We start from the raw sequence: 51,185 nt of genomic DNA, 5'->3' as shown, positions 1-51,185 counted from the left end.
TTGGGAGAATCTAGGGGAAAAGGAGAAAAAGGGGTGAAGAAAAGTCAGCTGTTCTTTTGCATCTGTGTGAAGACAGAAACCCTGCCCTTCCCGTCTGGCTGGCCTCGGTTAGAGGCAGGATGGGAAAGACCTTCTTCTGGAAAATGCACCATACTGCGAGACACCAACTCAGAAGCCATGAATTTTTCTAGGATAAAATCAAGTCTTTGTAATGTTTAATTTGAAAATATATAACTGCCACAGCCTACCCTGTAGTGGCGTAGTGAATGAAGAGTAGACCTGGAATGCGGAAGTCGCTAGTTTGAGACCCCAGCCTTGCCTGGTCAAGGCCCATACAGGAAGCAACTATTACAAGTTGATGCTTCCTGCTCCTCATCCCCTTTCTCTCTCTAAAAATCAATAAATAGAATCTTTAAAAAATAAAAATAGAAATAAGCAACAAAAGTCCTGAAAATGCAGATATTTTTCTCTGAACTGGCATACTGAAAATAGGTGAATTATAGTTTTATAATTAAAATTAAAAAGAGCACAGCTCTGGCACAGAACACATGGCACTGTTTGTGGGTCTTTGCAAGGGTCTGGGGCACACATTTGACTGCAGCATGCGTGATAGTGATAATAATAATAGTAGGAGTAATAATAATAATAGTAATAATAATAATAATAATAATAAGGCTCTGGCTGATTTGCTCAATGGTAGAGAGTCAGCCTGGCATGTGGAAGTCCCAGGTTCAATTCCTGGTCAAGGAACACAGGAGAAGCATCCATCTGCTTCTCCACCTCTCCCCTTCTCGTTTCTCTCTCTCTCTCTCTCTTCCCCTCCTGCAGCCATGGCTTGGTTGGAGCAAGTTGGCCCCAGATGTTGAGGATGACTCCATGGCCTCCACCTCAGGCACTAAGAAGAGCTTGGTTGCTGAGCAACATAGTAATGTCCCAGATGGGCAAAGCATCACCCCCTAGCAGGCTTTCTGTGTGGATCCCAGTCCTGGTGCATAAGGGAGTCTGCCTCTGCCTCCCCTACTCTCACTGAATAAAATAATAATAATAATAATAATAATAACAATAAAAGGACAGCTCTGGAGCCAGATTGCCAGGTCCTACCACTTAGAGCTGTGTGACCATGAGCTGCAGGCCTCAGTTTACTCATCTGTCAAATGAGGTCCTATGAGTATCTAACCTCATGGAATTGTTGCCAGGACAAAATAAGATAATGCCCTTAGGGTAGTGCAGTGTGCAGTAAACACTCAATGAACATGGATGCTGCTACTGCTCTCATATATCGGGCTGTCTAGATGTCAGAATTTGGGCATTCCCATAAGCTTATTTGGCCCAGACAGTGATGTTCTAGGGTTCAACGATGAAAATTATGGATTCTCTTTGTCCTGGGCTTGACTCAGTGACAAGATTCATTGCATTAAACAGGGTCTGATGATGAACAAGTAATGACAAATTATGTCCCAGTTCTCAGAAACTTCAAGACCTCTTCTGGGACTCAGCCACTGCTCAGTGACACCAAGTTTCTGTGTCCCTCATGAGGCCCCGGCATCATGCAGTTCATTCATTCAACAAACATCCACTGAGCACCTACCACCAGCCAGGCCCTGTTCTGGTACTGAGAATACACTATGAACAAGAGCAGAATGCCCTCCCGAAGAGGCTTCCATGTCAGGAGACCCTGACTTCTGCTTGCTGTCCTTCCCAGGACTCAGGAATCCCCTGCACTCATCTGCCTTTTCCTCTGCCCCTGCTGTCTCTCTCTCTAGAAACCAGAGGCTCTGTGACTACTCACATTGGACATCCAACTCAGCTTCCTGGCCAGTTTTTCCACGACCAAGACTGTTTTCTGCCGAGCAGGAATAATTCCCAGCATGCCTGAGGAGGACTTTGGAGATCTGGAAGGTCTTGCTTGTCTCTCTTGGCACTTCAATCCTATTGTGATACCAGGTATAATTTGTTGGAGGAGGATTGGCTTGTGATATGCAAGTCAGCTCTACTGTACTTTCCTCCTTAGCTGATGAGGAGGAGATCTGAACCCTGGGAGGTTCTGGAGCATCTGGAAAAAGGGGCAGAGGCAAGTGGGGGAGGTGAGCAGAGGCCTCAGCTGCTGACCTCTCAAGGGTCTTGGTTCTACCCCGCTAACTCCCTGCCTGCCCTTCCCCGGCTCCCAGGAGTCTCACAGTGTACTTGGAGGGCCACTTCTAACACTCTTGAGCCTATTCGATTTTGGGCCTCACAGTGGTACTTTCCGCTCATCTGCTTGGTGACCGAGGACAGAGTTAATGTGAGGGTCTGCTCCCTCTTCAGGGTCTTCTCAATCAGGTAGTCTCCATCCTTGACCCAGACTATATGGTGGAACTCGGGGTTGCTGCTGATGATCTGGCACATCATGGTCACAGAATCCTCCTTCTTTACAATGGCTTCTCCAAGACTTGTCGTGGTCAAAGAATCCCCCTCTATTATAATGGTTTCTCCAGAGCTGACTTTGATCTTCAAGAGTGGGGAGTCTGGAGGAGCAAAGGGACAGTGTGGGAGGGGGGGACAGGAAATTCTCAGAGAGTATAAAGGATGAGGAGTTGCCAGGCTTTTCTTCTGAAAAAGCAGTGGCCTGCGTATAGCGTGTGGGGTGTGTAGCCACTCACTGCTGCCCTTGTCTGCAAGCATGGCTGGCAGCTGTCATACCTCTTAACTCCTCTCTCTGTCCACCCCCACCCCCCACCATCTCCAGGCCCCAAAGGTCAGTCTCCATCAGCAGCCAGCAGAATCCCTAATACTGTCAGTCAGACCTTGTTACTCCCTTGCTTGAAGCCATTTAGTGGAGTTCACGTTTAAAATACAGAATGCTGACTGTTGCCCACAAACTCAAGTGCTGTGGTCCCTTTCGACCTTCTTTTTCTATACTGGGCTTTTCAGACATGGTGCATGGACTCTGGGGCCCCTTGTTTGTCACAGACACACAAAGTTCCTACCTCAAGACTTTGTCTTCATGCTTCCTCTCCCTTGAATCTTCTCACAAATACCTGCCGGCCTCCATCCTTCCCTTTACTCAAGCCTCAGCTCAAGTTCACCGGCCTGACTGAAGTCTCCATCTCTCTCTCTGTCTCAGCCTTGCTTTTTGTCTTAATACACTTAGCACTACCTACTTTTATGTTCTCTATTTGTTCATCTTTTTATTGTATGTTTTTTCCACTGCCATGCTAGTTCTACATGGGCAAGAATTTTGCTCACCACTGTCTCCCCAGCATTCAAAATAAGGCCTGACACCTGGTAGGTTTGCAACAAATATCTATTGAATGAATGAATGAATGAGGCACAAATAATAATGTGAAAAAATTCCTCACCCCCCTCAAGAAAAACAGTGAAGCTAACCAGATGATTCCAAAATCATGTCATAATTTGAGGATAGATTAAAATATTTTAGTGCTGGCCCTGGCCTGTTTGCTCAGCGGTAGAGCATCAGCCTGATGTTTGAAAGTCCCTGGTTCGATTCCTTGCCAGAGCACACAGGAGAAGCGCCCATCTGCTTCTCTACCCTTCCCCCTCTCCTTTCTCTCTATCTCTCTCTTCCCCTCCCACAGCCAAGGCTCCATTGGAGCAAAGTTGGCCCGGGCACTGAGGATGGCTCTGTGGCCTCTGCCTCAGGCGCTAGAATGGCTCTGGCCGCAATGGAGCAACGCCCCAGATGGGCAGAGCACTGCCCCCTGGTGGGCATGCGAGGTGGATCCCGGTCAGGTGCATGTGGGAGTCTGTTTGACTGCCTCCCCACTTCTAACTTTGAGGAAAAAATATATATATTTTAGTATTGACTGGTTGGCTCAGAGCATCAACCCAGCATGTGGATGTCATGGCTTCAATTCTCAGTCAGGGCACACAGGAGAAGCAATCGTCTGCTTTTTCTCCCCTCCTCTTCCCCTTTTTCTTTCTCTTTCTCTCTCCTCCCCTCCCACAGCCATGGCCTGATTGATTTGAGCACAATGGCCCCAGACACTAAGGATGGCTCCCTTGAGCCTCTGTCTCAGGCACTGAAAATAGCTTTGTTGTGAGCATGGGCCCCAGATGGGCAGAGCATTGGCTTCAGATGGAGGTTGCCAGGTGGATTGCAGTCAGGGTGCAAGTAGGAGTTTGTCTCTCTATCTCCCTCCTCTCATTTGAAAAAAAAATATATTTTTTTATTCTATTAGACCAAAGTATTAATAGATGCTAAAATGAATCAGTTTCCTGACCTATCAAGGCTGACAACAGGGATAGTGGAGAAGGGAAGTCAGCCCAGTCTGGACCATTCCCAGATATGGGGACCCACAGACTGATTATGCTTCCTTCTGTGAAGGCCCCTGCCACCCTGGGTGCTCACTGTGGTGTTAGGAGAAAAGAACAAGTCCCTCATCCTTCTCACTGCAACACTGGAAAGACTCACACTTCACGTCTAGTTGCACCATTTGCTGAGAAAGTAGCATATTTGATGTGTCATCCCAGAGCTGGCAGGTCAGATTCTTGCCGTGGTGAGTCCACTGTGGCCGGAATGTGAGCTGGTTCTGGGTGGAGACAGCCGTGGTGGTCAGGGAAGTTGAGGAGACAGAGCGAAGTTCATGTGGCTGTGACTCCTCCAGGGACCACTGCCATTTCATCCGGTACGCAGAGCAGGAAATATTCAGCCAGCAGGTCAGAGTGACTTCCTGGAGCTCCTGGATATCTGGAGGGAGCTGAATGCGAGGTGGAGGAGGCGTCTCTGTAAAAGGGGGAGTGACCGTGCTGGTGGCCTGGGAGACTAAGCACCACTCTATACCAGCTTCTTACCCCTGGATGAGATGCCTGCTCCAAATACCCCCTCAGGAACCCCCTCCAGCCCCTCCTCATCTCTCCAGCCCTGCCTCCTTCTCCTTTGACTCCCTTTTGCTCAGCTGAGGCACCCCCTGAATGGTCTTGTGAGGGCTGACCCTCCTGAGGAGGTACATTTCATATATTGTACTTATTTTATTCTCACCCCCAAATGTTTGCTTTCTAAATATTTTCAAGGTCCTTCTCCCCACCACCCCCAAGCTAATTTCACCGGTTTAGTTGAACATGAGTTTCTTATCTTTGATGACTAGCTTGCGTTGTTTAGTGGCCTCACTGCTGGAGGCGCCCACACAGCATGCCTGTAGGGGGATCCTCTAGCAGCACAGGACTGTGGGCAGCCACTCCCGCCTCTCCTGGAGCCTGGCCACTCTCAGACTGCCAAACCACATCTCTCACCACAAACGTAAGGCTGCCTAGATCCACCCATGGAAGAGAGGCTATGAACCGGGCTGAGCACATGCCCTGGGGTGGAGGCCCACACCTCCGTTTGATCCACATGTGTCATTTAACCACAAAGGGCCAATTAGAATTAACCACCAACATTGACACATTGGCAAGATTTTACTCTAAAATCTAGTCTTTTATCCTCTCTTGAAAAAATCAGGTCACCTAGAACCCAGATTCCAGGTGGACAGCAGCTGAGTGGCAGGCGGGATGCTTGAGGAGGAACAAGTGCTGGTGCTCTAACTTGGCACAGCTCCACTGTCTTGTGCTGCCCCGAGTCACTCGCTCAGTGCCCCCCACCTGGCCCTGCAGGCAACCTGGTTAGTGGCCTTGGTCCTAGGAGTGTTTCCCACTGCCCTCCATACCCAAGCCCAAGGCAGAGGACTCCATTCCCCAGGGCCTTACTAGAGACGTTGAAGTCTATCTTCTCCATCCATTTCTTAGTCTTCGATGTCATCCTCAGCCCCAACTGACCACTGTCTTCAGCTTCAACTGGGTGGATGCGTAGGGTGCAGTTGAATTTGTTATCTCCCAGGAATTGTACCCTGGTCTGATAGTCAGGTGTCCTTGACCTTTTCATCTCATAAAGGGTTGGCCCAGTGAAGTCCTTGGTATTGCTGTCAAATTTGAAATCTTTGTAGTACACAACCAGGTTTTCCAGGACCTCTCCATATGCTGGGATTGAGTAGCGGCAGGGAATCCAGGCGCAGCTTCCCTCCCAGGCGTAGAGGGTGGTCGGGCGCTCAATCTTCCAATGTTGTGAGTCAGAGAGAGCCAAGTATCCTGGAACTCACCACAGTGATCAGAAAGCATTATTGAGGGGCATGGAGAACTTTCAAAGGAGTAAAGAATCCCCTCTGAAGAGAGAAGGGGAGATAGGAAGAGACCCAAAGACAGCAAAACACAAAGAGAGAGGCCACAGTCCTTACCAAGGAGCAGGAGCAAGGGGCCCAGGAGATGCATGGTGTTGTGTCTAAGCAGGAGGAGCCTGGGGTAAAAAGAATGTGTCTTTAAGCCATCTGGTCACTTACTTCTTCCAAATGGCTTTTCTCTTTTTCTTTTTTTTTTTTTTTGTACTTTTCTGAAGCTGGAAATGGGGAAGCAGTCAGACAGACTCCCGCATGCGCCCGACTGGGATCCACCCAGCATGCCCACCAGGGGGCGATGCTCTGCCCATCTTGGGGCCTCGCTCTGCCGCAATCAGAGCCATTCTAGCGCCTGAGGCAGAGGCCACAGAGCCATCTTCAACGCCCGGGCAAACTTTGCTCCAATGGAACCTTGGCTGTGGAAGGGGAAGAGAGAGACAGAGAGGAAGGACAGGGGGAGGGGTGGAGAAGCAGATGGGTACCTCTCCTGTGTGCCCTGGCCAGGAATCGAACCCGGGACTCCCGCCCGCCAGGCCGACGCTCTACCACTGAGCCAACTGGCCAGGGTCAAATGGCTTTTCTTGCTCATCCACTGAGCTCAGATCCCTTGTCCCTGATCCCGAGAAGCCCATGTCTGGTTGCACGAGGCCTCCTCTGGGCATGCCGTGCCTCTACCATCAGCTCAAGAACCCTGTTAGGCTAGACTCTCTTTCTTCTTAGCACTCCTTTCTTTCTTCCATCCATCCACCCATCTATCCACCCATCTATCCTTCCATGATTGTAGAAGCGTGCTGCCCAGTTCTCAGGCTTTTAGCAGCACCAGAGGACTGAGCGCTGCAAGCGCCAAGCCTGGGAAACTTGGAGCTCACCCTGGGGCAACTAATGAAGAGTTGTACATAGGGAGAGACAAGGACAAAACCTGATTTTAAAAACCAAGCAAAAAATAACTTTAAAACCAATAATTAGGTATATCAGGAGAACATTTAAAGGGGTCTGAAAGGATTCAGGAGAATGTGGTCCAAGGGTACATCTCAGATAGTCCCAGGGGCTGGGTAGGAAACATAACCAGGTGGGGACCAAGGTCATGGGTCATGCCTTTGTAAAGAGGATGATCATCTCAGTTCTAGCCAACTGCTACCAAGTGGGAATGTGGACTCAGCACTGCCTGATCTCCCACTGTTTTAAGAGAGGTAAGAAGCCAGATTGTCATGTGAAATGTTCTGCTTTAAAAAAAAAACCACAACTGTCGTGTTGGTCAAACAAAACCTGTCTGTGGACTAGAAGCAGTCCAGGGTGCTTCTGCCAGTGTGCAACTGCCTCTCTCTCTCCGCAGTGAGCTGGCCCGCTACCTTACTATACTTTTACAAAGTTACATTTGCATAGAGTTAAATTTAAGTCCCAATTTGCATGGCAGTGTCCTCAGTGCTGGTCTCCGGGGAGCCAGGCAGGATGTGTCCCACAGAGTGTGTCTCCGTTCTCAGCACAGATCTGTGCCCCTCCTACCCACCCAGCCAACATTTCCCACACATCAGTGTCCCCCACCCACCCAGCCACCCACTGGTTGTGTGGTTTCTGCAAAGGCTACTGCATATCTGGTACCTGGTGTGAGGAAAGCTAAGCTCCTTGCTGAAATCAGGAAGGGGCTTGTCTCCAGGCTTGGTGGCTTTGCTGGCCTGACCCAGGCAGGGAGTAGGGTCAGGGGTCTGAACTGGGGCAGACTCTCCAGGCAGAGCTGATAGCAGCTCTGCAGGTGCTAATAGTGTTACACACAAAAAAAGTCTTCAAGGTCAGATCCATTTGAGAGAAACTGGGTTTTAAAAAGTTAAATGACCCTTTACTGCAGGTCTTTTCAAATCCTTTAAGCAACAGTGTGTGTGTCATATATCTCCCATCATGAGGGTTAGAGTATACTTCTTTAGCCATGGGAACTATTTTAAGTTTTCCATGAAAAACAGGGATAGTATTTCAGGAGATGGGCTTTATATCCCCTTTAAGTGTCCACAGGGGCTGTGACCAGGGCCAGATTCCATGCCTCGCAGCAAAGACTAGCCTCCAGTAACTGGACAATTGTGCTCCATCTGCCAGCAGCCAACAGCCACACCTTTACTGGGAACTGGCTTAAGAATCTCGGATGACCTGACCAGGTGGTGGCGCAGTGGATAGAGCATCAGACCGAGACATAGAGGACCCAGGTTCGAGACCCCGAGGTCGCCAGCTTGAGCGTGGGCTCATCTGGTTTGAACAAGGCTCACCAGTTTGAGCCCAAGGTTGCTGGCTGGAACAAAGGGTCACTCGGACTGCTGTAGCCCCTCCCCCTCCTGATCAAGGCACATATGAGAAAGCAATCAATGAGAAACTAAGGTGCCACAACGAAGAATTTATTCTTCCCATCTCTCTCCCTTTGGTCTGTCTGTCCCTATCTGTCCTCTCTCCGTCTCTGTCACACACACACACACACACAAAGGAATCTCAGGATGAGCGGGAGAAAGGCTGTGTGCTTACCCAAAGGAGCACAGGGCATGGCTCTGGGCCCAGAATTGAAAGGCTGTTGAGGCATGGTAGAACATGGATGCTAGGGACAGTAGGCATAGGCACAAAGACTCAGAAGAAGGCCACACCGTTCAGGCTTGTTTTGGGCCTACACAGCCTCTGAACAAGCCTCCCTCAGTTCATTCTTCCCTCTTGGGCAGCCACTGACCCATCCTATTCTCAGAAGACTCACCAAGCCCAGCAGAGGACATACTCAAAGACAGGGCTCTACAACCTGCTATAACACAGCAAGAGAGAGGGAGGAAGTCTCCACTGTATTCCAGCCCCAAGAATTGTGCCTGGAACACAGTAGCAGTTTTATTCTTGCTTGTTGAATGCAAAAGAAAACAAAAAAATAGTTTTTACCTTTTTCCCAGTGTCTTCCTTCTTCAGAGATGCTGGCAGCATTTGAGAGTGAAAGGGGAAGCACAGTGAAGTCTCCAGTAACTACTTTTCACCCTCTTTGGCCACACCTCCTGACTCTCTGTGACCGAGGGCCACTAAGAGGTATGATGAGCTGGGGAGTGGGGAAAAGAGGTAATGAGACGGATGGGCTTGGAGTCAATCAGAAGGAACGCTTGACTATCTATAATCAGTTTTTTGTTTCAGTGAATGGAATTTCAACATCAGATGAGCTTCAGAGTGGGCTCTATCACAAGTTACCCTTTATCCAGCTCTTTGGAAATGCTAATGACTCAACCCAAGCAGATTATAGCCGCCATCCTGCTGAAAAAAGCACAGCTCGACTTGCAAGTATTTGTGGTTTAGTTTCACCATCCAATTACTTTCATTCCTGCTACTTTCCTCCATAGGGTTGAAAGGTAGGGAATCTGACCACTGACATTGATGTTTCAGCAACCCCCAGGGGTTGAGAAGGACCACACAGACATTATATAACTTATGTGAGGAGAAAGATAACTTATGTGAAGTGTTATTGAGCGGGAAAGTCTTGAACTAAAACCTCACCACTTTTCTCAGGCGTCTAGTCTGTGAGTGTTTGAGACCAGAACTAGACAACTGGCAAAACCATGCAAGTCCTAACAGATGATGAGGGGAGCTTCTGAGAAGTCTCTGGCATCACTACACTCTACCGACTGCTTGGCATTGAGAAGGAACTAGAAAGAGTGAAGAACAAGTTCTTTAAAAAGCAGTGATGTTCTTGGAAGTTCTAAGTACTTTTACTGTAGCATCCTTGCCACAAGAATTTTTGCCACAAATGTTTTAGCCACATAATTGATTGGCCATAAGGCAATTTGGCCATCGAAAAGATAAAATCACAAAAAATAAAAGAGGAAGATTAAAAATAAAATCAAACATAACAAAATTAAAAAGACATTATTGAGAAATACAATCTATTTGAATACATTTACACTGTGTGTAGATCCTTAGCAATACTGTGTAAATAACTGGCTTTATTTTGTACCTAAGCACTTGACTTTGTTTCATGGAAAATATGGATTCAACTCTGTACCTTCAAGGAGGGTTCTTGACCTTTATTTTTCCTCTTAATATAGTGTGTTTCAAAAAAGGAAACCAACTCTTAGGGCAAATCATCACTTGGAAGAAATGTTAACTATTTTAAGACCAGCACTGTGTCTACTCATCACTACATAGACCAATGCAAAGGCTGCCTAAGATTTATTTATAATACAAAAATGTGAGTAACTGAAAAAACTTTGTCAATAGAGAAATGAAACCAAACAAACAAATACACCAAACTGTTAACCAGTTATTTTCTTTTTTTAGTCAATGAAGAAATGAAACCAAACACAAATAATAATAATAAAAAAACTGTCAACAAGTTATTTCATCTTTTTATGACAAAATTGCCTTATGGCCAATTATTTATGTGGCAATAATGTTTGCAACAAAAATTATACTGGCAAAGACTACCAGACACAGCCTGACCTGTGGTGCCGCAGTGGATGAAGCGTCAACCTGGAATGCTGGGATTGCCGGTTCGAACCCTTGCCCGATCAAGGCACATATGGGAAGCAACTACTATGAGTTGATGCTTCCTGCTCTTCCCTACCCCCTTTCTCTCTCTCTCTCTCTCTCTCTCCTCTCTCTAAAAAAATAAATAAATAAAATCTAAAACCAAAAATACCAGACACAGTTCTGGAAAGATAGAGATGTACTTTCCTCTATTTCTTCTTCTAAGTATAACTAAAAACCCTAGACATTATAAAACAAACATAAGAAGACTCTGAAAAGTGGAAAGAAGACACACTGGTTAGGGACCTCAGGACCTGATGATATGACAGTGAATTCCACAGGTTTTCTCTTTGTTTCCATATATTCCAGACTACATTCTGGAGAAACCAGCAACTGGGAATACCAATGGGCATATACAAAAAAAATGTTCCAGCAAATTCCCCTTTTACTAGTCAAAGAACCAGGAAAAGGGAGTCTAAATAGACAAAAATCTTTCAGGCAATACTGCTCTGCTCCGGAAGAACCTGAAGCTTCATTCGTACCCCTGACAGAAGAGGCTGAGTGGGGAGCCTAGACTTCTGGAACAAAGATCGTCAGGCCACTCCCTTACACCTCATCTAAGTGGTGCCAGAGGAGGCTGAGTGTAGAGCTGGACCCTCCATCCTCACTGGGCTCATTCTCCCCACAGTGGAGACCACATGGAGAGCACAAACATTCACCCCACCTCATTGTGATGAAACATTCCTCCCTTCCTCACTGGGGTTGTGTAAGAGGAGATCTAGTGGACAGTCAGAACTTCCACCATCATTCAATGGTAACAAGCCTACCTCCTGCAGTGGAATCTGTGTGGAGGCCACGTGGACAGACATAACAAAGTATCCCTCCCCCTTCCCAACTAGGGTAGAAATGGTGGGTGCCTAATGGGGAACCTGAACTCCCACTCCTTCCCAACAATAGCAAGGAACTTTTACCCCCAGGTGTCAAGGGAGGCTGAATGGAGAATATGGACATCTATCCCCACTTAGCAGTAGTGGGGCAGTGTTCTTCATTTCATTTGAGCAGTGTTGGGTAGGCCTGCTATAACACAGATAAAAATAAGATCCAGTCCTATAGCATAATAACCCAAATTCCAGGTTTCAATTGAAAAATCACTCATCAAACTAAAAACCAGGAAACTTCTCAATGAATAAAAAAATAATCAACACAGACAAATGCTAAAATGACACAGATGTTAAAATTATCTGACAAAGAGTTTGAAGCAGCCATCATAAACATGCTTTAGTGAGCAATTACAAACACGCTTGAAACAAATGAAAAAATAGAAAGTCTCAGCAAAGAAATAGAAAACATAAAAAGAATCAAAAAGAAATTTTAGAACTAAAAAATACATTAACGGACATAAAAGCCTTAATGAATCGGCTCAACAGCAGAAAAAAGAGTTCGGAAGAAAGCATCAGTGAAATTGAACAGAACAATAAAAATAACCCAATTTAAACAGCAGAGAAATATAGACTGAAAAAATGAACAGAGCCTCAGGGACATGTGTGACCTAAGATCTAATATTAATGCCACTGGAGGCTTATAAGGAGAAGAGAAAGAGAGTGGGGCTGAGAAAGTATTCAAATAAATAAAGGCTAAAAATGTCTAATTTAACAAAAAAATAAATAAACAAAAAACATATATCTGCAAAATTTAAGAAGCTGAATGAATCCCATAAAGGAAAAACCCAAAGAATTCCATGTCAAGACACATAATAGACAAAGGATATAGAAAGCAACCACAAAAAAAAATGACACATCACCTATAGAGAGAACACCCATTCGAATGACAGTAGTTTTCACATCAAAAACCGTAGAGGCCACAAAGAAGTGATACAACATATTTTTGGATACAGAAAGAAATGAATTATCAACCCAGAAACCTATATATAATTAAAATATTCTTCAAGGAGAAAGGGAAATCAAGACATTCTCAGATCAAAGAAAACTAACAGAATTGTTAACCAACAGAGACTTATCCTAAAAAAATATGGCTAAAAGAAATTCTGTCAACAGAAAGAAAATAATATTTTTAAAAATCTAGGAACATCAAGAAAGAAGCAAAACATGGAAAGAACAAATCTACAGGGAAATACAATAGACTTTTCTTCTTGAGTTTTCTAAGACTGAATAAAAAACATGACCCAACTATGTGTTGTTTATTAGACTTTTCTTCTTGAGTTTTCTAAGACTGAATAAAAAACATGACCCAACTATGTGTTGTTTATAAGAAAATAAGTATAAATATAATTATATAGGTAAGATGAAAATAAAATAATGTAAGAGGATATACTATGCAAACATTAGTCAAAAGAAAGTAGGAGTAGCCATATTAATAACAGATAAAGTAGACTGTGGAACAAGAAAAATTACCAAAGCCAGAGGAAGGTATTATATAAGGAGTCAGTCTACCAAGGAGACATAGCAATCCTAAACGTGTACACACCAAACAACAAAACTGCAAAATATGTGAATTAAAACCAAGAGAAATGAGTGGAGAAATAGACAAATTCATAATTAGAGTTGGAAATTTTTTATTTAAAAAATTTTTTTTTTCTTTTCTTAGTTGAGATGTGGAGAGATAGAGAGACAGACTCCTGCATGTGCCCCAACCAGGATCCACCCAGCAATCCCCATCTAGGGCCAATGTTCTGCCCATTTGAGGTCATGCTCACAACAAAGCTATTTTTAGCATCTGAGGTATAGGCTCCATGGAGCCATCCTCAGCACTCAGGGCTGATGCGCTCAAATCAATGGAGCCATGGTTGCAGGAGAGGGAGAGAGAGAGACAAAGAAAAGGGGGAGGGGGAGGGGTGGAGAAGCAGAGGGTCACTTCTCCTGCGTGCCCTGACTGGGAATTGAACCCAGGACATCCACACGCAGGGCCAAAGCTCTACCACTGAGCCAACAGGCCAGGGCCTATAGTTGGAAATTTTAATGTTCCTCCCTCAACAATTGATAGACCAACTAGATAGAAAATCAGCAAGAATAAAAACTCCACAACACCATCAACCAACAGGATCTAGTTGACACTTATAGAACCCTCCACCCAACAACAGGTTAATGCATATTCCTTCCAAGCACCCATGGAACATATACCAGATAAAACAAATTTAGGCCATAAAACAAGTCTAAAAATTTTTGAAATAATTTAAATTATACTGAATATATTTTCTGACCACAATGATATTAAACTAGAAATTAATAGCAGAAAAATAACAGGAAAATTCCCAACCTGAAAACACTTGGAAACTAAACAACAGACTTCTTAATAATCTATGGATCAAAGAGAAAATCTCAAGGGAAATAAAAATACATCGAGCTAAAAGAAACTGAAACTAGAACTTATCATATTTTGTGGGACAGGCCAAAAGAAAGAACACTATTAAGAATGAAACAGGCCTTGGCTGGATAGCTCAGTTGGTTAGAGCATTGTCCCAAAGGGCAGAGGTTGCAGGTTTGATTCCAGTCAGGGCACATAAAACAACCAATCAGTGATGACATAAGTGGAACAACAAATCTATGTTTCTCTCTCTGTGTGTGTCTTTCTCCCTTCCTCTCTCTCTAAAAATCAATAATAATAATAATAATAATAATAATAAAGAATGGAACAGGGCATATCACTACAGACCCTGTAAACACAGTTTTTTTGCTCACAGTAAAAAAAGAAAAAGTCTGGAATTAATAATATAAAATTTTACCTCCAGAAACTAGAAAAATAAGAGGAAAAAAAAACAAAGCAATGCATAAGAAAGAAAATCATAAATATAAAAGCAGAAATAAATGAAACTGAAAACAAAAATAATAGAGAAACCATGGTCGATTGGCTCAGTAGTAGAGCATCGACCTGGCATATGGAAGTCTTGGGTTCGATTCCCAGCCAGAGCACACAGGAGAAGTGCCCATCTGCTTCTCCACCCTTACCCCTATCCTTTCCCTCTATCTCTCTCTTTCCACCCCACAGACAAGGCTCCATTGGAGCAAAGTTTGCCCAGGCGCTGAGGACAGCTCCATAGCCTCTGCCTCAGGTGCTAGAATGTCTCCGGTGGCAACAGAGCAATGCCCTGATGGGCAGAGCATCGCCCCCTAGTGGGCATGCCGGGTGGATCCCAGTTGGGCTCATGTGGGAGTCTGTCTCTCTGCCTCCCCACTTCTCACTTCAGAAAAATATCAAAATAATAATAATAATAATAATAATAGAGAAAATAAAATATCTGGTTCACTGAAAAGATCAACAGAATTGACAAACCTCTAATGAGACTGACAAAAAAGAAAGAATACTATTAAGAATGAAACAGGCCTTGGCTGGATAGCTCAGTTGGTTAGAGCATTGTCCCAACATGCTGAGGTTGCAGGTTTGATTCCAGTCAGGGCACATAAAACAACCAGTCAGTGATGACATAAGTGGAACAACAAATCTATGTTTCTCTCTCTGTGTGTGTCTTTCTCCCTTCCTCTCTCTCTAAAAATCAATAATAATAATAATAATAATAATAATAAAGAATGGAACAGGGCATATCACTACAGACCCTGTAAACACCAAAAAAGGTAAAAAGGGAATACTACTAAGAACTTTACCCACATAAATTTGACAATTTAAATTACATGATCCAATTTCTCAAAAAGCACAATTCACCTACCACAATTCACTTAATATGAATTAGATAACCTGAGTAGCCCTGTAACTATTAAGGCGTTTTAAAACCTAAAAAAAGAAACCTCCAGGCCCATATTATTTTACTGAAGAATTCTACTCAACAGTTAAAAAAAATTAACACCAATTCTATATAATCTCTTCCAGAAAGTAGTAGAGGGAATACTTCCCAGCTCATTCTATGAAGTTAGTATTACCATGAAACCAAATAAAAAAGACCAACAAAACAAAACAAAATAGTACAAAAGAGAAAATGAGAGACAAATTTTCCTCATAAATATAGATGCAAAAATCCTTAACAAATATTAGCAGATATAATACAGCAATATATAAAAAGAATTATACAGGGCTGGTTCAATATTTGAAAATCAACTAATCTAATCTCATATTAATAAGGTAAAGAAGAAAAATCACATGATTATATAAATTGTTGCAGAAAATAAATTTGATAATACTCCACACAGTTTTGTGGTAAAAACTTTCTGAAAACTAGAAATAGAAAAGAAATTCCTCAACTTAATAGCCTATAACTAACCGACAAAGACTGCAGTACTTAAAGATGAGTACTTTCTCCCCTAAAATTAAGAACATAGACAAAAGTGAAGAAGTTACCAGAGGGAGGAGGATGGGATGGAGGGGAGTGAAGAGGGACAAATATATGGTGATAGAAAATGAAAATTATTTGATTTTTGCGTGATGGGCACACAAAGCTATCGACAGTTCAAATGCTATAGAGATATTTACCTGAAATCTATTTATTCTTATTGACAAATGTCACCCCATTAAATTTAATTTCAAAAGAATAATTTTTTTGAAAGAACAGGCAAGGATGTTCACTCTCACCACTCTTATGCAAGATAGTACTGAAAGTTCTAGACAGCACCATTAGCTAAAGAAAGGCAATTACAAATATTGATCGACTTACGACCTGTGCAACTTAGGACCATTCGACTTTACAACCACAATTGCTTAGCCACGACTGCTCTGTGTCTGGCAGCGCAAGCATTGCCCAGCTGGGTGTACAACAGTGCGGACCAGCTTCCAGCAGCACTACCATCTCCGCGTGCACCATTTCAACTGTTATCCCAGACTCGGTACATCAATTTGTGTTTTATGTCTTCGATGTTTTTCATCAAACCCTTCCCAAGATGTCTACCAAGAGGAAATTGTCTTTGCAAATATTAAACCAGTTGTACTGGTAATGCAGTGTTTTACTTAAACCTGACGAATGTAAAAATAAGAAACAAAATGGTGTAGAGATGATACAAATGGCATAAAATGAACAAAGAAAATTATGATATATAACAATAATGAAATAAATTTATGATAAATTATGACTTAAAGATTTTTATAACATCATTTCACAGTACTGTACATATAGCCTACTCAACTTACGACCAAATTGTGTTACGACCAGTCTGCCGTAACCAATCGTGGTCGTAAGTTGAGCACTAGCTGTAAAAGCATATGCCATCACTATCTGCAGATAGCACAATGGTCTATCTAGAAAATCCCAAGGAACCTACAAAGAAATTTTCAAACTAGTAAGTGAGTTTAGTAAGGTCACAGAATGCAAGATCAACACAAAAATTAGTCACACATTTTTTTTGTTTGTTTGTTTGTTTTTTTACAGAGGCAGAGATAGACAGGGACAGACAGACAGGAACAGAGAGAGATGAGAAGCATCAATCATCAGTTTCTCGTTGCGCATTGCGACTTCTTAGTTGCTTTCTCACATGTGCCTTGACCGTGGGCCTTCAGCAGACCGAGTAACCCCTTGCTGGAGCCAGCGACCTTGGGTCCAAGCTGGCGAGCTCTTTGCTCAAGCCAGATGAGCCCGCGCGCGACCTCGGAGACTCGAACCTGGGTACTTCCGCATCCCAGTCCGACGCTCTATCCACTGCGCCACCGCCTGGTCAGGCTAAATCTTTTTTTTTTTTAATTTTTTAATTTTAGAGAGGAGAGAGAGAGACAGAGAGAGACAGAGAGAGGAGAGGGAGGAGAGAGAGACAGGGAGGAGGAGCTGGAAGCATCAACTCCCATATGTGCCTTGACCAGGCAAGCCCAGGGTTTTGAACCAGCGACCTCAGCATTTCCAGGTCGACGCTTTATCCACTGCGCCACAGTCACACGTTTTTGTACTAACAACATATGGAAACAAATTTAAAATACAATTTCATTTATAATGGCTTAAAAAAAGAATACTTAGGTGTAGTAAATCTATCAAAACATATACAAGATTTGAATACTGAAAACCAGAAAACACTGCTGAAAACAAACAAAGAAACCTAAATAAATACCATGCTAATCAGTTGGAAGACTAAACATAGTAAAGATGTCATTTCCTCCAAAATATGTATACATATTTAGTCCAATTATTATCAGAATCCCAGCAAGAATTTTTGTAGTTATAGACAAGATTATGCTAAATTTATATGAAAGACAAAAGAACTAGACTAGAAAATATTTCTGGAAAAGAAGAATAAAGGCAGAGAAATCATTCTACCTGATTTCTAGGCTTATTATGAAGTTAATATACAGTAATCAGAACTGTGTGGTATAGGTGGGGGTATAAATAGTATATAGATCAATTGAATAAACTAAAGAACCCCAAAATAACTCCACAGAAGTATGGCAACTGATTTTTGATAACGGATCAAAAGCAATTCAATGGATGAAAGATAGCTTTTTCTATAAAATTATCTGATGGCAGAGAAATTAGACATCCACAGGCAAAATGTGAACCTCAACCTAAACCTCACACTTCATACAAAAATTATCTCAACATAGACCACAGATTTACATGTGAAATATTAAATTATAAACTTTAGAGGATAACATGGGAGAAAATTTGGGGAACATAGGGCCTGATGAAGACATAAGGCCAGCTTGACCAGGTGGTAGCACAGTGAATAGAGTGTTGGACTGAGACACGGAGGACTCAGGTTCAAAACCCCGAGGTTGCTGACTTGATGGTGGGCTCACCACCTTGGGCGCAGGGTCGCTGACTTGAGTATGGAATCATAGACATGACCCCATGTTTGCTGGCTTGAGCCCAAAGGTTGCTGGTTTGAAGCCCAAGGTTGCTGGCTTGAGCTCAAGGTCACTGGTTTGAGCAAGGGATAACTAGCTCTGTTGGAGCCGCCCAGTCAAGGCACATATGAGTCAATGAACAACTAAGGAGCCACAACAAAGAATTGATGCTTCTCATCTCTCTCCGTTACTGTCTGTCTGTCCCTATCTGTACCGCTCTCTGACTCTCTCTGAAACTGTCAAAAAAAGAAATGCCAATCTCCAAAGGTCACATACCAAACGATTCCCTTTATGTAATACATATTCTTGAAATGACAAAATGATAGAGATGGAAAACAGATTGCTGGTTGCCAGGGTTTAGGAATGGTGAGGGAAAGGGAAGTGGATGTGATGATGGGGAGATCTTTGTGGTAACAAAATGGTTCTGCGTCCTGATTGCAGTACTGGTTACATACATTTAGATATGTAATGAAAGGACTTAGTACTGTACACACGTGTTGGACCAATGCCAAGTTTCTGGTTTTGATTTTTAATTATACTTAAGTAAGATTAAGTAAGAAGAAGTATATCGGCAGAAACTGAGTGAAGGGCACATCATATCTGTTTTCTCTGATGGATCCACTTCCTATGGATCCACAATTATTTCAAAATTAGAAGTTAAAAAAATAAAACAACTATCTCAATAGAGGCTTCAGGCTAGGGGACAAGGTCCCAAAGGTGTTCAGCAGAGGACCCACTGGGGACTTAATCCTTATTCATTACCTAGAGCAGCTGTTCTCAACCTGTGGGTCACGACCCCAGCGGGGGTCGAACGACCAAAACACAGGGGTCGCCTAAAGCCATCGGAAAATACATATTCCCGATGGCTTTAGCCACTGAGAAGCCGCGCTACCACCTGCAGCAGCGCTATTCAGTTTGAACGCACGCCAGTATGGACGTGCGTTCCAAATTGAATGCCTGCGGTCATGCGCAGACGTGATTGTATCATCCGTCAGGGCCTAAGGGGCGGGAGAAGGGGGGGGGGGGGAGGGACGCTCCACAGTCCATAGCAGCATGTGCTGTCCATAGCAGTGCATTACGTGTGTCCGGAGCTTGCTGATGTCCTCAGTGGGCGGGTGCAGCAAGCACCGAAGGACAGAAGCCTAGGAGGCAGAGAGGCAAGAGGCGGAGAGCCAAGAGAGCCTGCGAGACAGCCTGCTGGTGTAAAAAAGGTTAATAATGTAAAAACAGTACACACACCATACACACAATACTGTGTAAGTGTAAGGTGCTTTGTGTGTAATCATTACACAGTACACAAAGTAGCTTACACTTACACAAAGCACCATACATTTACACAGTGTGAACTACATCAGTCTTATACTATAAGAGACCACTATAAGATGTAGTTCACACTATTCCCCAATGTATAATTATCTCCCATACCTCCCACTATCTTCCCATATTCTGAATGAGGAAACTGCTGAAATCAGCGGTTTCCGGCATTGAATCCGCCTCCTATTGATTTCATTGGGAGTGCGGCGGATTTTGTGGAAGAGAGCTCCCGAGAATCTCGGGTTACCACACAATCCGCTGCAGCCTCCTTTTGATTTCAATAAGAGGCAGAGAAATGACAGTTTCCAACACATTTCTTCCTCTCCTATTCAAGTCAATGGGAGGCCGCAGCAGATTCCGCTCAAATATAGAGCATGTTGCTTAATTTTTTCCACGCTAGAACTTTTCCTAGAGCAGAAAAATTCCAAAGGTGGAATCCACCCCCCCCAATAGACTGAAAGAGACCTTACACTGAGGAATCTGCTATGCGGATTCTGCAGTGTAAAAGATCTGCCTCCTATAGAAGTCTGGCTCAATGTCATGTTCCTCAAAGAAGGCAGATAATGTAGGAAACATGTAAATTTTATTTTTATCCAATTTATTTTTCCAAAACTGAAGTTTCATTTGGAATGATTTAATTTTTTCGGACAAATCGAGGCACGTTGCATTTGGTCCTTGCAGTGATAAATTTAAGTCATTCAAGATGACAAAGATGTCCACCAAGTAAACTATTTTCTGCAGCTCAGTTTTATCGCTAAAAAGTGCTTCGAATTGCGGTCTTGCTTTCTGATTAAAAAATGTTTTCAGTTCATCACGAAGCTCAAAGACACGTTTTAAAACTTTTCCTCTTGACAACCATCTGACTTCAGTGTGAAATAACAGAGCATTGTTTGGCGCATCTAGCTCATTGCACAGTTGCCAAAACAGCTGGCTGTTTAAGGCGCTCGACTTCTGTGAAAGAACATTTGCACATGCTTGCAGACGAAATTTCATCATATTTTCCTAATCTACCTGACACCCCATTTGCACTTGCCAGAAGTCCATTCACAGTGAAAGTTGAAGATGTTCTGGAGACAGCGCAAGAAGAGTTCATTGACCTAATTAACAATGATGCAGCGAGAACAGATTTCTCTACGATGCTACTGACAAAATTCTGGATTAAGTGTTTACAGTTATATCCTATTCTGTCTGAGACTGTGCTGCGCCTTCTTCTTCCTTTTCCAACAACATATCTTTGCGAAACAGTGTTTTCCAGCTTGCTGGTAATCAAGTCTAAATACCGAAGTAGACTTGTGGAAAATGATCTTCGCTGTGCCCTTGCAAAGACTGCCCCAAGAATTTCTGAATTGGTAAGCAAGAAGCAACCACAACCATCTCACTGAATTTGGCAGCATACTGTTGCAAAATATTGCACTGTTGTTTACTGTTATATTACTGTTGTTATATTTAAACCCATGCTATGCCATAGTGAAATGTTATTTATTGGAATTAGTAATAAATATTTCTCAATATATAATTAAATATTGTTTTTGTGATAAATCACTATGTTAAAATTGTTTGATTTGTAGCAATGAGAATACATAATGCATATCAGGTATTTACATTCCGAATCATAACTGTAGCAAAATTACAGTTATGAAGTAGCCACCAAAATTATTTTTTGGTTTGGGGTCACCACAACATGAGGAACTGTATTGCGGGGTCACGGCATTAGAAAGGCTGAGAACCACTGACCTAGAAGGAGCGTCTGAGGCCTCTGCCGGCACTGCTCCAGGCACTGCTCCAGGCACTGTAACAGGACATTGGGCAGTAGGCTCATGGATGTGTGTGATTTCTGGAGGCCAAGGGTTGCATGAAGAAGGCAGAACCGCAGCCCTTGGGGAGCAGAACTCTGAGAACAGTAACTTTGATGCCTTCACGCTTCCTTCCAAAGCGGTAGATGGTCTCCATTTTGGGTGACTTGACTGTACCCACTCTACCCCTACCAGGGAAGCAATGGAGCCAGGCCAGTAGGCCTCACTGAGAGCCCTGGGCTGTCACGCCTCACCTCCTGCCCAAGACTGTAAGACAGAGGTAATGAGAGTGCCTACCGCACAGGGTTAGTGAGCTCACACATGTGATGCACTCAGCTACACGCACAGCATGTGACAAGCATGTGGTAAACAGTCCAGGGCTCAAGTTCCAGTTCTGCCACTTGTCAGCTGTGATCTCCCTCAGTTTCCTTTCTAAGAGGGATGCTGATATTGGCAGTACTGACTTGGTGGGTGTGCTGTGAGGAGTCGTGTGCCTAAAGCACCCTCACGGTGGCTGTCTTGGCATGCGTGTTCTGTGACAGTGAGCTGTCACTGACTGTGACTTATGCACATTGTCACTTTCTATGCTTAACCAGCACTCTCTGGTAACCTTGAATCACACACCTGTGGCCATTCACCTGAGCTTGACCAAGTGTCCCTTTGAGACTAAAACTGTGGTTCCCCTCCCCTCCCCAGGGAAGTTAGGGTTTCAGGCAGACTAAGCTCTGGGGATGAGAAGGGCTCTTCTGCTTAGCTGCGGCCCAGTCTGTGAACTCAGGTTGTCACCTCCTTTTCAGGGAGCAGGCTGGAGTTGAGAGTGAGGTGAGTATGGAAGAAGGAGGCTTGGACCTTTGCTACAGCAGTGCTCTGAGAATCCGACCCCAATCCAGGGGAGGAGATCAGAGCTGCCAGCACCAACCTGGAACCCTTTCATCACCGAGAATGAATGACGGTGCTGCTTCTCCAGGCATGGTCCTCCAGCCAGGAGCATCTCAGCTAGAAGCGGCCTGGGAGATGGGTGGGAAGGAAGGGACAAGGAGGGACCAAGAGGACTGCGTGGTCCTGACCCTGGTGTGGTGCCTGAATGTCCTCCCTCTTGCACCAAGTGGCTTACAAGACATGAGTCCTTTCACCTCTATTCTAGCCCAGCTAGACCTCATTCTGTGCATCTGTCCTTGCCACTCTGAGTCACTGTGTCATCAGTTTTGACTGTCCTTCAGCCTAGCTGTTCCCAAGGAAAGGGTTTCACCAGCTTTTCCTGACCTTGGACATGGCCAAAGTAGAGCACGCTTATGATTACTGAACATGTGCTTTTTGCTTTTTTTGGCACTGAGGAAGTGGCCAGTCATCTCAGACTTCTTTCTTCCCTTCCCCCTAGCATTAGCAAGCCTTATCAGCTCCTCCTCCAAAATAGGACCTGATCCCATTTCTTGTCACCATCTTCACTTTCTCTCTCGTGGACAACTGTCTGCTGATCAGCTGTTCCCAATCTTTACACAGCTGCCAGCAGGGTCTTTGAAATTTCAAGACCCTCTGTAACATTCCTCTTTGTATAATTCCCACAGCTCCCCAATTCTCACTGAGTAAAAGGCCTCGGTCCCGACAGTGGCCTACAAGGCCCTCTGATATCAGGTTCCTGCGGGCTCCATCACTGTGTTTCCGGCATGCTGCTTTTCTTCTTGATCCATGAACATAACACATACGGGCCCTCCTGTGATGACACAATTCCCTCCTTCACTTCTTTCTCATCTCTGCTCAAATTACCTCTTTCTAAAATGGCAGCCGTGCACAGAATACTCCATCCTGTCTGTCCTATCTGACTTGTTTATCTGATCTCTTCCACCGAATATCAGCTCCCTGAGGTCAGTGTTTCTTCTGGGTCACTGTGGTGTCCCTAGAGACTAGCCTAGCACACAGTAGGTGCTCAGTAAATATACTGATGGAGCAGAAGAATTCTTGGGAAGGAGGGTCCAGGAGCTGGGTGCTGTGTGACACCTTAATTCCGGTCCTAGTGTGTGGCATCACTATTAGTCTTTGTGTCAAAACACTACATTATTTTTCAAGGTTTAGAGGTTTGCCTAGGACCTCCAAGTCTTTTTCTGGTCTATGACCCACCTGGATTATTATTTTTGTAAAATACACTTTTTTTTTTAAATTTTTTTTTATAGGGACAGAGAGAGAGTCAGATAGAGGGATAGTCAGGGACAGACAGACAGGAATGGAGAGAGATGAGAAGCATCAATCATCAGTTTTTCGTTGCTACACCATAGTTATTCATTGATTGCTTTCTCATATGTACCATGACCGTGGGCCTTCAGCAGACTGAGTAACCCCCCGCTCGAGCCAGTGACCTTGGGTCCAAGCTGGTGAGCTTTTTTTTTGCTCAAACCAGATGAGCCCACGCTCAAGCTGGCAACGGTGGGGTCTCGAACCTGGGTCCTTTCGCATCCCAGTCTGACGCTCTATCCATTGCGCCACCGCCTGGTCAGGCGAAAAATACACTATTTTTTTAAAATGTTTACTTTATTGATTTTAGAGAGAGGAAGGGAGAGAGTGAGAAAGAAACAGGAACATCAGTCAGTTCCTGTATGTTCCCTGACTGGGGATCAAACTAGCAACTTCTGTGCTTCAGATAATGCTTTAATCACCAATCAAGCTATCCAGCCAGGGCACACCTAGGTTATTTTTATTTTATACATTTCTTTAAATCAATTCACATGATTGCCTGACTGGTGGTGGCACAGTGGATAGAGCATCAACCTGGAATGCTGAGGGTGCCAGTTCAGAACCCTGAGGTCACTGACTTGAGCATGGGCTCATCAGCTTGAGCGCAGCATCTCTGGCTTGATCACGGATCCTTGACAAGATCTCAAGTGGCCGGCTTAAGTCCAAGGCCTGAGTAAGGGGTCCCTGGCTCGGCTTGAGCTCCCCAGTCAAGGCACGTATGAGAACTAATCAAAGCACAACTAAAGAGAAGCAATTACAAATTGATGCTTCTCCCTCTCTCTCTCTCCCTTCCTCTTTCTCTCTCTCTCTCTCTCTCTCTCCCTTCTTCTCTATACAATTAAAAAATAAATAATTTCCAATTCATTTGATTAATTTTCTTTTTAAAAATTAACCTCTTCCTTTTATAGAAAAAAAATCACCAGTTTGATATGCTAGTTTCTTTTTGTTCTGATACATACTAAATAAAACCTAAATATTAACTGAAAAGTCATTACCACTCCCTCCTCGGATCATCTGGCTGTCTGGCACTGTGCTGGGTGGGACTTTGGGCAGCACAGGTTACTCAGAGTCCCTCGTTGTTGACATTGCTCTGCTCCTCAGGGCAAAGTCCTTGGGGACATTCCTACCAGGCCAGACCTGCTGGAGCCAGGGTCTGTTGTCAGAGGACAGGTGTGCCAGGGCGGGGCCCCTGCATGTGCAAGAGATCTGATCGAAATTTCCACTGCGGCTGCTGTGAAGCCCCTGCTGTTCTCTGCCTCATCTCAAACCACCTGGCCTCAGTTCAGCTCCTGGAACCTTTCCAAACACATTCCCACTTGGGGCCCTTATGCAGGCTGTTCCCACATGACTTTCTTTCCACAGGACCCCTGGCCCCTGAAGCCCTAAGACACACTTACATTCTATGCTCTAAAAGTCTATTTTCCACTTCCCTTGGGAGCAGGTGTCACAAGTTAGGCACTACATGCGAGGTAACCTGTCTAATGTCCTCCCTGCGAGACTGCCAGGACTGTGAGGAGAGGGCTTGGGTGCGCCGCGGGGCAGGGCCCATCCGCACTACGCACAGCAGTCACCACCCCATCTCTTCCTTTCTCCTGCACGGGGACCAAGCAGCCTCTGTCTGTCATCTTCCTTCCCGAATTGGTTGTGTATTCCTGCCTCTAGACCTCGACTTGGGCCCCTGTTGAATCCTCTGCCTTCTTGGGAACCCAGGGGAGAGCTGCCTTCTGCAGGAACCACCTGAACTGCCCACAGTACTGCGGTTCTCTTTGTACTGCTCCCTCGGCACCTTTGGGCCCTGAGCCCCGGGGCATCTCACCAGAATGGCAGTGGAGCACAGCGGTAAAGGCATGGACTGAGAACCAGGGCTAGGGGTTCAAACCAGAGCTGCATGGTTACCAGCTTGGGGACCCCAAAAAAGTGATTTAACTTCTTTGTGCCGCGGCTCCTGCAGGTTCTCAAACATCAGTGCACTGGAAGCAGCTGGAGGCCTCAGCAAAGCGCAGATTGGTGGGCCCCACCCCAGAGTTTTTCATTCCTGTAGTCCAGGGGTCTCAAACTCAACTCAGCATGTGGGCCGCAGAGCAAGATCACAGCCGTTCGGCGGGCCGCACTAGGTCTACAAAAGGCAACTGTTATGCAACACTTTTCTCACTGCAGTTGAAAACAAAAAAAAATCAGTACAACAAGCACAATCGTACAGTTTACTCAGTGTCACAAAATGACCAGAAACTGTAGTTCGTATCACAACTGCTGTTAACTAAGCTAATATCTAGCTAGGATGCTAGAGAAATGAAAAATACAAGTAGGCCCCTAGGCTTACTTAATTTTATCCAAAATATTTTGAACTTCGTGGATTAGTCTGCGGGCCGCACAAAATTGTTCGGCGGGCCGCGAGTTTGAGACCCCTGATATAGTCTGAACAGGGCCTGCAAATCTGCCTTCCTAACAAGTGCCCCTGGGATGCTGCTGCAGCTGGTGCAGGGACCCCACCCTGAGAACCATTGCCATCGTGTCAGGGAAGGGAAATGGAAATGAATTAATGTAAATCAGGTAGAATAATGAGGCACAAAGCAAGTTCTCAACAACTGCTAGTTAATACCACTTTCACCAGATGGTCTGGCCCTCTTTATTTTTTATTTTATTTTATTTTATTATTTTATTATTTTATGGCAGAGACAGTGAGAGTCAGAGAGAGGGACCGATAGGGACAGACAGACAGGAAGGGAGAGAGATGAGAAACATTAATTCTTCGTTGTAGCTCCTTAGTTGTTCATTGATTGATTTCTCATATATGCCCTGACCTTCAGCAAACCGAGTGACCCCTTGCTCTAGCCAGCGACCTTGGGCTCAAGCTGGTGAGCTTTTGCTCAAACCAGATGAGCCCGCGCTCAAGCTGGTGACCTCAGGGTCTCAAACCTGGGTCCTCCACATTCCAGTTCAACGCTATATACACTGCGCCACTGCCTGGTCAGGCTTATTTAATTTGTTTTTAAAAGAACTTTGTATTTTTTAATTACAGTTACCTTCAGAGGAGGATTTAACAGTGAGCTTACCAGATGCGTGCCCTGGGCCCCATCTTCTGAAGGGCCCCACAAAACCCCAACTTTATACTTTTTTCTAATGACACTAAATTTGGTTTCATATGTGCAATTTTAACATTAATAGTACATAATATTTATTATTTATTTAAAAATATGGTTAACGTGTATTTTTATTTTCCCTCTCTCTCTCTTTTTTTTTAAGGGGCCCAATATTTTCTTCTGTGCCGGGGGCCTCAACTGACCTTAATCCACCTCTGGTTACATTTCATGTTATTTTGTATTAGTTTCAAGTGTACAGCATAGTGGTTAGACAATCGTATATGTTACAAAGTGTTCACACGATATTTCCAATGCCCACCTGGCACTGTACATAGTTATTATAATATTATTGACTATATTCCCTGTGCTGTACTTTATTTTTGTAACTACCAGTTTATATTTCTTAATCCCTTCACCTTTTTTACCCAGTCTCTTAACCTCCTTCTGACAACCAACAGTCTGTTCTCTATCTATGAATCTATTTCTGTCTTGTTTGCTCATTTATATTACTCTTTAGAAACCATATGGTACTTGTCTTTCTCTGACTGACTTATTTCACTTAGCATAATACCCTCTGTGTCCGTACATGCTATTGCAAATGATAAGACTTTATTCTTTTTATGGCCAAGTAATATTTCATTGTATATATGTACCACAACCTTTTTATTCATTCCTCTATTGATAGGCATTTGCTTCCATTACTTAGCTATTGTAAAAAATGCTGCCATAGCTTAGCTATTGTAAAAAAAAAAATGCTGTAATGAACATAGGGATGCATATATTCTTTTGAATCAGTATTTTGTGTTTCTTTGGCTATATACCCAGAAATGGTATTTCTGGGTCATAAGGCAGTTCCACTTTTAGTTTTTTAAGGATCTTCCATACTGTTTTCCACAGTGGTTGCACCAGTCAGCATTCCCAGCAAGTACACGAAAGTTTCCTTTTCTCCACATCTGTGTCAGCACTTGTTGTTTGTGGATTTATTGATTATAACCATTCTGACAGGTGTAAGGTAATAGTTTGTTGTGGTTTTAATTTGCATTTCTCTAACAATTTGTCATGTTGAGCATCTTTTCATATGTCTACTAGCATCTATATATCTTCTTTGGAGAAATGCCTTTTTTTTTTTTTTTTTTTTTGTATTTTTCTGAAGCTGGAAACAGGGAGAGACAGTCAGACAGACTCCCGCATGCGCCTGACCAGGATCCACCCAGCATGCCCACCAGGGGCGACGCTCTGCCCACCAGGGGGCGATGCTCTGCCCCTCTGGGGCATCACTCTGCCGCGACCAGAGCCACTCCAGCGCCTGGGGCAGAGGCCAAGGAGCCATCCCCAGCGCCCGGGCCATCTTTGCTCCAATGGAGCCTTGGCTGCAGGAGGGGAAGAGAGAGACAGAGAGGAAGGAAGGAGGGGGGGGGGTGGAGAAGCAAATGGGCGCTTCTCCTATGTGCCCTGGCCGGGAATCGAACCCGGGTCCCCCACACGCCAGGCCGACACTCTGCCGCTGAGCCAACCGGCCAGGGCCTCTTTGCCTATTTTTTAATTGGATTGTTTGGGGGGTTTTGGTGTTGAGTTGTATAAGTTTTTATAAATTTTGGATAATAGCCCTGACCAGTTGGCTTAGCAGTAGAGCGTTGGCCTGGTGTGTGGAAGTTCCAGGTTTGATTCCTGGTCAGGGCACACAGGAGCAGAGGCAGATAAAGGTTGATTGAGGCCCCAGGTGCAGAAGAAAATAATGAGCCCCTTAAAATAAAGAGACAGACAGGAAAAATAAAAATACATGTTAACCATATTTTTAAATAAATAAAAAATATTATGTACTATTAATGTAAAAATTGCACATATGAAAAAAAAATTGCACATATGAAACCAAACTTGGTGTTATTAGAAAAAAGTGTAAAGTTGAGTTTTTGCGGGGCCCTTCAGAAGTCAGGGCCTAAGGCACACGTCTGGTGTGCCTGCCTTTAAATCCACCTTGCACAGGAGAAGCAACCATCTGCTTCCCCACCCCCACTTCTCTTCCCGCAGCCATGGCTCAAATGGTTTGAGCAAGTTGGCCCCTGGCTCTGAGGATGGCTCTATGGCCTCACCTCAGGTGCTGAACTATCACTGTTCAGAGCCCTGGTCGGCAAACTGTGGCTCTTTGGCCCCTTGAGTGTGGCCCTTCCACAAAATACCACGTGCGGGCGCTACCTCGATAAGGAATGTACCTACCTACGTAGTTTAAGTTTAAAAAATGTGGCTCTCAAAAGAAATTTTAATTGTTGTACTGTTGATATTTGGCTCTGTTGACTAATGAGTTTGCTGACCACTGGTCAGAGCAGCAGAGCAGCAGAGCAGCAGCCCCAGATGGGCAGAGCATTGCCCCTAGTAGGCTTGTCAGGTGGATCCTGGTCAGGGCACATGCAGGAGTCTGTCTCTCTGCCTCCCTGCCTCCTTGCCTCTTACTTAATAAAAGTAAAAAAAAATTTTTTTGGAATAAATAATCCCTTAATGTATCATTGACACATAATGTTCTTACATTCAGTAGGTTGTCTTTTTTGTCAATGGTTTGCCTTACTGTGCAAAACATTTTTAGTTTCATTCAGTCTCATTTGTTTATTTTTTCTTTTGTTTCCCTTGAGCAAGGAAATGTATCCAAAATATATAAATATTACCAAGAGCAATGTTAAAGAGTTTGCTACTTATGTTTTCTTTTAGGAGTTTTATGGTTTTAAGTCTTACATTTAAGTCTTTAATCCATTTTGAGTTTATTCTTGCATATGGTATAAGAAAGTGGCTTGTTTTCTTTTCCTTTTTTTTTTTTTTGCATTTATCTGTTCAATTTTCCCAACACCATTTATTGAATAGATTTTCTCTTTTTTTATTGATTTTAATTTATTGTGTTTATTGAATAGATTATCTTTACTCCATTGTATATTCTTGCCTCTTTTGTCAAATATGATGTGACCATATAAATATGAGTTTATTTCTGGGCTCTTTATTTTGTTTTCTTGATCTATATGTCTGTTTTTAAGCCAGTATAAGGCTGTTTTGATTACTATAGCCTTGTTATATAGTTTAATATCAGGTAGTGTGATACCTATAACTTTGTTCTTCTGTCTCAAGATTGCTGTGACTATTTGGGGCTTTTTGTAGTTCCATATAAATTTTTTAAATATTTATTCTAGTTCTGTGAAATACACCATTGGTATTTTGACAGGAATTGAATCTATAGATTGTTTTGGGTAGTATGGACATTTAATGATGTTAATTCTTTCTAACCATGAACATGGTATATGTTTCCATTTATTTGTTTCTTTTTTAATTTCTTTCTTCAGTGTCCTACAATTTTCTGAGTATAGGTCTTTTACCTTCTTGGTTAAATTTACTCTTAAGTATTTTCTTGATGCAATTGTAAATGAGGTTATTTTCTTAGTTTTCCTTTCTGATAGTTCATTATTGGTGTATAAAAATGCAACCAATTTCTGGATATTTATTTTGAATCCTGCTGTTTTACCAAATTATTAGTTCTAGTAGTTTTTTGGTGGAATCTTAGGGTTGTTTATATACAGTATCATGTCATCTATAAATAATGACAGTTTTACTTCTTCTTTTCCAATTTGAAGGCTTTTAATTTCTTCTTCTTCTCAAATTGCTATGTCTAGAACTTTCGGTACTATGTTGAATAAGAGTGGTGAAAGTGGACACCCCTGTCTTGCTGCTGATCTTCAGGGAGAAGCTTTTAGTTTTTCCCTGTTGAATATGATGTTGGCTGTGGGTTTGTCAAACATGGCCTTTATTATGTTGAGGTATGTTCCTTTTATTCTCATAAATGGGTGCTAGATTTTTGTCAAATGCTTTTCCTAAATCTTTTGATATTATCGTATGATTTTTATTCTTCATTTTGTTTATGCAGTAAAATTCACATGTGAAGCCATCCAGTCCAGGACTTTAGTTTGTTGGGAGGTTTTGATTACTGCTTTTATTTCATTAATTGTAATCACTTTGTTTAGATTTTCTGTTTCTTCTTGATTCAGTTTTGGAAGATTGTGCGTTTCTAGGAATTTATTTATTTCTTCCAGATTATCCAATTTGTTTTCATATAGTTGTCCACATTTTCTTATAATACTTTGTCTTTCTATAATATCAGTTGTTACTTTTTTTCTGATTTTATTTGGGTCCTCTTTTTGTTGGTGAGTCTGGCTAAAGGTTTATCAATCTTGTTTATCTTTTCAAAGGACTAGTTCTTTTGTATTTTTAATTGTTTTGTATTGTTATATATTTTATTTTTATTTAATTCCACTCTAATATTTTTCATTTCCTTCCTTCTACTCACATTGGACTTTGTCCGTTGTTTTTTTCCAGTTCCTTTATGTGTAAATGTTATTGTTTATATGAGGTTTTCTTGCTTCTTGATGCAGGCTTGTAAGGCTATAAATTTACTTCTCAAAACTGCTTTTGCTGTGTCTCATTGATTTTGAGTTGTGTTTTCATTTTCATTTGTCTCAAAATATCTTATGATTTCTTCTTCTGATCTCATTGTTAGTCCATTCATTTTTTTAGTAACATGTTATTTAGCCTCCACGTGTTTTGTGGGGTTTTTTTTTCTTGTAATTAATTTCTAGTTTCATGCCATTGTGGCTAGAGAAGATGCTTGTTATTGAGACTTGTTTTGTGTCCTAACATGTGGTCTATTCTAGAAAATGTTTCACATGCACTTGAAAAGAATGTATATTCTGATGTTTTGGGAAGAAATGCTCTGAAAATATCAATTAAATCCATCTAGTCTAGTGTGTCATTTAAGGTTGCAGTTTTTTTATTGATTTTTTTTTTTGTCTGAAAGGTCTATCGTTGTCAATGGGTGTTAAATCCCTGACTATGACTATATTACTGTTGATCTCTCCCTTTATGTCCATCAAGATTTGCTTTACATATTGAAGTGCTGCTCTGTTGAATGAATAAATTTCTACAAGTGTTCTATCCTCTTGTTGGATTGATCCATTTATCATTATGTGGTGTTGTTCTTTATCTCTCATTATAGCCTTTGTTTTAAAGTCTATTTTGTCTGATATAAATATTGATACCCTTGCTTCCTTTTTGGTTCCATTTGTATAAAATATCTTTATTCATCCCTTTATTTTCTGTCTCGGTGTATCTTCTTTTCTGGGGTGGGTCTCTTGTAGACAGCATATATGTGGATCTTGTTTTCTTATCCATTCAGCTACCCTATGTCTTTTGATTAGAGCATTTAAACCGTTTACATTTAAAGTGATTATTAATAGGTATGTATCTATTGTCATTTTATTCTTTATAACTATGGCCACAATACCAATTCCTCTTTTTTTTTTTTTCTTTTTTCTTTTTTTTAGTGAGTGAGTGAGACAGAGAGACAGGAAAGGAGAGAGATGAGAAGCATCAACTCATAATTGTGACACTTTAGTTGTTCATTGATTGCTTTCTCATATGTGCCTTGACTGGGGGGGGGGGCTACAGTAGAGCAAGTGACCTCTTGCTCAGGCAAGCAACCTTGGGCTCAAGCCAGTGACCTTTGGGCTCAATCCAGTAACCATGGGATAATATTTATGACCCCATGTTCAAGGTGGTCACCTCGGGGCTTGAACCTGGGAGCTCAGCATTTCAAGTCAACATTATCTACTGTGCCATACCTGGTCAGGCCAACAGCAGTCAGGTTCTTCTAAAAAGGTCCCTTTAACACTACTTGTAATACTGATTTGGTGGTAACAAACTCCTTAAGCTTCTTTTTGCCTGGGAAGTTCTTTATTTATCCTGCAATTTTGAATAATACCCTTGCTTGTTAGAGTAATCTTGGTTGTAGGTCCTTGCTTTTCATCACTTTGAATATTTTGTGTTAATCCCTTCTGGCCTGAAATGTTTTTGTTGAGAAATCGGTTGACAATTTTATGGGAGCTCCATTGTAAGTAACTATCTTTTGCTGCTTCTAAGATGATCTCTGTCTTTCATCTTTGCCATTTTAATTATGGTGTGTCTTGGTGTGTGTCTCTTTGGGTTTTCTTGTTTGGGGCATTCTGCACTTCCTGGACTTATGTGTTTTTTGTTTTGTTTCTTTTACAAGGTTAGGGAAGTTGTCAGTCATTATTTCTTCAGATAGGTTCTCAGTCCCTTGTTCTCTCTCTTCTCCTTCTAGTACCCCTATGATGTGACTGTTGTTATGCCTGATGTCTCAGAGGTCTCCTGAACTATCCTCATTTTTTATATTCTTTTACTTATTTTTTTTCTGCTCTGATTGGGTGTTTTCTGCTACCTTGCCCTCAAATCAATTCAATTTTCTGCTTCATCTTACCTGCAGTTGATTTTAGTGCATTTCTCATTCAGACATTGTATTCTCCGTTTCTGGCTGGTTCTTTTCTTATGTTTACTACCTCCTTAACTTCTCAATCAGTACATCTATTCTTGCCCTATGTTCCTTGAGTATCCTTATAACCCTTGTTTCAAAATCTGTATCAGGTAAATTGTTTACCTCCATTTCATTTAGTTCTTTTTCTGGGAAATTCTCCTATCTTTCATTTGGGGCATGTTTCTTTTTTCCCACATGTTGGCTGCCTCTGTGTACTTGTTTCTATGTATTAGGTAGATCTGCTATATATCCAGCCTTGGTATTGTGGCCTTACGTAGTAGGAGTCTTCTGGGCTTATGGGTGGAGTCTCCCTGATCATCTGCACTTGGTGCGCCAGGAATACTTCTTGTGTGGGTTATGGAAGCCCTTCTGTTATAGTTGACCTTTTTTTTTTTTTTGTATTTTTCTTGAAGCTGGAAACGGGGAGAGACAGTCAGACAGACTCCTGCATGTGCCCGACTGGGATCCACCCCGCACGTCCACCAGGGGTGACGCTCTGCCCACCAGGGGGCGATGCTCTGCCCCTCCGGGGCGTCGCTCTGCCGCGACCAGAGCCACTCTAGCGCCTGGGGCAGAGGCCAAGGAGCCATCCCCAGCGCCCGGGCCATCTTTGCTCCAATGGAGCCTTGGCTGCGGGAGGGGAAGAGAGAGACAGAGAGGAAGGAGGGGGAGGGGGTAGAGAAGCAAATGGGCGCTTCTCCTATGTGCCCTGGCCGGGAATCGAACCAGGGTCCCCTGCACGCCAGGCCGACGCTCTACCACTGAGCCAACCGATCAGGGCCTGTAGTTGACTCTTGATTGCTGTTGGTCCATCCATGGGTGGGGTGGACCTTCAGCTTGGCTGATTATGAGAAGTGAGCCTGACCACAGTGTATTAGCTGCTGTGAAGGGGCTGACCCCTAAAGTGCAATTCACCCCAGTAGGATCTGGTCCCTGCTGAGATCTCCCCCTTTGGATGTACTGTTTATGGAGCTAACTGTGTCATGCTATGATGTGGTCTGAAGCCCACCACCAGGTGTGTTACTTCTTAGGCCTCTTGGGAAGGATTCTGGTACAGGTCGATGTCAGGTGCTTCCTGTGACCAGCCCAGTTCTATCTTATTGGAACTATAAAGTAATCCACAGTTTGTGGTTGCCTTTTCTGGGCTTGGATGCACAAGGAAGGGGCCAAACTGCATACCAATGCTAGCTTCTATTAGCGTCGAGCTGGTCAGCACCTAAGACACACAAGATCCGCTCCACCTCCTGGCTGCCTGTTAAGCTCAGCCACTGAAAGAACCTCTGGCAATACACCAGTTGCATAGAGGAGGTTCTCAGTGAGTCACCAGGCCAGGCAGGGGCAGATGGTGTTCACCATGTTCATGCACACTCGAACTCAGCACCAGTGCTGGGTTTGAGGCCACTCAGCAAAGAGTCTCAGGATGTACCAAGGCCAACCTTCCAGGGGCTTTCAGATCTTTGTGTTTAAGTGGGGTCTCAAGGAGTTGTCAGGGAGAGGTCAGCCGAGGTCATCAGGCCCAAACAGACCAAGATTTCTGCCATGTGAAGGGAGGGCTCTGCACAAGAATGATAGCATCAGTTGCATATTCTAGAGCCACACAACTGTCTCTCCGCGAGTCTACGCAGACTTCCTTGAGAGTTTTTCAAGAGAGTCTGAACCACGGGTCCAGGCTAGCCACAAGCCAGCTGACAATTTTACAAAGTGTAACCTTGGTGGACCGAGGCCTCCAAGAAGTCCGGAGGGAGGGTGGGGCTAGTGTAGGGTGTGGTGCTGCTCTCCATGCAGCACAGATCTGAGTCTTCCCTCTTTGTATTCCTGAAAGGTGTTATAGAAAAAGAAAAACTGGGGCCCTGGCTGATTGGCTCAGTGGTAGAGCATCGGCCTGGCGTGCAGAAGTCCTGGGTTCGATTCCCGGCCAGGGCACACAGGAGAAGCGCCCATCTGCTTCTCCACCCCTCCCCCTCTCCTTCCTCTCTGTCTCTCTCTTCCCCTCCCGCAGCCGAGGCTCCATTGGAGCAAAGATGGCCCGGGCGCTGGGGATGGCTCCTTGGCCTCTGCCCCAGGCACTAGAGTGGCTCTGGTCGTGGCAGAGCGACGCCCCGGAGGGGCAGAGCATCGCCCCCTGGTGGGCAGAACGTCGCCCCCTGGTGGGCATGCCAGGTGGATCCCGGTCAGGCGCATGCGGGAGTCTGTCTGACTGTCTCTCCCCGTTTCTAGCTTCAGAAAAATACAAAAAAAAAAAAAAAAAAGAAAAAGAAAGAAAGAAAAAGAAAAGAAAAACTGGGTCCAGAACCTGGCCACACCATTGCCTAGCTCCAGGACCTTGCCAAAATCACCTGGCTTTTCCTAGTCTCAGTGTCTTCATCTTCACAAGATTGTTCAAGGGGTCCCCTCCCAGGGTAGCTTCAGCCTCCTGAAGGAGACCAATACACAGCTGGTACCTAAGCAATGTTTCTTGAACGAAATGGAATAAAGTTTGGAGACTGAAACTGCAGAGTATAGCATGAATGTGAGGGACGGCAGACAAACCAACACAGGCTAATGAAACATTGAGACCTTCAGTTCCCCCTGACCTGTAGGGCACAGGAGGGCATGTCAGTGAGTGAGTGAAGCCAGCCAGGTGTGGGTCAACAGGGAATGTGGGGACGGTGGCACATAGGGAGCCCATGAACCTTCAGAAGGGGCAGGCACTATCTCTTTCAGTCAGTCACAGCTGTGGGCAGGTACAAGCCCAATACTGTCAATTGCTCTGACTGTGGCAGAGGCAGAGATGAGAGGGTTGTTATGTGAAATCAACCAGATGTCAAACAAGGCATGCTGTGGGCCAGATCCAGCCCACAGCTCAGAGTGGGAACAACTTAAGGACAGCCAGCCTGGGCTCAGGGCTAGAATCCACACGGGGCCCAGCAGAGCACAGGAGAGGAATGGAAGGCTCCCCCAAGGACAGGTCAGAAATCATCAGGCTATAGACAGGTATTTGGCTTTGGGGCATTTATTTTATGTCCCTTCTATACAGAGCCTGGGGCCAGGCATGAGGGAGGAGGACCAGGCAGAGGGTAGCAATAAATAACACAGACAGACAAAACTCCCCTCCAGACAGATGAGGTTAAAGGAGGTTAGAGGGGAGCCACACTGTGGGGGTGCAGTGCTGGCAAGGTGAGGTGGCAGCTGGGAAGGAAGGGGAGGCCAGGCCCCCAGGACCTCACTGTCGCCTGCCCTCCCCCTTCCTGCCCCAGCCCCGACTGCATTTGAGAGGAGGGGAGCCCGTGGCTAGTGCGGCCGACCAGGGCCTGGAAGGGGTGGTGGCCACACGGGCTGCCTCCGGCTCCCTCACTTGACACGGATCTCAGCGTACTCCGCCAGCTCCTCTGTCAAGGCGTAGCTGTCCTTGGTGGGTCGCTTTCCCAGGTCCGAGGGAGAGAAGCTCAGGTCCAGATCCTGGTGCTCCCCTCGAAGGCCCAGAAGCCTCCTCTCAGATCCCAGGCGCCTCTCGCTCTGTGAAGGGAACCAACCTGTTAGAAGTATCCTGTTCTACTTTTTCCAGTTGCAAAAGCTGGATCACTTGTACCGCCCACTGTTCCAGAGTTGAGTCCCAAAGCCCTTTGTGCACCTCTTCTCTCGAGGACGCCCCAGCCCAGCCAGCTTCGCAGTCCCCAGGTCTACTTTCGGGCCTTTGCCAGCACCAACCCCTCTTCGCAACACCCTCTTCATCCCTAAGCCTGAAAGGTGCCCACAAATTCAACGCCTTCAGGAAGACTCTTCAACACAGGAATTTGGCCGGGGCACAGAATTCAGTCCATAACACCTTCCCAGAGTAAAGCCACCTGGTCAGATCCCACCTTTCCAAATGTACATACATGCCTGGCTTCGTAAGTCCTCCCCTACGTGTAGGTCTGGTGTGGTCCCCCCTCAATCCTGGAGATTCTGCAACTGTGAATTTGGCTTCTCCCTCATGCTTCCCATCCCCCAACCCCTGACCCCTGACCAGCCTTTGGACAGACACATAGAACAATGGCCACACACAGACAGAAGGGAGTAGCGATGGGACAGAAGAGACAAGGCCAGGAATGCTGAGCAGGGAAGACTTGACCTGGGGCCATCTTGGACTCTTGACAGGAACGTACACACATGTGTGACAGCCCCGAGGCCCACCGAGGGCCAGGAGGCGGGCACACTGAGGCCCCCCCGAACCTACCTCCCGGAGTGCTCATTCCAGGGGAGAGACCTCTCTGGACTATTGAAGAAGGAGATGTGGTCATAGACCCAGATGAAGGCTTCCCTTGGGCCTGAGCCCCATAGCCCTTTCCACCATCTTCCTCAAACCCCTCCCAACCAGCCGTCCACACTTCCTCCTTTTCCCTCCTAAGGGACCTGGCCTCCCTCTGCCCCTGGCCTCCCTCTGCCCCTGGCCTCCCTCTGCCCCTTGCCCCTAACATCAAGGTTTTTACAACTAGCCAGGAGCCACAGGGACCTGGCCCTCACCTGATACTTCTCCGGTGCCCCAGAGATGCGGAAGTCACTGCTGAACAGGACTGGGGGGTTGTCCCCCGCCGAGAAGCTGGGGCTCTCTGTCACATTCTTTCTGCAGGGCAGGACACAGCAGCCCCAGTGGGACTCCCAGGCCTCCCTCCTCCCTTTCTGTTCCCCCATCTACCTTAGGAGTTTGGCCCAAGGGACCCCAGAGTTCTTCCCACCCATCTCTCTAAGATGGGGCAGATGGGCTCTTCAACGACCAGCCGCTTCCTGTTCACCACTGCCCAACGTCTCCTGATTTGTGGCTGAGGATGAGTCCCCTGGCCCCTGGTCTCTGCCACTTTTCCAGAGCCCAGCCTGACCTCTCTGGGTTCTCTTTATATGGTCTGGATCTGTCTCTTTGCTGCCATGAAGTGGAGCAGAGCGATTTATTCATTTTCAGGAGAGCCACAGGAAAAAAAAAATAGCTGCACAGTTGCGGCAGATGAGTATGGTTTGGGGCCGGAGGGCATTTTTGTTGCCACAGATGTGTGTAGTCATTGGTGCTTCTGGAAGCAGCTATGACTGACACTGTAGCTGCCAGCCAGGGGAAGCTGGCTGTCCCCATCACACCTCTTGGAGGGCAGGAGCTCCTAGCAGAGAGCGTGGGGACACGGGAAATGACTGGTGCAGAGCGCTCGGCCCAGGCACTGGCACATGCTGCCCTGCGCGGCTCGTATCAGCAGGACCCCTTGCTTCATCCAGCTGAACAGTCTCAGAGCAGAATCCGCCCTCCCCACTGCACACACACAAAGGGCTGCCCTCCCTCGCCCACTGCTGAGCCACCCTCCCCACCCTGGGAGTCTCCCCTCCCCCAGGTCACCTTGTGAAGCACTCACTTTCGGCGGGTCTGAGTAATGTAGCAGACGATGGCAATTAGGATGGCAAAAGCGACCACGGCTCCCACAGGCCCAATCTTGGCCCACATCAGGCGGTCTAAGATCAGAGAAAGCCCAGGTGCCCTCAGGGCTGCTGGTGGGAGTGAAAACACCTGCGTTCTTAGGAGATGGGCTGGGACAGCCGTGATGGTGAAAAATATTTGCACAGCTGGCACATCCTTACACCAACTGATCAGCCCGGAGGTCCTGAGGAGGGTCCAATACCATATAGACAACCTGAGGGCAGCCTCCCCTTACCAACCAGAAGGGCCTCTTTACCATGAGATCAACCTGTGTAACCTGACCCATGCTCAATGGCTGATGGTCAGTCAGCCTTGGGGAAAAAATCCTGGATCCAAGAGGAATCCCCTCTGTCCCTGTGGTTCCCAACCCCAGGCCACACTCACGGGCTCCCTGGAAGGGCAGCTCCAAACTCTGGGTGCCATAGAGGTTGCGGGAGGTGCAGATGACCCGCGGCGGGGCCTGGGCCTGTCCCCGCAATGTGAGAATGCTGGTGAGCAGGAGGCCACTGCGCTCGGAGTACACGAACTCCCGCTCTGTCTCGTTCACGGTCACGTTGCGCGAAGGCAGCTCAAAGGCCACAGAGGGCTCCGGGTTGGACTTCACCACACACAGGCATTGCACCGTGTCGCGGGCTGCTGCGCAGTGGGATTCCAGAAGGATCACAGGGGCAACTGCAGGGGCAAAATCAAGACAGAGTGCGCTAGAGACAACTGGAAACTAGGACTCCTTGGCTGAGAGCCAAGAGTGGGTGGTAGCTATCACAGAAATGAGCTGCATTTTCTCTTTTGCAATGTTCCTTTGCACCCTCTTACTTTGTTCACCGTGAGAAACATAAAATCACATTATGGTGCTCCCTGCTCAAACCTGTCCTCCAATTGCTCTGGGTCACTTAGAATAAAATCTAACTTCTTTGCTTTGGTATACAAGGCCCGGGCGACCTAGCCGCACTCTGATCTCCTTTTCCTACCCTAGAAGGCTCATTCCTTTCCGGTCACACTGGCCTCCTTGCTGTTTCTCAAGTTCATAGAGCTGTTTCCCACCCAGGTACTTGTGTTTCCCCCTCAGCCTAGAACATTCCCTGCAGGTGCCTTCCAAACTCACCTCCTTGCTCCTTGAGGTTCTACTTAGACACTCTCTCTTCCCACCACCTGCTTCACTAACCTCTTTCCCTGTTCCATCAGCCCCCCCCCCCCCGCACGCATTCCTACCCATGTCATACATTGATATGGTTTGTCTCTCTTTTCCACCAAGTCAGGCTTTCATTCTGTCTCCACTCTCACCCACACTTAAAACGTGCCTTTCACGTAGCAGAACTCTGGGAAGCCTTGGGGGGAGGACGGGGGTGAGCTGTTGAATTCTGCCAACTCCCACTTTAGGCCATCCTGCAGATGGTCCTGCTGGCTCCCAGAAGCCCCCTTGCATTCCGACTCTCCCTCCCTCACGGGCATCCCCAGTGCCACGGGCACCAAGCACCACCCTCCACTCAAGCTCCGTCAGCTGAGCTTTGCTTTGCTGCCATTTGAATTTCTTTAAATGGTACAGGTATGGGCCCTGGCCGGTTGGCTCAGCGGTGGAGCGTTGGCCTGGCGTGCGGGGGACCTGGGTTCAATTCCCGGCCAGGGCACATAGGAGAAGCACCCATTTGCTTCTCCACCCCCACCCCTCCTTCCTCTCTGTCTCTCTCTTCCCCTCCCGCAGCCGAGGCTCCATTGGAGCAGAGATGGCCTGGGCGCTGGGGATGGCTCCTTGGCCTCTGCCCCAGGCGCTAGAGTGGCTCTGGTCGCGGCAGAGCGACGCCCCGGAGGGGCAGAGCATCGCCCCCTGGTGGGCAGAGCATCGCCCCCTGGTGGGCGTGCCAGGTGGATCCCGGTCGGGCGCATGCGGGAGTCTGTCTATCTCTCCCCGTTTTCAGCTTCAGAAAAATCCAAAAAAAAAAAAAAAAATGGTACAAGTATGATCATTTTCTTTCATTCTACAAAATACGAAATTATAATCAAACTTTGAATGTTGCTTTTTACTACTATATCCTCTCCTTCCTAGAGAGTCCAACACTGCCCTCTGTTCACTCTAGCCTGAGTTCCGGTTATCAAGTCTGACCAATGCCCACTTACACAGAGCAAAAGACCCTCAACTCATCAACCCCACTTATTTTTCATTTCCAACAAAAAAGGACGTGCAGAGGCCCTGGCCGGTTGGCTCAGTGGTAGAGTGTCGGCCTGGCATGCAGGAGTCCCGGGTTCGATTCCCGGCCAGGGCACACAGGAGAAGCGCCCATCTGCTTCTCCATCCCTCCCCCTCTCCTTCCTCTCTGTCTCTCTCTTCCCCTCCCGCAGCCAAGGCTCCGTTGGAGCAAAGTTGGCCTGGGTGCTGAGGATGGCTTTGTGGCCTCTGCCTCAGGTGCTAGAATGGCTCTGGTTGCAACAGAGCAACGCCCCAGATGGGCAGAGCATTGCCCCCTGGTGGGCATGCCAGGTGGATCCTGGTTGGGCGCATGCGGGAGTCTGTCTGACTGCCTTCCCATTTCCAACTTCAGAAAAATACAAAAATACAAAAAAAAAACCACTGTGCAGATGACAGTGATGGGCCAGGGAGTCACGTGACTCAATGAATTTGCAATAGAGATGATTCTAATCAGAACCTCAATGCACACACATTATCTAAGTCCAGTAAATCAATAGTTATATACCCCAGTTCTGTTTAAGCAGACATGTACAATGCTTGCTGTGGTGTTAACAAATTAACACACCACAGACTAAATCAATAATGACAAACATGAATTGACAGTGATTAAATTTTTTTAAACCCCTTCATTCAAGATAGCACCGCTGGTGCTCTGGTGACAGTGTTGCCCTAGATTCCGCAGGGATGCCAGCACTCTGCCTGCATATGCTCAGCGTCTTCAAAGCTCTGCAGGCAGCCTGGGAGACATAGGAAACCCCAGCTGACACTAGACAAACCTCAAGTGGCCATTTACTGTCTGGCAGCTCCAATTAGGCCCTCAGCTTCCTGGGACCTCTAAGATGGAGTTCTTATTTGTGCAAACAGGGGTAATGGTCCTTAACTCGCAAGGGGAGTTAAAGTTATGGGGACTCTGAAGATAAGCGCATGAGTGGGTTGAAAAGGCTTAAATTAACATCCACCCAAGGGCTTGTGATTAGAAAAATAGAACCATTCCAGCAGAGGGAGCACGTGAGCAAAGCCTAGGCTTCAGAATGCAGGGTGGCTATCTGGCCTGGAGTCCAAAGGAAAGATAAGTGGTGAGAAATGATGAGGATATCTAAGGCTTATGGAACACACAGGAAGTGTCAGGTGCTGTGGGTGCTCACCATAATTTCCTTAGTCCTCCCACACCATCTGGAGTCAGATACTGTAATCACACCCTTTTTTCAAAGGAAATAAGTTAGGCTCAGCAAAGGTGAAGTCACTTGTCTAAGATGCTGCAGCAAGACACAGAGAGAGCTAGTATATTGACCCAGGTTGGTTCAGCTTTTCTGGGCACTTGACACCATTAACACTTCAGTTTCCTTCTCTTAAACTCGTTGGGGATAAAGAATGATTCCCTCCCCCAATTACATTGTTGTGAGAATGAAATAGGTCAAAATATGCAAAGAGCCTGGACTTATCCCTTGCATGTTCCTGCATGTGACAAGCACCCTCTAAGGGTGAGAGCCTCCTGCATTGCCCATGCCATGCGGGCTCCGGGGTAGGCAGGTAAAGCAGGGGACACTGTGCCAGGAATACCCACCATTGCCAGGAAGCACTAAAGCCAGGTGCTAGGGGATATAGACTTTAGGGACAGACTGGGGCTAAGGTTGCACTCTCAGAGGGAAAGCACTGTGACACAGGCCTTGGAGAAGCATGAGGGGCTTAGCAGGTGGCATGGGGGTGGGAGGTTGTCAAAGCTGCTCCTCAGTTCCAGTGGATTGTAGGCTTTATATTCCAAATCTGTTTGTTTTTAAAGGAAGCCAGATTAAGTGAGTCCTTGGGTGCTAAGACCTGCGGGGAGGTAAAGCAGCCAGAGGTGTAACAGCTGGGGCAGATAGGAGTCCAGAAGGATCCTGGCTCTAACCAACCTTCCGAACTGAATGGCCACAGGAAATTCTGACCTTCATTTCTCCTTAGTTAAGCATTAATGATAACACACACCTGCTTCACAGAGCCACCAGAGGGACTCGACAAAATAACATCTATAAAGGATATAATTATGGCCCAGAGTAGGCCTTTAATGAACCATTTGCTGCTATCACTCTTACTATGCAGGGGGGTCTGTGACTGACAATGTACATGAGGTGGTGTTGTGTGTACGTTCAGTGGCTGCTTTTGATTCTCAGGCGGTTCTGACTTTTAAACTTAAGGGTCAGTGGCTTGGGATGTGACAGGGAAAAGGGTCCAGCAGAAGAGGAAAGCTGGGCCCATGAGGGCGCATAAGGAGAGAAAAGGGTACCGCACAAGCCCTATGCTGTGATCACACTGGATGCTGTGAGTGACCAGAGACTGGAGGGAATGTGGGCGAGGAGGAGTGAAGGAGTGGACTGCCATGGTATAGCCCTGGAAGATGGCACTCCAAGAAGAATCTATAGCTACTGTGTACTGATTCGCGCCATACATACGGAATATTGAGCATGGACTGTGCTTCTTATCTCCTGGCAAACTTGTGGTGGGGACCATTGTAAGTGGAGTAACTGAAGCTGGGAATAGTGAGGTTTGGTGACTAGTGCCAGAGGTCAGGTCAGAGCTGAGGAGGAAGCAGGAGAAATGAAAATATGGAGGTGACATTCCAGAGGTAGCTGCTGGATGAGGGGGGAATCAAAACAATGACTTAGGAGCTAAAACCCAGAATGGTGGCCAGGGTGGAGGTCCAGGTGTTGGTGGGGCCGTCCATACAGAGGAGGCCAAGAGAGGCATTCTGGCAGTGGAATAATGAGTTTCATGTCCAAAGCAGTTAGCTTTTTATGTGCATCCACCTCATCTGTCTGGCTATACTCTATCTGTTAATAAGCTTGATGTGCTCTTGATCCTATCCGCCCCTCCTACTCAGCCATACAGCCCCTCACACATAACAACTGCTTGACTGACTGCATTCTAATGTACGAATGCAGGGTGAAGTCAACTTGGGGCAGTACAGAAGACTGTAATCAGACCACCTGGACCTGAATCCTAAATTCTGCCATTGTCTAGCTGTGTGACCTTGGGCAAGTGGCATAACCCTTCTGGGTCTCAACTTCCTTCTCTGGAAACTAGGGACACTAATAGAACCTCCCTCATAGGGATGTCATGAGAATGAAATGAGTGGGTCCCTGTACAGAGCTTCCAACAGTCCCTGGTACATAGTGACACTCCACAAGGGTTAGATGTCACGTTCATCATTCTAATGAATGCAAAGGAGCAGCAGCCACAGGATCCAGAATCTCTCTGGTTGAGAGCGCACCCCAGGATGTGGAGATACAGTGTTCTCAGGCGGGACTTGTATTTTCTTATTGTGGATTCCACTTCCCTTCCTTCCCCATCTTCATTTGCTGATGTAAAGCTAACCCTTGGTTGGGAGATGTGGGAACTTCCAATACTCAGCTGTTCCGCCACTGAACCATCCCCCTCGGGGTGGAGGGGAGACAGGTCCAGCCAGCTCCCAGTGGGGGAAGGGCGGAGGAGGGGGAGCACTCACACTCCACCGAGAGGTTGAAGGCGGTGGCTCTCTGGCCATACTGATTCTCGGCCACACACCAGTACTCTCCATCATCCTCAGGCGTGACCGCAGGCAGCTCCAAGTGCAGCTCACTCTCGTAGATGACGGTGGCCAGGATCTGCTTCTCTTTGAAGATGGTGAGAATAGGATCCGGGTTGCTCTGTGTGGAGCACCAGATATAGACGGTCTCCCCCTCCACAGCCACCACTGTCCCATTCACCGTTGGCTTCCAGGGTGCGTCTGGGGGGCAAAAGAGGGGGCTGATGGTCAGAAGCCAAGAGTTACCTCTTCTGCCAGCCAACTCCCACCCTCAGCTGTGACCCCACACACCCAATCTAAGCTCACCAGTTCAGATGGCTCGGCTAACCCCAGGCCTGGCTGTCCTGTTTACAAGAACAGGGGCTCTGCAGCCAGAATGCTTGTGTTTGAATCCAGGCCCTGACCCTTCCAGCTGTGTGTGAACTTATGTCTTAACCTGTCTGGGCCTCATTTATTCTTATCTGGAAAATGGGCTTGATAATAGTCTCACCTTCATAGAGGTCACTGAGAACTTAAGTGACAGGCACTGCTCTAGCCTAAACGAGGCAGACAAAGCTCCCTGCCCATGTGGGTGGATGCTATGTAAGTAAATAAAATCTACCACTGGCAAGTTGGGGGTAAGTGCTTTGGAGAAAAATAAAGGGAAGGATAAGAAATCAGGGTAGTTACAATGTTATCTAGACCGGGGAGGGAAGGGTTCAGTGCAGCAGAAGGAGGCAGAAACTGCTGAGGAAATGTTGGCTGCAGCTGTCATTATTATTATACCCAGCCCTGGCATTTTGCCTCAGTTAAGTATTTGTGAATGAATAAATGAATGAATGGCCTCTCCTGGGTTTCTAGCTAAGAAGCCTGTGTGACTAACCCCCTCCTCCAGGGCCCCCTAATGTACAGGTGTGCGCAAGGGGACCCGAATCCTCCCATTAGAATTGCAGTGGGACTCATTTTCAAATGCACATTCCTAAGGCCAGGCCCAGATCAACTCCCAGATCAGCCAGGGCTGCCCCAGGGAACAATATAACCGGCTTTCCCGGGTGACAGGGACCTCCCGTCTTCTGCTCTTGTCCTCAAGATGAGAGTGGTGCGGAGTAGTTGTTCACTAGATATTTGTGCAAAGAATGAAGGAATGACTTGACCCACAACCCTCCTCTCCATCTTCACCTCAACCACGTTCTGTTCCTGACCGGTCCTGGCCCATCCAGCCCAGCCCCGGGAGAAGCCCCTTTCCCCGAATCTCTCTTCTGCAGAGCCAGGGCCAAGCGAGTGTGCACACAGGGCGTTCACTCACACATGACGCTGAGCCCCACAGTGCGGTTGTCCTGGCCATAGGCGTTCTCTGCCAAGCAGACGTAGATGCCGTCCTCCCGGGGGGTCACCTCGTCTAGCTCCAGGGACAAGCTCTCGGCCACGGCCTCCAGGAGCACCATGCCATCCCGCATCCAGGACAGCAGCGGCGGTGGGTTGCTGTCGGCACCACAGAGCAGGCTGACGTGGGAGCCCTCCATAGCCTCCACCGAGGAGTTCATCTCCACGATCACCGGGGGGTCTGAGGCCGGGGACAAGGTGGGGTCAGCCGGCAGTGGCCGCACGCCCCACCCCCAACCCCGCACCCCCCACCCCGGCCCACACCCAGGCTCACACTTGACGTCCAGGCTGGCATAGCCCTCGAACTGCAGAGTGGTGTTGGGGAAGGAGGCCTGGCAGCCCAGCCGGTGGCCATTGACCTCCCTAGTGGGCACAAAGTGTAGCAGGGACACCTGCACCCAGGTGCCTTCATCCTCACGCAGCCGACCCAGCACAGCAGGCTCCCCCAGCCCCTCGTGGCCCAGCCAGCTCAGCTCTGGGCGCAGCTCTGGGCAGTTGTCGGGCACCATGCAGCTGACCTCCACTTCCGTGCCTGCCACCACCTCCGGGGGGACCACGATGTTGGGGGCATCTACATGAGGCAGGGAGAAGCAGGATGGAGGAGGCAGACATCCCCCCCTTGCCCAACGCCAGCCCTGGTACCGGGTCCCCTCGCCCTGGATACGGAATTTCCTAAAGCCTTCTCTCCACCGGAATACCTTCATCCAGAGCCCTGCACAGATCCAGCCATGGATGTTACAGTATTTAAACTAAGTATTGAACTTGCCGGTCCTTCCAGCCATGCTTGCAGGTAGGTAATATTACTTTACTCATCCTGCAGTTGAGGAAACTGAAGCCACAGCTGGTAAAACTGAGCTTCAAGGACTGAGTCTCTTTCTGCATTAGGCCAGTAATCTGGCTCCTCGTGCACACGCAATGCTGACGGGGAGCCTCAGCTAAGAGCTCCGGGCAGTAGGGCTTCTCAGAAACTAGCAGTAGGAATGCCCGAAAGCAAGTGGACCTCTGGCTGTCAAATCTGGCCCAGAGCTGCATTTTATTTGGCCTAAATTTAGGAATTGAAAAACACACATATCTAAATCAGCAGCTAATGTCTAGGAAGTGGAAAATTACAGGAAAACACACAACTCTGGTTTCCTTTGAAAAGACACACTGCCTGACAGCATGGTCTGCATTCGCACCCAGCACAGTTAGCAGAGCTGGTGCCGTGTGCCAGGCACTGCCCCGAGCACGTGACAACCATTCATTCACTGAGCTGTAACTGCTACTGTTAGCCCCACTTTACAGAAAAGGAAAGCAAGGCCCAGACAAGTTAAGGATCTTGCGCACAGTTGCCCAGCAAACACAGGGACCAAGAGGCCTCACCCCTAACCCTGGGCCCCACTGCCTTGCCCCAGGTGTTTCTAGAACGGTAAGAGCACTCTTTTCCCTCTGAAGCAGCAAGACTGTTTGGGGCTCTGCTTTGCTCGTTCCTGTCAACTGCCTGGTCCCTGTGGGCACTGGGCTGTGCACCCCCCCCCCCCAGCTTAACGAACGAGTCCCTGGATCTGTGCTGAGAGGACTTCCCGCTGCCCTTCCGCCTGCCCGGGAGATGACCCTGCCCACTGCTCAGGCGTTTCCGGGGGACTCACTGATGATGTCCAGGACGCTGTGCTCAGAGAAGGTGTACTGGTTGTAGCCCCCTAAGTCCCCACGGAAGTAGTACTTGCCACCCAGCTCAGGGCTGAGGCTGCTGAGCAGGAGGGTGCAGTTGCGTAGGCCCAGGTCCCCCAGGAGGCGGCTGCGGCCCTGGAAGCTCTCGTGGATGACTTGGGTGCGGGACTTGAAGACCACCGGGGGGTAGTTTTTCGGGTAGGGGCTATTGAAGTACCACACGCCGTGGACCACGGCGGGCCGGAGCTCGTCAGGGAAGTCGAAGCGGCAGGGGATGGAGACACACGTGCCCTCGAAGGCCGAGATGGACGAGGGCATCCAGGCACCCCAGTGACCCCCTCGAGAGGCTGTGGGTGAGCAGGACTGTTAAGGCGGAGGGACATGTCCCGGCCGAATCACCCCACTCCACTCCCATCAGCCTGAGGGGTCCGGAGACCCACAGAGATAATCCCAGCCCTCTCGGGTCCAAGGCCCCAGGATCCCCAGCCAGAACCCAGCATTACCTGCAATCATAATCCAGAACAGGGGCAGTGCTGTGAGGAATATCATTCTGTACAGAGTGAGCGACAGCTAGAGAAAGAAGAGGAGGGGTTAAGGGCCAGGGGGCGTAAAGAGAGAGGTGCTTCTATTAAAGCCTGTTCAGACAGTAGGTGCTGCTGCTATTAATATTTATAATTACGAGCATTTATATGGCATTAATCACATACCAGTCCTCAGTGCTTTAACTCTGCTCTATTGATTCATTTGATCTCTTTTAGGTAGGTGCAATTGTTACCCTCATCTTGTAGCTGAGGTGAGAAAGGTTAAGGAACTTGTCCGCGGCAGCACAGCTGGTAAGTGACAACTAGAATTCAAGCCCTGTCTACCTGGTTCCAGGTTTGCAGACTTAACCACCCACTGTCCTGTCTCTACATGGTAGCGAGCTGCTGACAATGATCTTCATCACCATTGTCCCCTGGGGGCCCCCAGAAAGTAAGGGCAGAACCAAGGCTGGACCAGCAGCAGGAAGGAAGGGGAGCGAGGAGGGAGGAACTCTGCCGCTCACCTCAGTCTCCCCGAGATGAGAATGTCTTCTGATGCCACTTGAAGATGTCAGCCAGCCAACCCGGAGCACGAGTCAGACAGGTGCAAGGGGACAGGAGCTGGAGCAGCCCCAGTTCTTCTCTTTCAGCGTCTGCTATGAGTTGTGGCCTATTGTAAGGCTGCCCATGGATGCTTGGGAGCTTCCCACACAGCCTGGGAATTACTCTATGTCAAGTCCCCCTCCACCAAGCTACCAGGGAAAACTGGGGAAGGAAAAGGGAGTGACAGAGCATTGGCGGGGAGGGGGCTGTGGTGAGTGGGGTGAGGCCTGGGGGTGGCAGGCAGGGACCGGGTGCCATCAATGACTGGGTTTCACAACATCAGCATTCCCAACATGCCGCGTGAATTCCTGCCGCCTGCTCCCACCCCACAGACGGCCCCTGCTGTCCCCACCCTCATTAGAGGCCAGTCGCCCAGCACAAAAGAGCCCTGTTCCCTCAAGGGAGGGTGCCACATCCCAGGGGACTCCTGGGGTAGGTAGAGTGAGAGAAGTCTGCACTCCTGACTGGACTCTACATGGAGCCAGGAAGGACCAGGGGTTGGGAGACCCTGGCACTCGGCTGCTCTGTGGGTCCCCTTAGGGTTGGAGCAGGGTTTTCCAAATAGCTGCTTTTCCAGCCTTCACCACCCTCTTCCCACGGACGCAAATGCATACACAGTCAGACACATGCAAATGCTGCTAGGAAATATGATAGAGCTAGACCCAGCCAGCGGAGCAGGCTTGTACCACAGGGGTTCGTGCAGACACCTGGTCAGGACCCTGCACACACAAACAGGCACTGAGAGCCCCGCGCTGGCACACAGGCACAGGTGCGCACCTGCACCGCCTGCCCGCCTGCCCGCCTGGCACCTGCACCGACATGGGCACAGTATTCAGGCATGTACGTGGACCTGACTGCATGACATGCTCACGAAGACACGCGGGCCCGCATACCCACACTGAGGGGTAGCTGCGGGCAGACCCGCCCAGACAGCTGACGGACACAGGACAGATGCCATGCTTGCTCCTGTACAGCGGAGGTACGGGGCCTGAGCAGACATGTGGAGCAGTCATGCAGACCAAGCATTCTTAATGGAAGTGAAAACTGGTTCTTGAGAAGGGGGCCAGAAAAACCTTAGCTTCGACAGTGGTTTGTGACTCCCTCCAGGGCCACAGTACATAAACATGTAGAGCATATCTAGAGTAGTGAAATTCATAGGGGTGGGATTTAGGAAAAACAGGTCTAAAGATTTTCTTTAGTGGAGTGTAATAAAATAAAAGTTGACAAACTCTTACGTAAATTTAGACCACCCAGGAGGGGAAGTGCATGCATATGGGCATGCAGGCGCGTATACACACACACACACACACACACACCTTGTTGTTTTCCCAGGTGTTGGAATTTCTCACTTACAGCCCATTTCCCCATCCTCTCCCAGAGGGCAAAATGCTGGGGTCTAATCACCTGGGCACCAGCCCCCTTTCCCCCCAGCCCCCAGCTATTTCCACCACATCTGCCCCTAACTTGGAAGCCCCAGGGCAGCTGCTCCTGCAGAGCCCCCACCACATCGGGTACTGAGAGGGGTCCTTGGTTCTCTCTCTCTGCAGTTTCTTCTCAAAGTCTTGCCACTTTGCCACTGTCCTGCCATGGTCCCAGCTCATTACAAAGTCCTAAAGAACAACCTTCCCCTTCCTAAATTAGTGGCAGTTCACAGTGGCCATTTTCACCTTGCATGTGCTTCTGCTGCCCCTGCTCCACCCTCTCAGCCCTGACCCTCGCTCCCACCTCTCAGCCCTGCCCTCCACTCCCACCCTGGCCCTGGCCCCTCTGGGCGGCCACATACTCACCAGGATGCTCTTGTGTCTGCACCCTCTGCTCCTGAGCCCAGCTCACAGTCCCCTGACCTCCCAGGGTCTAGGCCCCCACTTGCTGGCCGCTCCCCTCCCCCTGGGTGCCAGGGGCTGCCTGCCTCCAGGGCCCAGCTCCTCCCTGTGCCCCGGGGGAGGGGGGCACAAAGGGGCCCTTGTCACCGCTGCTCAACTGGGCAGCCTGATGCCTGGGTTCTACTAGCTCCTTCCTGGAGGGGATGGGGGGTTGCCTCATTTGTTCCCCCTCTTCCATCTTTGTGCACCCTGGTTCTGAGGCCTTGGGAGGGCATTCTAACATCTCTGAACTGACTGAGAAACAGAAGGGGTTTTCCTAGAATCTTGGCGGCAACTACAGGTATAGCCCTTGTCATGAGAGGCTACAGAGGCCGCTGTGGGTAGGAGGAGGAGACAGTGCCTCACCATGTTTGGCTTCAGTGTCACCTCCACTCTCCCTTATAGTCAGTCACTTCCCTGGGTCACATTTGGTGCCTGAATCCTGGTCTATTTTCTCCAAGGCTCTTCTTGTCATTGGAAATGACCTAAGGTATTGATTGTCTCCCCTCATGAAAATATGATCTCTTGGAAAACAAGGGTTTTGCCTACTCATTCCCTGCTTATCCAGCTTGTAGAATGGCTCCTGGCTCAGTTAAGCTTCACAAATGCAGAGTGGTTACAAGAATGTGTCCATCCAATACCTGTTGCACCTTCTGCCCAGGGGCCTTTGCACTTGCCCCTTCCTCCTGGAGAGCTCCCCTATCTCATCCTACCCCACTCCACCCTCGCTACCGCTCCCTGAGTGGATGCCACTTGCTCTGGAAGCCTGCCTGCCTTCTCACCATGCCAAAGCCCCTTCATGTAAATGTGGCCCTGAAGCCCTGGCTCAGTGGTAGAGCATCAGCCAGGCATGTGGATGTCCTGGGTTCGATTCCTGGCCAGGGCACACAGAAGCGCCCATCTGCTTCTCCATCCCTCCCCCTCTCACTTCTCTCTCTCTCTCTCTTC

General features: G+C 46.9%; 2 protein-coding genes across 6 annotated transcripts in view; both read right to left on the bottom strand.

Annotated features, from left to right (window-relative positions):
* CD22 (CD22 molecule) overlaps positions 1 to 9,152 on the bottom strand; it is a 16,667-nt gene extending 7,515 nt beyond the window's left edge. The window contains exons 1-7 of one of the 3 annotated variants that reach the window (XM_066243925.1): positions 9,039 to 9,151; positions 6,207 to 6,265; positions 5,683 to 6,066; positions 4,412 to 4,723; positions 2,178 to 2,504; positions 1,790 to 2,053; positions 1 to 10 (exon numbers count right to left, since the gene is read on the bottom strand). The exon at positions 1 to 10 is cut by the window's left edge and continues 248 nt beyond it. In XM_066243925.1, the coding sequence (XP_066100022.1) occupies positions 1 to 10; positions 1,790 to 2,053; positions 2,178 to 2,504; positions 4,412 to 4,723; positions 5,683 to 6,066; positions 6,207 to 6,240 (1,331 nt within the window). In that variant the 5' untranslated portion in view covers positions 6,241 to 6,265; positions 9,039 to 9,151. Of the gene's footprint in view, positions 11 to 1,789; positions 2,054 to 2,177; positions 2,505 to 4,411; positions 4,724 to 5,682; positions 6,067 to 6,206; positions 6,266 to 9,038 lie in introns of all 3 variants that reach the window. The other 2 variants (XM_066243926.1, XM_066243927.1) reach the window with 2 other exon arrangements.
* A 26,927-nt stretch (positions 9,153 to 36,079) lies between these two features.
* Positions 36,080 to 50,227, bottom strand: MAG (myelin associated glycoprotein). Of its 3 annotated transcripts, XM_066243658.1 has the most exons (12): positions 50,163 to 50,227; positions 48,297 to 48,425; positions 47,755 to 47,821; positions 47,230 to 47,598; positions 45,876 to 46,172; positions 45,525 to 45,782; positions 44,180 to 44,440; positions 38,901 to 39,188; positions 38,455 to 38,551; positions 37,586 to 37,685; positions 37,299 to 37,337; positions 36,499 to 36,598 (listed from the first exon to the last, which is right to left on the bottom strand). In XM_066243658.1, the coding sequence occupies exons 3-11, from the start codon at positions 47,798 to 47,800 to the stop codon at positions 37,311 to 37,313; spliced, it is 1,743 nt and encodes a 580-aa protein (XP_066099755.1). In that variant the 5' UTR covers positions 47,801 to 47,821; positions 48,297 to 48,425; positions 50,163 to 50,227; the 3' UTR covers positions 36,499 to 36,598; positions 37,299 to 37,310. The 3 variants fall into 3 exon arrangements, with proteins under 3 accessions (XP_066099753.1, XP_066099754.1, XP_066099755.1); XM_066243656.1 differs by lacking the exon at positions 37,299 to 37,337 and having other exon boundaries at positions 36,080 to 36,598; XM_066243657.1 differs by lacking the exon at positions 37,299 to 37,337 and having other exon boundaries at positions 36,080 to 36,598; positions 48,297 to 48,428; positions 50,163 to 50,222.
* Between the last annotated feature and the right edge of the window lie 958 nt (positions 50,228 to 51,185).

Source organism: Saccopteryx bilineata, chromosome 9 (assembly GCF_036850765.1).
Source record: "Saccopteryx bilineata isolate mSacBil1 chromosome 9, mSacBil1_pri_phased_curated, whole genome shotgun sequence".
Taxonomy (NCBI): domain Eukaryota; kingdom Metazoa; phylum Chordata; class Mammalia; order Chiroptera; family Emballonuridae; genus Saccopteryx; species Saccopteryx bilineata.
This window is presented reverse-complemented; position numbering and strand designations above follow the sequence as displayed.

Bases quoted from the DNA above. Each gene is read 5' to 3' on its own strand.
- MAG (XM_066243656.1), bottom strand. From the start codon at position 47,800: ATGATATTCCTCACAGCACTGCCCCTGTTCTGGATTATGATTGCAG. The intron at 38,552-38,900 runs GTGAGTGTGGCC...CTCTGATCTTAG, and splicing joins GCTGCCCTTCCAGGGAGCCC to ACCGCCTGATGTGGGCCAAG. The intron at 37,686-38,454 runs GTGAGTGCTTCA...CCTGCCCTGCAG, and splicing joins ATTACTCAGACCCGCCGAAA to AAAGAATGTGACAGAGAGCC.